General features: G+C 34.3%; 7 protein-coding genes and 1 non-coding gene across 8 annotated transcripts; 5 read left to right on the top strand and 3 right to left on the bottom strand.

Moving 5' to 3' along the window:
• Positions 1 to 3808: 3808 nt before the first annotated feature.
• On the bottom strand, positions 3809 to 6049 carry LOC145073222 (histone-lysine N-methyltransferase ATXR3-like protein). Its single transcript, XM_079019783.1, has 5 exons — positions 5203 to 6049; positions 4886 to 5083; positions 4513 to 4795; positions 4244 to 4406; positions 3809 to 4162 (listed from the first exon to the last, which is right to left on the bottom strand). The coding sequence occupies exons 1-5, from the start codon at positions 5915 to 5917 to the stop codon at positions 3923 to 3925; spliced, it is 1599 nt and encodes a 532-aa protein (XP_078875909.1). The 5' UTR covers positions 5918 to 6049; the 3' UTR covers positions 3809 to 3922.
• A 9555-nt stretch (positions 6050 to 15604) lies between these two features.
• LOC145076799 (gamma-interferon-responsive lysosomal thiol protein-like) lies at positions 15605 to 20068 on the top strand. The gene is made up of 5 exons (XM_079022588.1): positions 15605 to 15967; positions 16281 to 16346; positions 18156 to 18296; positions 19033 to 19125; positions 19739 to 20068. Exons 1-5 carry the CDS (start codon positions 15722 to 15724, stop codon positions 19910 to 19912), a joined length of 720 nt encoding a protein of 239 aa, XP_078878714.1. The 5' UTR covers positions 15605 to 15721; the 3' UTR covers positions 19913 to 20068.
• Positions 20069 to 32230: 12162 nt separating this feature from the next.
• LOC145075593 (protein NODULATION SIGNALING PATHWAY 2-like) lies at positions 32231 to 33571 on the top strand. The gene has a single exon (XM_079021786.1). The coding sequence runs from the start codon at positions 32231 to 32233 to the stop codon at positions 33569 to 33571; it is 1341 nt and encodes a 446-aa protein (XP_078877912.1).
• A 2205-nt stretch (positions 33572 to 35776) lies between these two features.
• LOC145074325 (protein NODULATION SIGNALING PATHWAY 2-like) lies at positions 35777 to 37339 on the top strand. Its single transcript, XM_079020726.1, has one exon. It carries the CDS (start codon positions 35844 to 35846, stop codon positions 37212 to 37214), a length of 1371 nt encoding a protein of 456 aa, XP_078876852.1. The 5' UTR covers positions 35777 to 35843; the 3' UTR covers positions 37215 to 37339.
• Positions 37340 to 38884: 1545 nt separating this feature from the next.
• On the top strand, positions 38885 to 40348 carry LOC145075592 (protein NODULATION SIGNALING PATHWAY 2-like). The gene has a single exon (XM_079021785.1). It carries the CDS (start codon positions 38885 to 38887, stop codon positions 40346 to 40348), a length of 1464 nt encoding a protein of 487 aa, XP_078877911.1.
• A 423-nt stretch (positions 40349 to 40771) lies between these two features.
• On the bottom strand, positions 40772 to 40853 carry TRNAS-CGA (transfer RNA serine (anticodon CGA)). The gene has a single exon. It is a non-coding gene; the product is annotated as a tRNA-Ser (tRNA).
• Positions 40854 to 45462: 4609 nt separating this feature from the next.
• On the top strand, positions 45463 to 47208 carry LOC145074713 (protein NODULATION SIGNALING PATHWAY 2-like). Its single transcript, XM_079021045.1, has one exon. The coding sequence runs from the start codon at positions 45501 to 45503 to the stop codon at positions 47019 to 47021; it is 1521 nt and encodes a 506-aa protein (XP_078877171.1). The 5' UTR covers positions 45463 to 45500; the 3' UTR covers positions 47022 to 47208.
• A 15429-nt stretch (positions 47209 to 62637) lies between these two features.
• Positions 62638 to 63309, bottom strand: LOC145075590 (uncharacterized). The gene has a single exon (XM_079021784.1). The coding sequence runs from the start codon at positions 63307 to 63309 to the stop codon at positions 62638 to 62640; it is 672 nt and encodes a 223-aa protein (XP_078877910.1).
• Positions 63310 to 71495: the final 8186 nt, after the last annotated feature.

The following is a 71495-nucleotide window of genomic DNA, read 5'->3' as shown; positions in this document are numbered from 1 at the left end:
AGTTCTAGGGTCTGACATAAATTGGCTTAACACACTCACTGGAAAGACAATATTTGGCTGTGTAATCGTCAGATTGTTCAATTTTCCCACAATTCCTCTATACTTCCAAATTATCAAGAAGATCTTCAACATCTGCTTTTAGCTTTACGGTTGGAATCATAAGGCTTCCACATGGTTTTGAATCAATCAGACCAGAGTCCCTCGATATACCTAAGCAATATTTCTGTTGAGATAAGAAAATTCTTTTCCGAGTGTGAGAGACTTTAATTCCCAGAAAGTATTTTAAGTGGCCTAGATCTTTTGTTTGAAATTGAGAAGTAAGGAAATCTTTTAACTTCTTAATTCCAATTCCATCATTGTCAGTGATGACTATATCATCAACATATACAACAAGCAAGATACATCCGGACACAGACGAGGTAAAGAATATCGAGTGATCATATGCGCTTCTCCGTAAGCCAAACTCAGTTACTACCATGTTAAATCGTCCAAACCAAGCACGAGGGGACTGTGTTAAACCATACAACGATTTCTGTAATTTATTGACTTTTCCATATCCCCTCGAGCAACAAACCCATGTGGTTGCTCCATATAGACCTCTTCATGTAACTCACTATGTAGAAATGCATTCTTGACATCCAACTGATGAAGTGGCCAATCATATGTGGTAGCTAAGGGAACAAACAAATGAACTGAGGATAACTTGGCCACAAGAGAAAAGCTTTCAAAATAATCTACTCTATAGGTTTGGGCATATCTTTTGGCGACTAATTGTGCCTTTAGTTAGCTACCGAGTCGTTTAGGTTAACTTTTATAGTGAACACCCATTTACAACCAATCTCCTTTTTACTCTTAGGTTTGGGCATATCTTTTGGCAACTAATTGTACCGTTATGATCAAGGGTATTCATTTCCTTAATCATAGTGACCCGCCATCCAGAATGAGTCAAAGCTTCTTTAACGATTTTAGGAACAAGGATAGAGTCAAGGGTGGAAACCAAAGAGCGTGAGTGTCTGGATAACCTATCATAGGAGACAAAAGAGGCAATTGGATACATGCAAGAATGCTTACATTTTCAAAGGTCAATGGGAATATCAAGGTCGGAGACTACTCGTGGATCATCAAAGACTAGATTTGCCGAAGAGGATGGTAGCGGATCATGATCTAATGTTGGATGTTGTCGCCTATGATACACGTGCACAATGGGTGGCCTAGCAAACTCTTGAGGTTAAGTGGGGACAAATGGGGGAGATACCTCAAGCGGATGTATGTTAAGAGTAGAGACAATATAAACTAACAAATCATCATTATTCTATTGATTTAATACAGACATAGGGAAGAAAGGTAGATTCTCATAAAATGTAACATCTCGAGAGATAATATATCGATTAAGGGTAGGATCGAAACACTTATACCCTTTTTGGAGTCGAGTGTAACCAAGAAAAACACATTTCATAAACTTTGGATCCAACTTAATTATATGTGGGCAAGTGTCACGAACAAAACAAGTACTGCCAAAAATCTTTGAATCAATGGGAAACACTGGTTTTGTAGGGAAGAAGATTGAGATTGGAATGCTACCATCTAAAACAACTAAGGCATACAATTGATGAGAAAGCAGGCAGTCGAGATAGCATTACCCAAAATGGTTTAGGAACAACCATTTGAATATATTTATGAATTCAGTGAGAGGTTAAAGCCTCATTACATATACAAAACATTACGTAAAAGAGAAACTAGACAGAATGAGTAATATAATCACGAAGGAAACCCTATGCTACATATGTACATAAGATAAATAAGCCTAATTAATTCTAACAACCCACAAAAAAGAATTTCAGATTTCAAAAGGGTTTCACAAATGTTATCATTTGTCATCTTTATTATTAGTTTCAATTATGGAAGGCTTATATATCGGAATAAAATAATAATAAGAAGAGTAAATTACACAAATTGTCCCTTGAGCAGGTGCCAAAATGCACGTTTAGTCCATGTTTTCAAAAATTAACTCGGACCGTCCATTGTTTGGTTTAAACTTGCATGTTTCGTGGCTAATATACGATTTTGTTGCGATTTTAGTCTGTGTCTAATCTAGAATGACCATTATGCCCTTTGTGGAGTTCTTTTCCAATTAATTTAATGTTAATATTATTATTATTAACTTAAAAAATAGAAAATTAAATATGCCCCTAACCCTCGATGTTGTTAAAGATAAACTCGGTATCTCAAACCCCTACCCACTCCACCCTAGAAATACCACCATCGACGAACCACCTTGAAGTCAAAATCCGGCCACCCGACCACCACTTAGCACCACCTTGAAATACCTAGTGGACCACCACCGTCTCTTTCTCACTGTATCTCTTACTCCCCTTCTTCTTTGCATCAACATCATCACATGCGACATCACTAATGACAACCCTTCGTTCTTTGGGTAGGTTGATGAATGCAAATTAGACACTCGAAGGTGATACCATTCATCCACCAAAGGTGTCAATCAGAATGTTCTTTCTTCTCATGCGACTCATGGGTTTCAATTTACATGTTTAGGGTTTAGTTAGGATTCATTTGCTGGTTAAGGGTTTATTTAGGTTTGATTTCAAGTGTTTATTTGACAAATTTGTGATGGTCTGATGATGATTGAAGGTCGATTGAACAGGTGGTGATGATGATTGAAGAGGTGGTGATGATGATTTTTAATGAGTGGTTTATGGCAGTGATTGTGGTTAGTTTTGTGCAGGTAAGTGGCAAGGGTCGATGATGGTGGTCGATGGTGTGTGGATGGAGAATGAAAGTTGTGTAATGGCGGCGAATGGTTGGCTCTGATAGAGGGAAAAGGTGTATCATTATGGTGGTGAAGATAATGTGTATAAGGGTGGTTGATGGTGTTGTGGGGGTGAAGATGACGATATCCGCCTTCCCTCAATCAATCCCTCTTCTTTTTCATTATATGGTGGTGAAGGTGTGATGTATGCTAAAGTGCAACAATCTAGAGCCCGAATCGAAGGATTTCATTACCGATTTTGATTTTAGGTTTGGGGAATGTATATTGTGGTGGACTGTAAAAAAAAGGTAGGAAGATGAGGAACGGAGGATAAAAAGAGGTGGGACCCACAAATATTTAATATAATTATATAAATAAGTTAAAAGGCCTTGTAAATGAATTAAAAACATTAAAAGAAATTGAAGGGGAATATAGTCATTTTAGGTCTCGAGGGATTAGACATGCAAGTTTAAACAAAATGAGGAACGGTACAAACTAATTTTAAAAAATAATGACTAATCATGCATTTGTGCGTATGCACGAGAGACAATTGGTGTAATTTACCCTAATAAGAATAAAGGTTTTTACATAAAAATTCATGTAGGGAGAATGGAATTTTCAAACTGTCCATCTGTTCTTTGCGCATAATATACTATCAGGCTATCCGGTATCCTTACAACATATATACGCGTGAAAACAATTCCATAACTCTTTCACACCCAACCCACTATACTTTGGGGATGGTGTTCACTAGTGAACAACCAATAAAGAAGAGAGAGAGAGGGAGAGAAAAGGAAGAGAGAGATAGACACAATGCTTTGGTGATCTTTCGTGGTAGCCACCACTCCACAAGACACCCACTATAGATTGGGGTGGTGTTTACTAGTGGAAACCCTTCCACATAGGATCCACGTAGGATCCCTATGCATGAAATTGTCTCCATACCGTTTGGCCTCAGTATCAGGTAATCGATTGCACTTGTTTAAAAAAAAATAGACTTTTTCTTTCGAGACAAACTCAAATACCATAAAAGAAAAAGAAAAGTTGAACACAAATAGGGTTCATCTCATGTAACATCTAGAAAAACTTACAACATAATTATCATGGACACACTCTACCCAAAAACAACACTTTCAGAAAAAACACAAACATAAGAGCTCACTGATCATCATCTTCTTCTTCTTCTTCATTGTCGGGAACAGGAACGGGAACCATACTTTTTGGTTGTTGGGCCCGCTTCATTGCTTCTATTTTTTTCTTTCCACTTTGCACCCGTCTTCTGAATTTCCCCTCAGCTTCCGATTCCACCTTTTTCATTACCTTATCGAACCCTGGAATTGCTTCCTCCAAAAACTCACAAATCAGCTCCGTGAATTGCTGGTATGAGTCAACTAACTCCTGCAATTGCCAAACAAAAACACCCAAATATTGTTACCGTTACTGATACTGTTACTGATACTGCAAATGCAATTGCCATACCTCGACATCTTCATTCCATTCCTCAATGTAAGGAGGCCAGGTTCTAAATATACCAAGAGGTTCACGATACCATTCACCACCATATGTTATCTGATCCATCGCTTGTTCTACACTTAAAACCTCCCATGGCCTCAACCCTGGAATTGCTTTTTGCAGCTGTTTCCTGTAGGAAACCATAACTTGTTAACATGACAAAACAGACAACCTTGTACAACATCTAGACACTGACACTGAAACTGATGTCAATGAGACAAAAACAGTATTATTACCTCATATCTTTGGGAATGTATTTGTTAGGCATATGATCTTGTTCCAAAATCGATGTGAGTTCGGATCCACTAGCCCAAAGAAACAAAGCATGACTAGGAATTCTCACACCAGGCCAAATCCCATTATTAGCTTCTAAAACAGCCAAATCCCTTTTCTTACTTTCATATGCTTCATCTTGCAACTGTTTCCTGCTTTTTTTCTCAAACCCTTTTAGCGGGACCCACGGAGGGATACCCTTTTGTAGTTTGTGAATGAAAGCTGTCGCTGCAGCACCTAATCTCACTGAAATTGAAACAGGCTGCTTATATGCTCAAAGAGCCAACTTTATATGGCATTTTAAGAAGCAAGATTACAGAGTACACAAATACGAACCTTCCCAAGTGGCAATTGCACGCTCCATACCATAAATCATGCCGATTGGGACCCATTCGTCCATGTCATCACCCCAAATGAATGTATATTTATCGATGATTCCAGCTCCCCAAGCTGTTTTCAGCTGTATTAACTCACAAGGTCCCCTTGTTCGACCTATTCGATCTTTGTAGAAAAATCCACCAGACCTCATGATAACTAAAACAATCCACAATAGCACATTATCACTTTCAAGTGTAACTATCGGATTCGTATAGCAAATTGGGGAAAGTTTTGATAAAAGGAATTTAGCATTATAAGAAACAAGTGAAACTTACAATCATAGTATCTCTTCTCCAGCCTCTTGTACCCAATAGCTTGAGCAACATCAATTGGTCGGCCGGGAGGATATGGCCGTTGCCGGAATCCCCATAACCCGAAGAAGAATTGCTTTGCAAAATCCCAAAACTTGTCATCGGACTCCTTCCTAGTCTTTATAGCTTTCCTTGGCATAGGCCGGCCGTCGGGTCCGATGACATGCGGAATCGACTGCCAATACTTCTTATCCTCCCTTCTATATGGTTTCGAATTCTCTTTAAGCTCCATTTCATTAATCTCATCCATAACCTCCTCTGCTCGGGCTAAAAAACGAACAACTGGACTCTCACGAAATTCCTTCAACCATCTCTCGTTCTCTTCAATCTCTTCTTGGGTTAGATTCTCTTTCTTTTCCCAAATTGGGTCTTCGTTTAGAATCCTTTCAACTTCTGGGGTGTGACGGTAATCGGGCCGATTTTCTGACTCCCAGTAGAACTGTTCAAGCAATCTCTTGTAGTATCCTGGTTTGGGTCTTTGGGAATCGGGTTCGGTTTTTTTCTTGAATGGGTTGGAAATAGAGAGAGCGGCAAAGGGTGAAGAAGATGGATCGGATTGAGGTTGGTGTTTGAACGGGTTTATGGAATCTGCAAAAGCGTGAATGTTTATGGATTGTAGAGGGTTTGGTGGCTTCTTGAACCAATTTTCCCCAAAGGGGTTAAAGTTAATTGACGCCATTGATTAGCGAAAGTTGGAATTCAGTGACAGAAGTGGCGAAAAGGGTAGAAATTTTAAAGCAGATGAAGAAGATAGAAGGCGGAGTGACTAGTGAGTCGTTTGTTTTGGGGGAAATGAAAAGTGAATGGGTCATCCGTGGGTTGCTGTGTGCTGTCTTCTTGTTCTCATGTTTCGTGGACTATTTTATTTGAGCTCTTTCTGTTTAAGCCCAATAATAAAACATAACAAACTCAGTCCATTTAAAACTAAATAAACTTGTTTGACTTCTCATTTTGTGGGCTTTTACTCTTCTGAGGCCCAATTTAGTGCCCTTAAACACATTCTTCATTATGTTTTGTTGAACCTTTGACATCGGCCTCAAGATTCACACGTATACTTCTACATATCTCATTGTCTATTAAATGCCGACTAGGGCAGGTGTCCCACCAAAAGATAGTACACTTCAGGCTATCATGTTTTCCTCGATATTAATCTTTTCTCATGGTCATCCAAGGGACAAATGAAATTGTCATCTCTGTTTGTTATGCAATCTCCTTTGGGAGCTCCACCCCTTGTATCCCAAATATATTATTGCCTACTGTGAAAAATTAGCATGCTTTACATGTCCTTTAACCCGGTACAATATCAATGCACCAAACATATCCAAATCAACATCCATTTAATATGTTATCAGTGGGCAAGGTTTGAGTCCTTCATCATTCATTTCTTACTATGCAAACATCTTCACTAAAAGTTTTCCATCGTCGTTGTAATACCTCGAGTGTCTTGTCAGGTGGAGGTACACCTAAGTTGGTGAGGGGTTTGGATGCAATGTGAGATTCTTGAATCGACCATCATTATAGTTGTGGGATCAGCGAGTTCTTATTCCGCAGAAGTCTAATGACCTAGAGAAGCCATCACAAGCTTTGGAGTTCTTCAAACTCTAAGTGCATCCAAGGAAAGGACCAAAATCATACAAAAATGGATCCAAACTTGCATCAAGAAGAACATAAGTCAAGATTAGAGCTTTATACCTTCAAACACTTAGAATTCTGAAGAAGATAGTGGATCAAAGTTCCCTCCTTGATCCCTTGTACCAATATGGACTTCTCATTTCTCAAGCTTTACCCAAAATCCAAATACTAAGCTCTAAATCAAAAAATTAAGCCTTCAAAGCTTCATGGAGGCTAGGGTTTCGTTTGGAAGGGATGAAGGTTGAGGAGGATACCCTGAACCTTGAGTTTAGGGGCTTAAATATGGACGAAACCCTATAAGATAATGGGCTTAGGTTGCAACAACTGCCACGTCGTGGCAACCATCATATACGTGATTCATCCATTTCACATGCCACGTCGTGGTGCTCCTTTCACCACGTTGTGGCATAATATTTTTCCAAAAAACTTTACCTTTGACCCCTCAAGACCTTTAACCGATTTGTTCTTGGAAATGGGTGTTACACACATGTTACATGTCATGGGCCTACTAAACATGAAATTGTATTTCTTATCATGTCGTTATACTTTGATGTACAACGATATGTTTTTCTTATGACTAGACATAGAATTTTTGCTGCAAGTATAGATCAACACACATGAAGTGGGTGGCAAGGTGGTGGATACTTGGATAGAGAAGAATGTTAATTCCACTGTTGAAGCTCATAGTTTTCTATACAGTCAAAACTGATTTAATGGTGTTAATAATGAATCCGCTCATTAGATTATGTCATGTCTATAGGTATTTGAATTAATTTATTATTATTATTATTATTATTATTATTATTATTATATTAATGTAGTATATAGCCACTAACCAAAGAAAATCCATTTTTTTTAAATATAAACATATGACAGACAATTTCATACAAGTATTTATCACTATGCTATGAGAATATGTCTATTTATGATGTATACTTGCATTTATCTCTCTTTTTATGCATTTCAATTGATAAAGGTTAATAAAAGTTGAACATTTATGGTAAAACCATGGACACCACAATTATTGTTGACATGATGAGTATGAAGTGTATGTCATGTTCCTACCAGGAAGTTGGAGAAAGCCCACTTATACATTAAACTGAAATAAGTTTACTTATAAATATCTATATTTATAAATATATGACCAGATTTCTATTTCGTTACTCTTTAAGGGTTCGATGGTGTTTCAAGTAAGTTTTGTCCGAGGAGTTGTTAAGATCATAGAACTTGCAATACGTGGTTATTGTTTGAAAAGGAAATCAACTATTTATAATCTTCTATTTTCTTTAGCGAGTCATTTATGAAATGTGATTTTCAGTACTTGATCACTGTTTTTTTTAACAAATCGTAATTAGGTAAGTTCACAGTGCAATTGACAGGTTTTCTTAGGGGATTTCGGTAGGAAGATATTGAGATTCTAATATTTGGTTAGGATTCAGAGTTGGAGGTTAATCTGCTTTGGGGTTGAATACCCTCATATTCAGATTCCAACTTGTAACGTCCCAAAATTCAAGACTAAAAATTTCTTTTATAAAACATTACTTAAAACATAATTATCAATCCATGACATAATCAAAGTATTAACTTCCAAGACATATGTTCATTATCAGAGTAAAACATTCCCAGGCTGTCTAATCTATGGTGTGTGACATGCGATCACCCCGAGCTCTTCCCTCCGCTACCGGATGTACCTGAAACCAAAACTGAAAATCGTAAGCACGAAGCTTAATGAGTTCCCCAACCTACCACATACCATGCATAACCACATACTGCATATACTGGGCCTCGCCCCCTACCTCAGGCCTCGCTCGCTACAACAACCCCGCTGCTCCAGGCCTCGCCTGGCTTCGAGCCCCGCTCGGATACAGATCTGTTTCACTTAGGCCTCGCCTGTCACAGGGCCTCACCCGCTAACATATAATAGCACATAAAAATATCACAACACATATACTAACAGATCTGTCCTAAGGCCTCGCTTATCCTAGGCCTCGCCCTTGTCCTGCTACTGATGAGTCACGGAACCTCGTCCATGCTCTTACTGGTGGTGAGATACGGGCCCAGCCCACACTCACTCTGTCCCTAACTTGGGCCTCGCCCCTGATCCGCTGCTAATGAGATGTGAAACACCATCCACTCTCTGCTATTGGTGAGATACGGGACCTCGCCCACACTCACCTCCCTACCAGGCACATACAAGTATCACACAGACAACAAGTATAAACTATCACATAAACCATTCCTTGGGCACCCGCCCGCTATCATTGGACCTCGTCCTGAATATCATACTAGCATATTATGCCTAGGGCTAACCCCCGGGTCTTCTACTCATAACTACATGGGCCGGCATTGTGAGGGAAACTCACCTGCACTTGCTGAACTTGCTGATAACCCCTCTAGCTGCTACCCGGCAACTCTCTGAACTCCTGCTCCACTAGCTCCCCGAGCTACCAACATCAATGCAACACTTAGTCTAACTGTCCCCCAAAAGTCAACTAAGTCAACTCTGGTCAAAGTCAAAGTCCTGGTCAAAGTCAACCTTCCAGGTTAACCCTACTCGCCGAGTCAACCTACTGACTCGCTGAGTTCATATGCTCAGAGTCCTTCCATTCGCGAATCGACTCGCCGAGTCAGTCCATGATTCGCCGAGTCCTGACCTGTCCAACTCACCGAGTCCCCACTCAACTCACTGATCCGAGTCTTAACTCGAAGGGTTGAGGTTTCGCGACTTGACTCGCCGAGTCCAAGAACAGAATCGCCGAGTCCAAGGCAATCTTCAACAGACTCGCCGAGTTGTTCTTCCAACTTGCCGAGTTCCTGCCCAACTTCATCCAACTCGCCGTGTCCACCCATGTGACTCGCCAAGTCGCTCTAGTTCTTAATCCATTTAGTGGCTTTTCGAGCCATGCAGGGGCTCCAAATCATAGATCCATACTTCCAAAGCTCAATCCTTATGTAAAGTTGCAAACTTTACGTATAACTAAAGAGATCTAGGCTCAAAACACACTAGGGCTAGGTTTCCGGATAAAAGGGTTTCTCCAACTACTCAACATATGATGCTTTACTACATATTGGACCATCCCAACACTAGATCTGAAGTGGCAACCACAGACCTAGGCCCCAAACCTGAATTGGGTCTCAAACAACCATAAAACCCCTAAATCTCATAACAAGAAAATAGATCTAGATGCAAAGGATGGGAAGATAGCAACTTATTATCTCCAAGATGAAAACAAACTGAAGTAGATCTCGGATCTACACCTCTCCTTTGAAGCAACCTTCTTGATCTTCAAGTTCCTTTCAAGTTTTCCTTCCTCCAAAGCTATTTCTCTCAAATGATGGAAGCTCACACGAAATCTAGGGTTTCCAGGCTCTCTAGGATGATATGGAGGCTGAGGAAGGGACATAACACCCTTTATATAGGATACAACTCCTGGGATTGGGTTTTCCTTATTCAGGCCAGACTCACCGAGTCCCCTTAGCCTACTCGCCGAGTCGGTCACTTACTTCTTGACCCGGATCCCGCTCGGACTCGTCGAGTTCCTCCTTGGACTCGACGAGTCGGCCCTTTAACTTAGGGTTTTCTTTCCTTTCTTGGCCTTCCCGATTTTGGGTGTTACACAACTATTTTGCCTGCTATGTTCGACAATTCAAACGTATGTAGATTGAGGGGTGTGGCTATCTTTTTTTTTTTTTTTTTTTTTTATAACACTTCGAATGGAGGATGCATTTTAATTGGCAAAAATAAAAATTAAATTGTCAAGTGGTTTTCATATATAGAGTTGTACCTTGTGTTACTCTTATTTTAACAAGTGATGGAAAGGTAGTAAAATCTATTGAGAATGAAATAACATAACTTGAGATTCAATAAGATATTTTTTTTGGTCAAATTTGAATAAAGGCTACAATGGACTTTTTTGGAGCAACTTTATTTGGTGTAAAAGGCATTGTTTTTTGGAATTATGGTTTGTATTTGTTATAATACCATGTATTACTTAAAATTGTTTAAAAAAAGAATTGACGGATATTTTCATTTTGAAGTGTTTTAGTTCATCTCTCTCTCTCTCTCTCTCTCTCTCTCTTACTTTCATTATTTCTGTCTTTTTCAGATTCTTGAGACAAATGAAAATGATATTATATGTTCTGTAAGCATTGGGTTGTTTTCATTTGTGACCAGGAAGTCAAATGGTCGACCTCATTTTGGACATGAGTAGTCAATTCTTTTTTGGTTGGTTGTATTACTATCTTTCAAGTAAAATTTATCATTTATAAATTGTCAAGGCTATTTAGTTGAATCATGTGTTTATGTACATTTGTAGAAAATTACAACTTTTCATTTCTAATTCTTATCGATTTCGTTTTTTCTAGCATAATTTTTTTTTATAATTGTTTAGATGTATTAAATTATTTACGAAAAAAAAAACTAATCTTTCTCTCTTTTTTAAATTGCATCTTACTTTCATTGTTTCTGTCTTTTACAGATTCTTGAGACAAATGAAAATATTATTATATGTTCGGTAATCATTGGGTTGTTTTCATTTGTGACTAGCCTAGAAGTCAAATGGTCGACCTCATTTTGGACTTGAGTAGTCAATTCTTTTTTGGCTGGTTGTATAACTATCTTTTGAGTAAAATTTATTATTTATAATTTAATATTGTGTTCATATATATTTGTAAAAAATTCTAACTTTTCATTTTTAATTCTTATTGATTTCATTTTTGCTAGCATGATTTTTTTTTTTATAATTGTTTAAATGTAGTAAATTATTTGCGAAAAAAAAAATTTAATCGCCTCTAGAAACTAATCTCAGAAAAAATTATTCGCACCCGTTGCTTAACACGGGCAACGACCACAATTGGTCCCTGTGGTTTACAGAATATCACACTTTGAGAACTTCCTAGCAAAAAGTCACACGACTGGTCCCTATGGTTTGTAAAATTACATGAAAGGTTCTCCTGCCATTAAATCTAACTTTTTAGCCATTAGATTTTAATGAAAAAGACTATTTTGCCCTTGTACCAATATTGCAATACACTACAAACCTCAAGGACCATTCGTGTAATTTTCTAAATTTGAAATATATATATATATATATATATATATATATATATATATATATATATATATATTATAAATTTCGCAATTTTTATATATAAATTATAAATATAAATTTATATATATGTATATATAAAATTTCAACAATTTGATAATTGTTTTTATCTTTTTGACATTTTGTTTTCTATTTTGATTTTATAGTTTTAGTTATTTATGGTTTTTTGTTGTATTTTTATTTATTTTGAATCAAGTAAATAAACTTAAATTCGATAAACCATGTCGAAATTATTTTTTGAAAAAACATCATAAATGGTCCCCGTGGTTAACCAAAATCTGAAGTTTAGTCCCCGTGGTTTAAAAACCTCATAGATGGTCCCTGTGTTTTCAAAACTTTTGATGTTTGGTCCTTTTTGCTAACTCTGTTAAGTTTATCCGTTAACTGAAGGGTATTTTCGTCATTTCACCACCATAGGGACCATTTATGATGTTTTCTCGTATTTAAAAAAGAAGAAAAATTAAACATAATTAAATATATATAAAAGGTTTCTCTCTCTCACTCTCACTCACTCTCTCTCTCTCTCTCTCTCTCTCTCCATGAATGTGGAAACTGGAAAGCCTTGAATCAACCATCATAGCCTACATTTTGTGATTGGCTTTTTACACACCACCTCCGACGCACTCCATATCTACCACCACCGACAACCACCTTCATACTCACTACCACTGGTGACCATTCTTACACACAAATCTCGAATCAAGGTCCATTGTCTACATCTACAACACCAAATCTGACCCTGAAATGATAGATCTACAACATCAAATTCGAGAGAAGAGGGAAAGATTGCGATCGATTAGATAAGGAGGACCAATCCTTGTGTGATTTGGGAAATATAGAAATAAATGAGAGATCGAACGATTTAGGAGAAAAGAGATTGAAGGGAGCTGTGATTTTTGTTGCCTGATTCGATTAAGAACAAGTCGTAGAAAAGGGCAGTGGTTTCTTCTTTTGGTCGGGACACGTGTGAGACGCGTGGATCAAAGAAGCATAGCTGATTGTGACCTTGTTTACGGATTGTATTTTCTCTGGTGGCGGCACAGGGGAAGTCTGAATCGGAATCTTAAATTTGAATCAAACTGAAATCGGTTGTGTTTGTGTGAATGAAGAGAGGATAAAAGGGAAATAAAGTTTGATTCAGGTAAAGAGACGAAAAGGGGTAGGTCTTTCATGTTCTTTGTGGTTCTTGGTTTCATGTTCTTCTCTGTTTCTTCTCTGTGTGTAACTTTGTAAACTTTGAAAACCATCAAAGTAGTGCCTAGGGCACTTGTGTACAGTGTGTAATCGTCTAAACGTTTCCATGTGTTTCCCAAGTCTCTGATACAATCTATAATTGGGAACATGTGTAAATCAAAAATCAACACAAGGAAGAAAGGGATAAAACATAAATTAAGGGAATAAAGAAGTAGAAAATACAATTTGTTTGAGGTCAAAGGTTGCTCGTTTGAGTTGGTCAGAAAATAGGTTGTAGGGAAGAGATAGAGTCTTTGTTAGGGGATTTGTGGTGGTTTCAGGTGGAGGTGGGTCTTCTTCCTTGATGAGCTTTGACATTTCATTTGGATATAAACGATCTGCCATTTTATGATTGATTATCTTATTGTATGTGAGAGAGAGAGAGAGAGAGAGAGAGGGAGAGAGAGACCCATTGGATATTAAATTTAATTATTTTTCTTTTTTAAAAAAATAAAAGAAAAGAAAACCTCATAAAAGGTCTCTGGATAGTTAAATGACGGAAATACCATTCATTTAATGGTAGAAAGCTAACGGAGTTCGCAAAAAGGACTAAACATCAAAAGTTTTGAAAACACAAGGACCATCTATGAGGTTTTTTAAACCATAGGGACTAAACTTCAGATTTTGGGTAACCACATGGACCATTTATGATGTTTTTTCTTATTTTTTCTTTAATTTTTCTTATTTGCGAATTGATGTGTTAATGTTTTTTTTTTCTTTTAAATTTTATGCCGTTAGATTCATGTTTTTTTTGGATGCTCTATAGTTAATATCATTGGCAACTTTATGTTTGCATTTATCATTATCATTATTTGACCTTTTGTTTTCTATTTTTGTTATAATTTTAATTATTTATTATTCTTCTATTCTTTTTATTTATTTTGATTCAAGTAATGAAAAACAGAAAAACAAAAACAAAAAAAACTCAAACACCAAATTCTAATATACTCTAATATATTAATACATTTTACATTTTCATCTTTTTTTGGTTTTTTTGTATTATTTTTAATTTTTTTGTATTATTTTTAAAATTTTGTTTCATATTATTTTTTAATTATTTCCTATTTTTATTTTTTTCGTTGTTTTGTTTTATTTTTCATCAACTTGATAACTTTTTTTTGACATTTTCCAAAAAGTGTAAAATGTATGAATATATTAAGAGTATATCACAATTTTGGAGTTTGATTTTTTTTTTTTGGTTTTTTTTATTTTATAATTTTGGTTATTTATTTTGATTCGCTTAAGAAAAAGTTATATTTACAAATATAAATAAAGAAAATAAACATAACTTTTTTATTTACACAAATCAAAATAAAAAAAAAGTTACGAAAACCATAAATAACCAAAACTAATAAAAAAATGCGAAAAAAACCAACAAAATATGAAAAGTGTAAAATGTATTAATATATGAGAGTATTTTACAACTTTGGTGTTTGAGTTTTTATTTTTTTTGTTTTTCTATTTTTCATTACTTGATTCAAAATAAATAAAAACAATAGAAGAATAATAAATAACGAAATATATATAAAAAACAACAAAAGATGAAATAATGATAATAATAAATGCAAACATAAAGTTGGTAACGATATTAATTATGTAGCATAAAAGTAAAAAAAAAATAAACGGTAACAACATAAAGTTAAGAAAAAACAAACATTAACTTTTCATTTCATAATTAAGAAAAAAAGGTTTCGATATGGTTTATCGAATTTAAGTTTATTTACTTGAATCAAAATAAATCAAAACCTAAAAAAAACCATAAATAACTAAAATTATAAAATAAAAATAGAAAACAAAATGTAAAAAAAATAAAAAAAATTATCAAGTTGTTGAATATATATATATATATATATATATATATATATATATATATATATATATATATATATATATATATATATATATATAAAAGTGTATTTTAGATATCATTTTATCCTATTCTTTGAGAAACAAGTTGAAAAGTAAATGAGGGTAACCACTCAACTACCAAATCATACTTTTAATTTAATGTTATGGACATAAAATTTCTAGCTCATCAATGCATCCTTATAAAAATGTATATAAATTTTGAATTATAAACTATTATTATTACATATGGAACGTAACTATTTAAGATTATATAAAAACCATAAATGCATAACAAAAGCGTTATAAACATCAGGGCGCGTATTAAATATGCGACGTAACTATTTTTTAATAGTTATAAAGTGCTTTAAAAGTTATGCCGCGCGTTTAAAACTCCGCGTCAAACGTCAAAAGTTACAAGTCCTATTCGCCCTTGAAAGAAATTTACCCACAAAAATGACCACATTAACACAACTGTGGAATAAATATTTATACATAGCCTATAAAAGTTGCAAATTGTATTGTACTTTTATTTCCATATCCAGAAAAGGGTTTGGCCCAAGAAAGTAAAATATGTAAGAAAGTGATGCCCACTTGTATAAAAAGATGAGATCGGATACCCATTTCTTGTATACAAGCAGTGTCAAAAACATCAAAGAAAAGCTATGGCTTTTTGGCATCATAAGATGGTAGTGTTGATCTTCTTGTTGGCAATGGCAAGATCATATGGTGTTGAAGATAAAGTGAAGGTCTCATTGTACTATGAATCTTTATGCCCATATTGTGCAAATTTCATTGTGAATCAACTGGGTAAAGCTTTGTATGAAGGAAACCTCGTCTCCATTGTAGATCTTAGGATGATACCTTGGGGTAATACTCAATTTGCTCCTAACAATGCTTGGATTTGCCAGGTAAAGTACAACCTTTATTGCAAGAAGTACTTGTCACTGTGTTGTTGTTAATGCTTTGGATCTTTCGATTTATATATGTTGGAAAATGAAATATCTTGTATGTCGTGTCATAATTACTGCTTGTGTTTTGTGTGATACACACGGTATAGTTCTAATTTAATTGTTATTGCAGAGAAATAGTTAGAATACATTTATTAAGTGGTTTGAAGAGTTGAAGTTATAAGATATTGTTAAACCGATAAAAGTTTTTTACGTTTTTTGTGTTTTTTTTTATAAACACTGATCATGTATTCATGTTACTTGTATTTTGCAGCATGGCCCTGATGAATGTTTGATTGATATGGTGGAGGCTTGTGCAATCGACTTGTTGCCTCATTCGGTATGATTTAAGCTCTCTCTCTTTTTTTTTTCATTGTTTATATAATTTATGGGTCTCAAGAAAATACATGCATATCAACAAAAATGATCGAATACATTGTTGGAATATTGTATCATTAATTACTTTTTTGAGTTTTATCAAATGGATATATTTTTATTTTTATTTTTATTTTTTTATTTTTTTAATGATGTTGAATGTTAAATTTACTCTTTTTATCCGCATTTTAACGCTAAAAATCTGTGAATGTATTCATTTTCATGCACAATATATTTTTATTTTTTCATGACTACAATTCTTGTCATTAAGCGATATTTAAAACATCTACTACATGTGATTATATATTCCAAATAATTATTTAATAAATAGTAATCAAATATTTATATGAACATAAAAGTAATATTGCATTTAACAATTATTTGATACTAGTTGTGAAACCCGTATATTATACGGGTTAATTAAAACATAATCTTAAATAAGAGCGATTAAATGAGAAGTTTATTTGAGTTTGAAATATGAAATAAGTGAAAATTATGAAAAAAAACATGCAAAAAATAAATTAATTAAAATTATATGTTTAATTGTTAGACCCGTGTACTAAATGAGTTATTATAATAAAATGTTAAATACAATGGTTTAAAGTGTAAATTTATTTGAAATTGAAATTGAAATTTTAAATTTCATATTTGAAATTAATAGTATTACAGTAGGTTTAATTTATGGAAACTAAATTAATGATATAGTGGAAATGAATAATGATGTAATTGACAAGTGGAAAATAAATATATTTCAAAATTATAACAAAATGACATGTGACAAATTAAATGAGAGAATGACAAGTGACAATAACATTTTCATTTATTAAGGTAGATATGATTTAAAGAAAGGGTTTTTATAATTTGTTCAAATATATAAATTCAAGTCAATATAATGAATTAATTAATTTGAAGGGATACGACAATGTAAGTGATATATATATATATATATTAATTAAATGTACACAAAAAAGAAAGTATTACAACTTTCATAAAGTTAATAAATGGAGATACCATTCCTAAAAAATGGAACTAATGACTAATGTTTCAAAATGAGTCAATTATTTTAGATATGGTTAAATACATAAATATATTTGACACACTTTAAGCTAATTCGAACGGCTTATGTCCATTTTAGACCATATGCCTTTTTTTATTCACCATATTCAACATTGAGAACTTTTGACAATTTTTAATGCCAAAATTACATTGTATGAAATAGATGAATATTAAAGTATGTTACTATCATATATAAAAGTCATTAAATTGTCTAAAATGCTAAATGACCTAATATGTTCTTAGTATGAACATTTAGTCATCTTTGGCAAATAAGCTAGCTTATTATAATTTGTTGTTTAGTAAAATCACAAAACTAATTTATTTTAGCTTATGAACTAGTTTATAAGTCAGTTTTTGATAAACTAATTTGAGATAGTTTTTGACAAGATTATGGAGATTTTTCATAAATATTCTAAATAGATCCTTAATTTTATTTATTTATTTTTTTCTTTTAGTTATATATGTAAATGTCTATTTATGTTATTTTACATTCCAATTTAGCTTATAAACTACTTTTTACAAATCAGTATTAATTCATAAGCTAGCTTATCAACTACCACCTATTTTTCAACTAAAAACTAAATTTTCAACTAATTTGTCAAATATGGCCTTAACCCTCATAAAACACACCCTTGACTTTGACGTGAATGTCTATAATTTAAATGTGAGACCTCGTTTATACACTTATACTTGTTTCATAAATGAATTTTGTATATAGGGACTATGGTTTGAAATGATCAAGTGTATTGAAGAATTGAATTTGCAAGGAAAACATGGTGAATGGAAATCTTGTATGAATTCACTCAAAATTCACCCACAACCCATCACGGATTGTTACCAAAGTAGAAAAGGTGTTGATGTAAGTACTTTCATTCCCATGCTTCACCATTTTACTTTATGCGTTACCTTTTAAACTTTTTAAGCTTTTAACTTCAACATGTGACTTTGAGTGCATTTTCCAACATTTAAAAAATATGGACAAAATAGTACATAAAAATGATTAATTAACAATAGCTAGTATCATATTGTTTATTTATTTATGTATTATATATTTTTCTTTTATATTTTGTTACCATTCTATATATATATATATATATATATATATATATATATATATTTAAATTATCAAAATAATATATTTAGTTATAACATTGTACTTCTAATCTTTTTTGTTATGACAATTTTTGAGAAATCTATATAATCATATAGATACAAGTTAGTTTCCGTTTGGATGACTTTGATATATTTTTTAAAATTTAGTGTTGTAATAAGCAAAAAAAATTAAAATATTATGCACTTTTGGTAATTTCAGTAGATTATACACGATAATTGATTTGGAATTGTACTTTTTAAAATTTTTTTTTTTGGAAAACTCTAATCACTTAAACAACTGCAATTTAGACGATATTGTTTGTCTTGTATCAAACAATATAAATAAATAAATATTGAACTAGTATCAATTTACACTCTAGATATTGGTGGTTAATTAGAATTGAAATTGAATTAGGCCGGGTCCCCATGTCCATATTTCTAAGACAAATCATGTACTAATATCATACAATACAATACATTCATGTTTTGATCATGTGATGCAGCTTGAACTAAAATTTGCTGATGAGACAAACCATCTCAACCCTCCTCACAGATTTGTCCCATGGCTTCTTGTTAATGACAAACCACTTCAAGAGGTCTCTCTCTCTCTCTCTCTCTCTCTCTCTCTCTCTCTCTCTCTCTTTATATATATATATATATATATATATATATATATATATATAAAGTTTAATAGATTGTCACATCGGTATTTTAGTTTTCATACAAATTTATCATTTAATACAATATGTTGAACTCTACATTAAATTGAACATATTTTAGAAATTAAAAAAAATGTTAGTAATTTTTTTTCCCATTGAAAGTTCAATACTTCAATGTTCATTGAACTTCAAATCTATTGAATGCTGACTTGGCATCATATATGTTATGGTTGAGAGTAATCCATTAAATGTCAATTATACATTTCATCTCATTCAACTATTCATTAAATTGAATTGTGGATGCTCTTGACAATACGTCGTTATGAAAGTGGTTATTTGTTGATACTTGAAATACATGGATCTAATGCAACATACAAAAAAAGGGTCCCAAGCTAAGCAATTAAATTACTATGAAAATGTATAATGTTAGAGTCATATAATAGCATGTGGAAGACTATGTAATTATCAATCAAATTTACTAAACAAATAAATGTGATCATGCATGATAGTATGATATAGTATACTAACATAAGTAGAAATGATACTACAGGACTACCAGAATTTTGTTGCATACATCTGCAATGCATACAGGGGTCAAAACAAACCGAAAGCTTGTGAGCAACATGTACTCGAGACAAATGCTTTCAAAGAGGCAAATTCCAGCCATCATGTTTGCTATTCTGGTGAAATCGAGCAATCCCTTCCATTCAACTATAACTTGTAATGCATAATATTATAAGTATCAATTAATGGTTTGTATTTATAAATTTTAGTTGTGAAAGATAATTAACCAATCGGATTTCAAATGTTATGGACAATATGAATGCATCGTATTTGAAAATCGAGTTAAATGATAACTACCAACCGTTTATTCTTGTCATCGGACATTCATGTAGATTTTTGTGGGATTAGTTTACAAAATACTATGACATCAAAAGATGTCCAACGTAAGTGTACCCCAACAACTGTGGATTATCAAGAAATCTAATTAGCCCATTTTGAGTAGAAGCCCATGATCTATAAGATGCTATAATGTTTTAAAATGTCGTGGAGGATTCCAAAACGTTTTAGAAGAGACATGGAGATTCTTAAACGTCCTAGAAGACATTGAAGATTCTAAAACGTCATAGAAGGCTTGACTAGAATTTTCTAGGCCTTCATAGAATTATATTGAACATTCTAGAAAAAAACTTGTATATACAAAGTTACTAGAAAAATCTAGAACCTTTTAATAAAGAAGTGGAAGGCTATAAAATAGGAAGGGAGCTCATTTGCTCCAACAATCCAAGAAATCAAAGAGTAGTAGTCTCTAAAAACGTGAACTAAAAGAGTGAATTCCTAAATTAATAATGTGGTGTGAGTCCTTAAACACTTGGCGTTGAAATTGAAATTTCCTCTTGAGTGGTCATAATAAAAAGTATTGTTTCTTATTAAAGAGTTGGATTCAACACGTGTTTGTGTTTCCCACAAAAAGAATTGTTTTCACATAATATTTTCCTCGTGTTAGATAACGAAGATTATGAAAAGTAATACAATAAGTGAGTCAGTTGAATTGGTTAAGGGTTAAACTATATTACAATTTTAATATAATATTTTTAAATTAAAGAATTTAAGAGGCTCTATGCATTAGAGCTATAATTTAGATGATCACAAACGTTTGTTTTATTTTAGCAAATACGATTATAAATAAAACATAACTCAAATAGATGTATATTGTAAGACGGTATAATTTTGAACCTCACTATGCGTTTGTAACCGTATATGAGTATACTAGAAGGTGGTGTAGTGTTATGAGGTTAATAACTTGTGCTTGCACTTGACTATCATGTTGCCAAGGAGCTAAGTAAGCCTAAAAAAGGGTTGGAAGGGAATTTTAAAGCACCTTAAAAGATAATTAAGGCTAAGTATACACGGCATGACTTCTAACATTTCAAGAATGCAATACTAATGTATATTGAGCATATGATTGTATCCTGTCCTTTTCGTTGATATTTACCGGTAGACACCTTAACCCTTTTCTCTATTGTATCCGTTTTTGTTAATTATATAATTTTATAAATATATAACATTCATAACATTAATTTTATCCATCTTACCTCAAATGATACTTCTCTCATTGCTTTTCAAGAACTATTACCAAATATTATGTCAAAATTCATGTAATTGGAGGGTCCGTTCTCGAAAGATGAAATTAAATCCGTTGTTTAGAGTTGTGGTTTGGTATGCAGAAGTCCCCAGGACTCGATGGGTTCACCATTGATTTTTCCAAAAAAAAAATAGAACTTAATTGGTGGAGATGGGGTTGATGCAATAAAAGAATTTGAGTCGTCGATGTAATATAATTTTTGTAATGTCAATTCCGAAATCATGACCCTTTGTATGTTTACAAGTTTCTCCCGATTAGTCTTATATGTGTAATCTATAAAATAATAGAAAAAGCTCTTGCAAATTGGCTAATGATGGTTGTTGGATCAATGATGAATAATGTTCAAAGGGCCTTAATGAAAAGTAAATATATCTTTGGTGGTCTGTTAATCTTAACGAAGTTCTTTCATGGAGTAAAAAGAGCTTTGGTCTTGAAGATAGATATAGAGAAATCGTTCGACTGCATGAATTCAGGGTATCTTGATAATACCTTCAAGGTAATGGGCTTCGAAGAAAAATGGAGAAGATGGATTCAAACTTGTCTAAAGTTGGATATTAGGTCTGTTTTGGTTAACGAAATACCAATGTGTAAGTTCAAAATGACTATAGGTCTAAGGCAAGGAACCCTTTGTCTCAATTCCCACACATATTGGTGATGGAGGGGTTCTATGTGGCTTTAATTAGAATGATTAACCAAGGTATTATAGAAGGGGGATTAATCAAGGTATTATAGAAAGGGGATCTCTTGGTGATAAAGTAAAAATATTGTACATCTTTTTACGTTGGCAATGTTATTCTAATTAGGAAGTGGTCGATAAATTTTTTGAAGTCTTTTGTGAGAATTTTGAAGGCATTTTACATGGTTCCTCGCCTTAATTAAATCTTGAAAAAAATTTGTGTATATGTGGTCGATGTCGATTTTATGGAAGTTGAACATATGGCAGACATTATTAATTTTAAAGCTTTTTGTTTTCATTCCTTTTGCCTTGGTGTTCCTGTGGGACATACTATAAACAAGAAAGAGGCGTGGCAACCTTTAGTTACTAAATTTCAAAAAAAAAAAAAAGATGGAAAAACAAAGATGTGTTCAATGGGAGTCGGTTGACTCTAATTAGATATATTATTGGAAGTATAAGCTTGTATTGGTTCTCACTCTATAAAACCACTATAGTTGTCATTAAAACTCTTGAAGGAAGGGCAAAATGGGAAAGATTGGCATTCCTATGGAAATAATGGTGTTTCTTTTTATGAGAAGGGCCAAAATAGCAAAAGTAACATTAGTAATAAAAAAGGAAGTGGTATGGGGGTGTTTTTGAGTAGCAAGGGTAATATGGGAAGTTCTTCGGTTAAGAATTTTCATCAGGTGACTAATTCAAAGGCGGATATAAGGAATAAAGCTCAAAATAATTCTGTTTATGTTCCTAAATCGGGGATGGATTTAAAAGTTAGTTCCAATTTTGATAAGATTCATCAAAATGAAAAAGGAGCTGATCCTGTGATTCCGTTCTCTAATAATCAATTTGATGCTTTGAATGATCTTGAGGATGATGATCAGTTCAGTTATTTAAAGGAAGGAGTTGGTGTTGTTGATTTGTCTTATTTGGATGATGTGGAACAAATGGAAGTTACCGAAGGTATCTTGGAGTATGATGCCAAAGTGGATGCTAATTCCCAATGACGGTCAACTTTAGGTTTTGGAATATTAGGGGAATGAACCAATCCCCTAAGCAAAAAGATATTAAAGATGTTATTAATTCCAATAATTTGAGTTTGTTTGTTGTTCTTGAATCTCAAGTCAGTTATAATAAGCTTAAAGAGAATTGTGATAAGATTTTTGGTTCTTGGAAGTGGATTGTGAATAGGGGTATTTCTGGAAATACTTCTCGCATAATAATTGGATGGAATCCCAACTTTTTGATGTTAACTTGATTGAATATAATGATCAAGTTTTGCATTGCAAAGTTGTTTTCCCTGAGAATAAGAAGGTTATTTTTTGTTCTTTTGTGTATGCTGCTAACAAATACACTGAACGAAGAATGTTGTGGTCTTCTTTGGAATATCATAACATATTAGTCAAAAATGATCCTTGGGTTATTTGTGGTGATTTTAATGTCACGTTAAAACTCAATGAAAGTACGGTTGACATTTCGAGATTCACCAGAGGCATGGTTGAATTTCTTGAGTGTGTTAACAAAATTAAGATCCAAGATGTTAACTGTAATGGGCTAAATTTTACTTGGAGCCAAAAGCCAAGAGGAGAATATGGTCTGTTGAAGAAGCTTGATCGCGTGATGGTAATTATAGCTTAATTGAAGCCTTTCCTTTTATATTTGTGTCTTTCCATCCTTATAGACTTTCAGACCATTGTCCGGTTATTGTGAATGTGCCTTTGAAGTTAAAGTTTAAAGTTTTACCTTTTAAATTTCCAAATGTCCTTACTCTTTCTCCTGAATTGTGAAATCCAAGGTTATAAAAGGTTCCAGTTTACTCAAAAACTCATAATGCTAAAAAAACCAATTCGTAAACTGTTAAGGGAGCAAGGGCATTTTTCAGAGAAGGTTGATCATTTTCACAAAGAGCTTGAGGATGTGCAATCTGATTTGGATTTGGATCTGTTTAATCCTCAACTTCGTGAATTGGAGGCTATGTTTCTTGGAGAGTATAAAAAGGCTTATGATGAGGAGGAAAGAGACATAAGGCCAAAGTAGGAAAGATTTTTAAGACATAAAGCCAAAGTAGGAAAGATGTTTAAGACAGAAGGCCAAAGTTCATTGGCTTAGAGAGGGTGATTGTAATTCTAAATATTTTCATAAAATTGTCAAAGGGAAAAGAAATAAAAACAAAATTGAAACTATTTTAAACAATGAAGGGGTTTGGGTTGAAGGAGAAGAAGTGTATAAAGAATTTATTGATTATTTCAGTGATTTTCTCGGAACTGAGTTTCCTTGTGAGCAGATTTTACAGCCACATTCTTTATTTGTTAAAAAGCTTGATCTTTCTCAAGCGGTTGAGATGTTTCAAATTGTCACCAATGAAGAAATTAAAAATGCCCTGTTTGACATAGACAATGACAAGGCCCCTGGATGGTTATTCTGCTAATTTTTTCAAATCCATGTGGTCTATTATTGGTGAAGACTTATGTCAAGCTGTTAAAGAGTTTTTTGCGAATGGGTTGATTCTCAAAGAGATTAATGTTACAACCATTGCTTTGGTTCCCAAAATCATACGCCTGGAAAGATGAGTGACGACAGGCCTATCTCTTATTGTTTGCTTATTTACAAGTGCGTCAGCAAAGTGATTGTCATAATTAGAAATCATTTAAGGTCCATTGTTTCTGATAATCAATCAACATTTATACATGGAAGATCTATTATAGATAACATTCTTCTGTCTCAAGAGCTGGTTCGGGGGTATCATAGAGATCGTGGGTATTTTCGATGTGCTTTAAAGGTTGATATTCAGAAGGCTTATGACACTGTCAATTAGTCTTTTCTTCAGGATATTCTCTTTTATTTTGGTTTTCAGGGTGATTAGAGGAATAAATTTCTTTCTTATGCTGGAAGGTTGCAACTTATTTCCTCAGTCCTTTATTGTCTTCCAGTGTATTGGGCCTCTTGCTTGCTTATTCCTGCTGCTACCATTAAGGAGATTGAGAAAATGATGAAAATTTTCCTTTGGAATTGTGATGAATCCAAGAAGGGTAGAGCTAAAATAGTTTGGTCTACTGTTTGTAGACTAATGGAATGTGGGGGTTTAGGCCTTAGAAACTTAAGAGCTTGGAATAAAGCCATTTTATCCAAAAGAATGTAGATGATTATGTCTAATTCTGAATCTATGTGGGTTATATGGATCAACATCAACATTTTAAAAGGAAGGAGCTTTTAGGATATCGAGAAAAAACATGAGTTAAGCTGGTGTCGTAGAAATTTGATTAGACTGAGATCTAAATTCAGGAATCATTTTTTTAATAAGGTTGGGGATGGTGCTAACACCTTTATGTGGTATGATGATTGACATCAACTTGGTGCCTTTTCTTATGTTCTCTCTCCTAGAGTTTTCGAGTGTTGGCTTTCGAATTTCTAATAAAGTCAAAGATGTTATTGGTGATAGTTCGTAGTTTTAGCCCGATGATTGGCTTTCTATCATTCCTCAACTTAATGATTTTCAATTGTCTGTTCTTGATCCTTTAGTGGATGACAAGGTTTTATAAAGGAAAATGGACGGGAAAGTGGTGGATTTTGACATCTAACAAGTTTGGAATGATCTTAGTGAGTGTGATCCGATTGAGCCATGGGTTCATTTTGTTTGGTTTAAGCAACGAATTCCTAAACATTCTTTTATTCTGTGGCTTGCTATCCATGAAAGGTTGAATACTCGGGATATAAAGAAGTTATGGGATAGTAATAAAAATCATAATTGCCCTCTTTGTAATACTTAATCAGACTCTGATTCTCATTTATTTTTGAGTGCCTTTTTTCTTCTTTTGTTTGGAAGTCTGTGAAAGAAATAGTGGAGATTAGAAGTGGTTCTTATGTGTGGAGGAATCTTGTTGAAGAACTCCTGAATTTGCTCAAAGGAAAAAGCATTATAATTTTTATTATGAAAATTGCTTTTGCTGTCTCGGTTTACCATATTTGGAGAGAAAGAAATTTCAGACTTTTCAAAAAAGGAAATAATAAGGAGAATAAGGCCAATTTGAACATTTTTGAAGAAATTTGTCTTAAACTTATTCGGTTTAAGGGTGGTTACTTGGGATTTGACAATGTTGTCAAGAGGAAGTGGGGTATTCCCGTTGGAGAGAAGGATAATGATCTTTTTGATGATTAGTGGAATTGACGGAATTGGGTTTAGCAATTTTCCTCTTAAAATTGCTTTGCTTATCGGTTTTATCCCGATTTTCTTAAGGTTTTTACCTTTTGAAGTGGTTTTAATAATGCAAATGGGTTTTATCCCCATTCTCTGTTGTTTTACTCCTAGGTAACTAGGAGTCTCCACCTCTGTGGGTGCCACTGCTGTTTCAATTTGCAAGTGGTGGGATATTTACCCAACAATACACGGGCTTGAGTACGTCATCCTTAGACTGTACTGCTTTTGGGTTGGTTGTTTCCTTTTTTATAATAAAAACAACCACTTGTTGATCTTTTGGGTTTTCCTTAAGATTTTTGTTGTCCGGTTTATCTTGGATATCATTGGATTTTTATCCTTTGATGTGGAAATTAATGGATGTAATTCAATTTATTTTGGATTTAGGTTTCCTGGATATTCTTTGAATATATTTATAATAAAACGAATTGACGGCAAATGGTTTAGCATTTTTCCTTCTAAAATTGCTTTGCATGTCGGTTTTATCCCGACTTTCTTAAGGTATCTTCCTTTTGAAGTGGTTCTCATTTTAATGCAAATGGGTTTTATCCCCATTATTCGTTGTTTTCTTCTTAGGCAACTAGGAATCTCCATGTTTGTGGGTGCCACTGCAATTTCCATTAGCAAGTGGTGGGATATTCACCCGACAATACATGGTTAGACTGTACTATTTTTGGGTTGATTGTTTCCTTTTTTCTAATAAAAATAACCACTTTTTGATCTTTTGGTTTTACCTTAAGACTTTTGACAACCAGTTCATCCTGGTTATCATTGGAATTTATTCCTTTGATGTGGATATTGAAGGCTCTAATTGCAATTTTTTTGCATTAACCTTCAAGGGTATTTCTGGAAATACCTTAATAAAAAAGGAATTGACAGGATTTATTTCTTTGGTTCGACTCCAAAGAAGATAGTTGTTCGGTTTTATATTTTTGAGCATAAAAATTTCGGCATTTTTTTGCCTAAGGGCTCAAATCCCGAAGATAGTTGTTTTACCTTTCGAGGGTATTTTTGGAAATTTTCCAATCAAATTCAAATTGATGGTATTTATTTCTTTGGTTCGACTCCAAAGAAGATAGTTGGTTGGTTTAATATTTTTGAACTTAAAAATATTGGTTCTCATTTGCTCAAGGGTTCAAATTTTGCTAATAGTTGGTCCAAAAAAGATTTAATGCTTTTCAAAAGTTGGCTACTTGGGAGATTGCTTGGTTGCTTATTTGAAGACTCTTTGGGGTAAATTTGTCAAATATGTTGATCGAGCTAATTTGAAGATTAGAAGTTTTTGTGATTTTCCCGGATTTTGCATTTTTCTTTCATGGCGCTTGAAGTTCATTTTTTTGTTGAAAGAATATGTTGAAAGGAAGATTAATGCTTTTGGATCTAAAGATAGTTTCAGTCAACTTGGGGACTTGTTGTTTAAATGTATTGTTATTTTGAGGTTATAGTTGTCTTTGGTCAAGAATGGATTGGGTTTTAATAGAAGATTTTTGAAGAACAAAGGAGAGGATTTCAAGAATTCTAAAGCTCAAAGGAAGTTGGTTGTTGTTTTTGGAATTAGTTTGGATTGGATTGTTTCGGAAGTTCGTGAAGATGTGATGGTGTTGGTCGATGATTCTCACAATTTTGAAGTCCCTTGGTTGCCTTGTGACATTAGATTTATTTTTCATGCCATGGAGTATTTTTTCGAGTATGATGTCAAAATTTTATTTTTGCTTTGGTTGAATTTGAAGTACATCTTGAAGATCGAAAATATGGAAGATTCTTGGAGATTAAAGATTGTGGCTCATGGGCTCAATGATTTTTTATTAGTGAGCTACTTTTGGTTTCGCTCCATTCCTTTGAATTGGATTTGGACTTAGATTGGTTAGTGGTGTTTAGATAGGTGTCGTTGTAATTTTTAATTTCTCTATTTGGTAGCTTGTTTTAGTTTGTTAGTTAGCTTTGCTTTCTTGTCTTATAATTAGTTTTTTTTGGACGGTTGCCCTCCTTCCTTTGTATTGTTTTTTTTCTTTTAATAAAATTTGCCAAGGAGTTTCCTCTTTTATCCCAAAAAAATAAATAAATAAATAAATAACTCTTGAAGGAACTTATAAGACCTTTTTTTATAAGGATATTACAACAATCGAAAGGATATGACAACAATCGAAAGGATATTACAACAATCGAAAAATGTTGTGGATTAAGTGGAATAGAGTTAGGAGAGACAAGGTAGATTACATGTGGGTATATTGTTTGCTATAAATAAAGATTTTCTATTTAAATGGTGTTGGAAATTTCAAACAAGTAGAAACATTATTAGTCATCAAGGATATACACGGATCTACCAGGGCGTTTCAAGGCTAATAAAATGTAATGAGTGCAACTGGAAACAAAATTTGCAGGCATATCGGAAGGAATACACTCGGGTTCATTTTCCAAGGATATGTGAAGCTTGCCTTTGGAAAAAGATGATTCATATATAGTTGCGTCTTGTTAAATATTTAATATTAGATTATAACTCATGTACTATACAATTTACAAAATAGAATAACATAACGACTATACAAACCATAATCATTAATCATAAATTTACAAACTGTTGTTTTTAATTAATATCTAAAATAGTTTCAAAACATCATCGATATTCTTTAGCTCGAGATTAATTATAAAATCAGCGTATTATACAATTAAATATAAATTTTAATAGATTGAAAAAACCAAAAGAAACATACATGGTTATATCATTGTTTATTTAAAATCCTAAAATAAGAAAATGTAAGAAATATACATGAATGCAAAATGAAAAAAAAAAAAATTATAACTAAAAATGATGAATAAATATGTATTACAATAATAAATAAAAGATGTTATAAACAAACAAAAAAAATATATTATTTTTTTATAAACTTCAAAACACTTTTTTATATGAAACATAGAAAGTTGTATTTGTAAGTCTATCATTTTATCTAAAGTAATAATTTTAATCTCTCTACTTTAAACTTTAAATATAACAATATACAAATGATCATGTGTGAGGTTCAATAGATAACCATTATTAACAAGAATCAAGAAACCATTTGTAAGCATCGAAAATCATAATGATCAACGGCCAAAGGAATGGATGTACACGTGTACATTGAATACACATACACCAGATTATACCATAAAACTCACATCTTTACCAAAAAAAATTCACATCTTTTTTCGTTTATAATTTTTTTATGCCACGTTTTTTATCGAAAAAAACCGAATATACCTTTGTTCATGATTTTTCGTCATCTTTCCATAGAGATCCATATTTGATATATAAAAAGCAAAAAAAATCGAAAAAAACTCACTTCGTTTTTTGTTTTTTTTTCAATATTTAAGTTTATTTTTATCCAAAAAAACTAATTATACCAAAAAAAATTCACAGAATACAAAAGTTTAAACTTCTTGCTTCAAAGCTGAAATATTTCAGCTTTGATATCTCATCTTTGAAGGATTGTAATTCATCGAATATAACACCAAAAACAACTAAATTATAGTCTAAAATCATCTACAAACTCCAAGTTATACGTTGGAGAAAATTGCATCTCAATCCAACTTCAAAAGAATGAGATATGTTTGTTTAAAAAATTTCACTGAATACAAAAGTTTAACTTTCTTGCTGAAAAGCTGAAATATTTCAGCTTTAAAGAATTGTAACTCATCGAATATAGCACCAAAAACAACAAAATTATAGTCTAAAATCATCTACAAACTCTAAATTACACGTTAGAAAAAAACTACATGTCAATCCGACTTATTGTTTAAAGAATTTCACAGAATACAAAAGTTTAAATTTCTTGCTGAAAAGCAAAAATATTTCAGCTTCGATATCTCATATTTGAAGGATTGTAACTCATTGAATATAATACCAAAAACAACAAAATTATAGTCAAAAATCATCTACAAACTCTAAATTACACGTTGGAAAAATCCTATGTCAATCCGACTTAAAACGAATGAGATATGTTTTTTTAAAGAATTTCATAAAATAGAATTTTTTTTTTAAAATAAGCCGGTCCAAAACCGGTTTTTACTCGGAACCGGTAAAAAAACCGGGTCGGTTTTGCTGAAATCCTAGCACCAAGAACCGGTCCAGGGGTTCAAAAAAACGTTCCCGTTCGATCTGGTCCACATGTCCAAATGTTCATCCTTACTTATAATCAACATAGAAGGCCGACTTGGTTTGTTCTCTATCCGGATAACGCAAGAGATTGTAACCATCTAGGTAACCAAATTGATGTGGTGAGAAACTATTTCACAAAAAACAATAATATTAATAAGCATAACAATAATGTGATCAAATCAATGAAACTATGTTGCTAGTTAAACGAATGAACACAAATTCTCATTCGTTTGGTTAAACAAACGAACTGAACAATAACCTCGTTCGTTCATTTATGTTCGTGAACATATATTTATTTCAATAAAATAATAATCATAGAACATATATTTATATAACTATATATGAACGAATACAGTGATATTATGCATGCATTATTTAACTATCAAGCAAATATGTAAGCATTTTCTTAATGGTTTCAGGGAAATCTCAATGATATATAAACACACAGTATAAATTGCAATTATAACTAATGGAGGCCTGATAACATTATCAATTATATTTAGTAAGTTTTTTGTTTTTAGTAAGGCCATTTAGAGTTTGGAAATCGAGGCATGTGTGTTGCAATGTATTTACATTTACAGTTATGGGATTAAACTTCGAGGAAAACTGAAGTTTTTATAATCTTTTACCGTGTTTAGTCCAAAAACAAAACTAGTTGCTCCTTTATAATGCAAGATGAAAAATAAGTATATTTCCATACATAAATCAATAATTCAATATTAGAAGAAAGATAAGGACGTCATATACAACAATCACATGTGAACAAATTGGGAGAAACCAAAGATAATCCTAATAAAAACACTACATGTCAAACCACTCACCTTCATATTCATAATAAACAAGTTAGGCTATATCGACAAAGATTTTGAAAAAAACCAAACTGTTCATATGGTATACAAGTGTCATCTCCTAATAGCTAGGTTATACAATTTTTTTAAGATAAGGATGCAGCCACAACATCATTCAACCTATAAGAGAGGAAGACCACAAAATGACTTCTTTAAGAAATTTACTTCCTTCAAATTCGAATCTTTATAAACCCCACTTTTAACTTTTCTATCGTCATTTGAAAGTAGTAGAAATGGAATTGGCACAAATAGTCAAGGAATAATAGAAGGAGAAAAATTAGGTTACCATGCAAATCTTTATAGGATTATCATCACACTAGAAGAACACGAAACAAGAAACAAGAAACAATTCATAAAATAAAGTATTATTTAAGGAAGATATTATATTTTAAAGGAGAAAACTAAGAAAAAAACAAATTGCCTAAAGATGACATATCTACATCATTTATCAAAAGAAAGAAAGAGGTCTCATGCATACAGGTGTTTGTGGATCATTTAGTATACAACATATATGTATACATGTACCTTTTTTATTGGATAAAAACAATCCCATGACTTTTAGATATCTAAAACGGATTGGAAAAATCAAAGACAGGCCTAATAAAACACACCAATCACTTTCATATTCATAAAATAAAAATGGAGATATCAAGAAAGAGTTTTCTGGAATCCAAACTATTCATATGGTGGACACGTGTCATCTCCTAATAAGCCAAAGAATTATTCAAACAATATAAAAGACCAAATGAAGAATCTGTGGGGTCCAGGGACAATTTTCAGCCACAATGTCATTCAACTTTCAATAGTAACCATTGAAATAGAAATTAATAATTTATCTAATCTTGATTTAAGAATTTAGAGGAGACCATAAGTTACTTGTTTAGAAGTTTACTTCCTTCAAATTCTCATATCTAAAACCCCAATTTTAACTTTTCTGTTGACTTTTTCCATATAAAAGAACTCTCATCATCATCACTCAAGAAGACACACACATTCATCTATCTCTCTTTCTCTCTTTAGCACCATAGCTTTAGATCATCATAGAAACATAAACATGATGCAATCACAACTTCTCCTTCATCCCTCTTGGCCAACTCACTCTTATTTTCACTCAATTCCTCAACACTCCTCACTGATTCCATCTTTCTCCGAGAATGACTTTTTAGGTTATGATCACATGGAGAGTTTTGATGATGTTTTCAGATGGTTGTGTGATGATGATGATCAACAGATGGAATCAGAGATTCCAACTGACAAATCCCCCGAAAACAGCCCAACCCTCTCCATCACCTCAAGTGAGTCATTTGATTCAGAAGCCATGGAAATGGAATCCAAAACAGGAATCCAAAATTTACTCATGGCGTATGCAGAAGCCATGGGATTACAACAGAGAAAGCTGGCTGAAGTGATTCAGAAATGTATAAGTGAAAAAGTCAACCCCAATGGTCAAACCCTTGAACGTTTAGCACTTAACTTGTTCCCATGTTCTGAGAATGAAAAAGAGTATCTAAAACAAGAATCTATTAGAAATTTTAAGGCTGCATTCAGAGGGTTCTATGAGATCTTTCCTTATGGAAGGTTTGCTCATTTCACAGCAAATTCAGCAATCCTTGAAGCTGTTCCAAACCATGTTGACTCAGTTCATATAGTTGACTTTGACATGGGTGAAGGAAGTCAATGGCCTGTGGTCATACAAGTCATGGCACAAAGAAGAAAATCATTGACCATTACAAGTGTGAAGCTAGAAGATGATAACTCAGGATTATTTGAAGAGACAAAGATGCATCTGTTAAACTATGCAGGAAGTTTTGGTCTAAATTTGAAAGTAGAAGAAAAGGAATTGGGTCAAATAGTCAACAGGAATGAGTTTATGGCTTTCAATTGTATGGTTGGGATTCCACATATGGGAAGAACAAGGAGAAGAACTCAAGTTATGGAGTTTCTTAAGGTAGCAAAACAGTTATTGGTGAAAGCCCAAGGAATTATAACCTTTGGGGATGGAGAATACAGTGACAGAATGGAAAATTACCCAACCTACCCTTCGTTCTTTGATGGGAATTTGTCACATTATAAAGCATTGTATGAATCAATGGAACTGGGGTTTCCTAGTTATTTAACCGAAGGAAGGGTAGCTATGGAAACCCTTTTCATTGCACCTTTTATATCATCAATGTCTTGGTTACAGAAATGGGAGGAAGGAAGAGAAAACTTGTTTTCCCAAAATGACCTTGGGTTAAAAGGAAGAAGGATGAGCATGGAAAGCTGGAATGAAGTGAGGGAATTGGTGAAGGAAGGAGAAAGTATGTATAAGGTTAGAGTTGAAGGAGGGAATGAGAATGAAATGGTGTTGGAATGGAATGGAATTCCACTTGTGAGAGTTTCTGTTTGGATGTAGTTAGAGAGATATACAAAACATGCATTCCTAGAATCATAGAATTATAGATCTGTACAAAAATTAATTATTTTTTTCATTGAAAAAAATAAATAAATTCACTCATTCTAGCATCAAAATAACAAACTTGAAATAACATATTCCCTATCCCTCCTTTCATAGAAGTTGTAAGTTTGACTACAGATGTAGTTTAAGTAAAAAACATTGGATCATTTTTAAGTGGTGAATTTTCAAAAAAAACATAGAAATTGATAGCGCTTCTATTGCAGTATACATAGTCATAATAGGACTCATTTGGGATTTTGGAATTGATTCTTTTGGGAAAAAGGTTCCAAAATGGTAAAATGTCAACCACATCTTTCAACAATAATGAAATAGAGAGACTGGTGAGGATCAAATTCAGTATCATCCACTAACTTTGGAGACAAGGATGAGCATAAAATCTATTTTACAATAAGAATTTGCCAAAATGAAAACTTTGCGACTAATGTGCACATAATAAAGTTAAAATTTGTTGTAATGAGTAGGTTTCTGACAAAGTGATTGATGGGGATATTAACAATTTAATATAAGATTGAAGGGTAAAGCTGATCAGCCTTAAGAAAACTCCAAGGCATGAAGAAAGACAAAAATGAGGTCCTCAAGTAGGTAAATTACTTCAAATTCTTATTCGTAATATCCACTTTAATGTTTCTCTTTGATTTCTATCAACAAATACGGTATATAAACATATCAAGAAACACCCAACCAGTCATCAAAACTCAAAGCAAAAAACTTCTATCTACTTAGCTTCAAAATCATCATCAAAAAAATAACAAGATGATGCTTCTTCTGAGCTTCTACTTCAAGCTTCTTGGCCAATTCAATCTTATGAGATAAATACCATGATTGTTCTTCTTCAATCAATAGCACAGCAGAAAACTCATTGTTGGGTTGTGATCAGATACAAAACCCTTTAATGGATGTGTGATGAGAATCAAGAAACAGAGGAGATTTAATTCATCAATTGTTCAGAAAATCAATAAGACAAGTATGTTTGTTGAAGAACTTTTATGGAAACTTCAAGCAGATGATGACTTAGGCAGCTCATTAACTATGCAAGAGATGTTAGTGTAAACTTGAAGGTAGAATGGTAAATTCCAACTTCTTTAAAAAGTTTACTTCCTTCAAATTCCAACTTTTATAAACCCCACATTTTTAACTTTTTATGTTGACATTTGAAACTAGAAGAAATGGAATTGGCACAGAGTCAAAGGAAATACAGGGAGGAAATATATTTTTTTCCTATATAATTATATATACCAATTATCATGAGACATTAGAGGAGCTCCAAACAAGAAACAAGAGACGATTCATAAAAAAATAAAGCTTTATCAAATGAAGATATTATATTTTAACTGAGAAAACTAAGAACAAGACAAAAGGCCTAAAGATATCATATCAACAAGCATATCTACAACATTTATAAAAAGAAAGAAAAGCACACAAAACCGTAACTAATTCCAAATTCTAAGAATACAAAACACATTAAACGTTACAATAATATATCATGTCACATCCATAATAAACTAGTAAAACAAGAAAGAGTTTGTAAGAAATCAAACACTGTTCACAATGTCAATATCATTTGAAAATTCACTGAATCAGGAAAAGATCACAAATTATTACTCAATTACATGTTCCTTTTTTATTGGATGATAACAATTCCATCGTGACTTCTATATATGTTTATCCAGATAAGAGCCTAGAAAAATAATTATATTTTGATACATAAATCCAGAATTGAATGTAATATTTATGAAAGATAAGAATATTAGAAGAATAATAAGGACGACATATACAACAACCATATATAAAAGAGATTAGGACAACCAAAGATAGGCCTAATAAAACACGCCAATCACCTTCATATTCATAAAATAACAAATAAAGATATACCAAGAAAGAGTTTGATGAAACCAAACTGTTCACATGGTAAACAAGTGTCATCTTCTAATAGGTCAGACAATTATTCAAACAAAAAAAAAAACCATATAAAAATTCTGTGGGTTCCACAGACAAAATGCAGCCATATCATCGTTCAACTTTCAATTTAATACCCAAAAAAAAATCTCTTCTTGATTGAGAATAAAACAATATAATATAAGACAGGAAGACCAAAAACGATAACCTGCTTCAAATTCCTATTTCTATAAAGGATCACAATCATCATAACTCAAGGAAACACATCTCTCTCTTTTTCCTCATAGCTTTAGATCATTACAGAAACAAAAACATGATGCAATCAGAACTTCTGATTCAACCCTCTTGGCCAACTCAATCCTATTTTCACTCAGTTCTAGATCAAGATGTTCTAAACCAAGAACACTCTTCACTGATTTCATCTTTGTATATGAATGAATTTTTGGATTATGATCATATGGAGGGTTTGGATGATGTGTGTAGTTGGTTGTGTGATGATGATCAAAAGATGGAATCAGAGATTCCAACCGATAAATCCACCGAAAACAGCTACATATGGAGCCCAACCATCTCCATGACCTCAAGTGAGTCACATGATTCAGAAGCCATGGAAATGGAATCCGAAACAGGAATCCAAAATTTACTCACAGCATACACAGAAGCCATAGGATTACAACAGAGAGATCTGGCTGAAGTGATTCAGAAATGTATAAGTGAAAAAGTCAACCCCAATGGTCAAACCCTTGAACGTTTAGCACTTAATTTGTTCCCATGTTCTGAGAATGAAAAAGTGTATCTAAAACAAGAATCCATTAGAAACTTCAAGACAGCATTCAGAGGATTCTATGAGATCTTTCCCTATGGAAGATTTGCTCATTTCACAGCAAATTCAGCAATCCTTGAAGCTGTTCCAAATCATGTTGACTCGGTTCAGATAGTTGACTTTGACATGGGTGAAGGAAGTCAATGGCCTGTGGTGATACAAGTCATGGCACAAAGAAGAAAATCATTGACTATTACAAGTGTGAAGCTAGAAGATGATAACTCAGGATTATTTGAAGAGACAAAGATGCATCTGTTAAACTATGCAGGAAGTTTTGGTCTAAATTTGAAAGTAGAAGAAAAGGAATTGGGTCAAATAGTCAACAGGAATGAGTTTATGGCTTTTAATTGTATGCTTGGGCTTCCACATATGGGAAGGACAAGGAGAAGAACTCAAGTTATGGATTTTCTTAAGGTAGCAAAACAGTTATTGGTGAAAACCCAAGGAATTATAACCTTTGGGGATGGAGAATACAGTGAAAGAATGGAAAATTCCCCAAACTACCCTTCGTTCTTTGATGGGAATTTGTCACACTACAAAGCACTGTATGAATCAATGGAATGGGGTTTTCCTAGTTATCTGAATGAAGGAAGGATAGCCATGGAAACGCTTTTCATTGCACCTTTTATATCATCGACATCTTGGTTACAAAAATGGAAGGAAGGAAGAGAAAATATGTTTTCCCAAAACGACCTTGGGTTAAAAGGAAGAAAGATGAGTAGAGAAAGCTGGAGTGAAGTGAGAGAATTAGTTAAGGAAGGAGAAAGCCCATATGGAATCGGAGTTGAAGGAGGGAATGAGAATGAAATGGTGTTGGAATGGAAAGGGATTCCACTTGTGAGAGTTTCTGCTTGGATGTAGGTAGATAAATCATAAATATACATGCCTTAGATAGAATTATAAATCTGCACAAAATTAATTATTCTTACATAATGAAAATATCTTCTGTACAAAGATTTCTAATACAAATCAATTGTTTCCAACTATCTCACTACTTCCATCCATTTATATCAGTTAACACAGTTAAATATACATTTCTAGATTGTGAAAAGAGTGATATGATATTAAAGAAAAAGGTTCAAAAAATTAGAGGAATGAAAAGGGAAGACAAAAATCATATCTTAAAACAGGGTTAATGATCAATGATAACCCAAATAAAAAGGACATGTCGCATCAGTCACCTTCATATTCATAATAAACAAGACTTATATCAAAAAAGAGTTTGCATTAAATCAAGATTCCATTCCATGGCTTTCTAAGGCTATTTTTGGTGATGAGGATCAGGAGGGCAAATACGTCTTTTGTACTGCATGATAAACAAGAGATAATTCATAAAATAAAGTGTAATCAAAAGAAGATATTATAGTTTTAGGAAGAAAACTGAAACAAGACAAAGTGCCTAAATATATCATATACAACAAGAATATCGAAAATATTTATCAAAAGAAAGAGAAAAAAAAAAACATATTTCAAAACAGAATCCGATTAGCTAATTCCAAATTCTGAGAATGCAAAACACATTAAACTTCATAAAAATATATGATGTCACAACCATCACCCATCACATCCATAATAAAATAGTAAGATTATAACAAAAAAGAGTTTGTAAGAACCCAAACACTTCACAATGTCAACATTATATGAACATTTGTTAAATAAACAATTGAAATTATTGGAGAACCACAGACAGCAAACAGCCACAATATCATTCAACCAACAAGTTAATACCCAATTACCACAATAATTTAATACCAAAAAAGATAAGACATATATATTTATCTAGAAATAGGTGTGGCTATTTTATTGGATGAAAGCAATCCCATAACCTCTAGCATCAAAATGACAATCTTGAAAAAGCATATTCCCTCATTTTCATGAGTTTGATTAGACGTGTAATTTAAGTAAGACTGTTGGATCATTTTTCAGAGATCAATTTACAAAAATAGAGCAATCTATAGCTTCTAATGGAGCATATCAAGTCATAATAAAAGCATTTATTTGGGATTTTGGAATTGATTCTTCCAAGAAAAAGGTTCTAAAATGGTGAATTGTCTACCACATCTTTGAACAATAACGAAATAGAGAGAATGATGAGAAGCAAAATCAATATCATCCACTACCTTTGATGACAAGGATGAGTATAAAAGCTATTTTAGAATGAAAATTTACCAAAATGGCAAAATGAAAAGTTTGCAATTGATATGGATATACTAAAGTTGAATTTTTTTGAAGTGAGTAGTATTCGGACAAAATGATTGATGGATATATTAACAATTTAATATTAAGATTGATGGGTACAGCTGACCAAACTTAAGAAAACTCCAAGGCATAAAGAAAGACAAATTGAGGCCTCCAAGTAGTTAAATTAATTCAAATTCTTATTCATATATCCACTTTAACTTTTCTTTTAACTTCTATTAACAAATATGATATATAAACATATCAAGAAACACCCCAACACTCATCAAAACTCAAGCCACAAAGTTCTATCCACTTACCTTCAATATCAACATCAAGAAAATAAAAAGAAGATGGAGTCTGAGCTTTTACTTCAGACCTCTTGGCCAACTCAATCTTATTTTCATTCAAATCTTGATCATTATGATCCAAACATGGATATTTATGCGAGTTATTACCATGAATTTTCTTCTTCAATCAATAGCTCCCCAGAAAACTCATTGATTTCATCAGAACCATATGTCGAATCTCCATTGTTGGGTTATGATCAGATACAAAAACCTTCAATGGCTGATGATGATTCACACAACATTAACACACTTGATGATGTGTGCCAATGGTTATGTGATGAGAATCAAGAAATAGAAGAGATTCAATCGGAAAAGTCTACTGAAACTGAAAGTGTTCATGTATGGAGTCCAGACCTTTCCATGACATCAGATGATGTCATGGAAACAAGACTGGAGGATCTACTGAAGGCCTATGCAGATGCTATGACAATGGGACAAACAGAGCTTGTGAAAGTGATTGTGAGATGTATAAGTGAAAAAATAAGCCCTATAGGTCCAGTCCTCGAACGCATAGCCTTCAATTTGTTTAAAAGTGCAGAAAATCAAGGAGATGAGTACCTTAAAGAAGAACTGATGAGAAACTTCAAGTCAGCATTCAGAGCCTTCTATGATATCTTTCCTTATGGGAGATTTGCCCATTTCACAGCAAATTCAGTCATCCTCAAAGCTGTTCAATCCAATGTAGAATCTGTTCACATCGTTGACTTTGACTTGGGTGAAGGAACTCAATGGCCTCCAGTGATAGAAGCTGTAGCACAACAAAGAAAATCATTGACTTTGACCATTACAGGTGTCAAACTAGAAGAACATGACTTCAATTTTACAGAGACAAAGAGGCAGCTATCTAACTATGCAAGAGATGTTGGTGTAAAGTTGAAGGTAGAAGAAGTCGAATTGGGAAATTTGGTAAAAGTAATGGAGGGAAAATTAGACACAGAATTTTTGGCCTTCAATTGTATGATTGGCCTTCCACATATGGTAAGCATAAGGAAAAGAACTCAAGCTATCAAATTCCTAAAGTTAGCAAAAGAGATATTAACAAACAGCAAAGGGATCATAACATTTGGTGATGGCGAAAATGATGGCAAAACGGTAAATTCATCAAACTATGCTTCATTCTTTGATGGGAATTTGTCACACTACAAAGCTTTATATGAATCAATGGAATGGGGGATTCCAAGTTACCTCACTGAAGCGAGGATAGCTTTGGAGACTCTTTTTATTGCACCTTCTATTTCATCTTTGTCTTGGTTCCAAAAGTGGGAAGAAGGACAAGAAGAAGTTGTTTCTTTGAAGGGTATTGGGTTAAAAGGACAGTCGATGAACATAGAAAGCTGGAATGAAGCCAGGGAATTGGTGAATGAAAGAGAAAGTCCATATGGAATCGGAATTGGAGGAGAAAATGGGAATGAAATGGTGTTGGAGTGGAGAGGAACTCCAGTAGTGAAAGTTTCTGCTTGGGTGTAAGTGAAAGATACAGAATCTTGATAGTTAGGCATATATAGATGTGTACAAAAATTAGGTATTTGAAAGTAATATGTGCATTTAAAATAGATGATGATGATGATGATGATATCCTAAACTTGAGATCAGAAACCGCATCTTCTTTACTGATAAACATATTTGTTGTGCAAATTTCAAACGTTATAATAACATCATCACAAATAGCAGCTGTTCTTCAAAATTTGCATATTCAGGTAAGGACTAAGGAGTAAATGGAAGAAAACTGATTATTGAGGTAAACATGGAATTACCTAATTATGTCTAAACTTGCATACCATTGAGTTAAATTGCTTTGAATCCACGTCGAAATTGGAGGATCAGTAAAATTATACAGTGAGAGTAGTAAAAAACGGTTAAGGTGAAGAATTTGATGTGAAAAATTAAAAACGTCGACAGCAGGATTCGAACCTGCGCAGGCAAAGCCCAACAGATTTCGAGTCTGTCTCCTTAACCACTCGGACATATCGACGTTACGTTGAAGGTAAACAAATATAAAAGATATAACAATAACTTTCATTTTGTAACCTTTAAGTGGAATAAAAGTCATTAAATAAACACTTTTATGCTATTATTTCCCGAAATATTTGTATTTTCGGTGCTAAGTTAGTAAATTGTTGCCAACCAAACACACTAGGATCATGTACACATATTTGTAATGCAACAAAAAATTTCATAAACTATTATGTTTTGTTCAAATTTAAGAATAAATCATTGCAATAAAATAAAGTTATTTTAATTTAGAAAATTATGAATCAACACAGGATGTTTATTTTATTGGTTTCATGATTAAAGACGATGACAATATTGATTATGTGACCTTTATTATCTAAATCAAGTTTATATTCCACCTTTTTCCGGTTAAGTTTCACACGAGTAACCCGTTCCCATTTAATCATACATGTCATTTTAATATGATGTGGGATATTGATGACTTGTTTTGTAAGAGGTCATGACCATTTCTTTATCGATTGAGTACATGACAACCACATATTATTTAGATTTATCAATAAACATTAGCAGACTAGCTATCTATATGTGTTTAGAATGTCTTCCATTAGGTGGTTTTCAAAAAGTTCCAATTTCAAGACAACTTTATGAAATATTATTGGTAGTCTTCTTAATACCTCCCGAAAACCCATTTCCTTATAAACTTAATGTATTGATTTTGGCCAAGTATGAATCATACAATCATGAAAACAAAACCCAGGTGCTAATTTTTTTTAGTATATGACACAGGGACCATTCTTGCAAGTTACTATTTAATAAAAAAGTTTCTAGTGCTAAATTTTGTAAAATGACCATCATGTCCTTCGAACAAAACTATGTCCTTGGAACAAAACTGAGAAAAAAAAGCAACATGCTACAAAGGCCAAATATGTAAGATTTCCAAGCATATTACTATTAAACTATGTTTTAGTAATGTATATATTAAAAAGTAACCAATTTTTTTGTTGAGCTTTATTAGATGAGATAAAATAAGAATTTTGTCCTTTATTTTGATTATGATGATGTGATATGATAGGTGTTGGGAAAAGGTCTGCAATGGATTTTATAGGGAAAGAGGCATTAACTTGTTTCCTTAAGTGTTGAAAACCCGAATGGATTTGAGCTTCATGTTTTCATAAAAAAATGATATATGGATTTGAGTTGTTCTGAAAAAGTTCACAGTTGAGGCTGGCTTTAGTCTTTAAATTCTTGATCCAGTGGACCTATTGGCCTTACATTCGTCTACATTTTACATCAATGTTGAACCGAATGGCCTTTTGTGCTTCCTTTGGTCTCTATTGATGGCATATGGTATTGGGGTGTGTTTGGAAGGTAAATTTCATTTTAGTCATTAAATTTTGTTTGATCACTTATAGTGTGAATATATTTATATTTATGTATATGCCATTTTATTCTATCTAATCTTCATAATTATTATTATTATAAACTTGGTGTTCGATAGGTTCGGAAACATATCTTATCTTCATAAGAGGTAGTTGCAATCGATGATGCCAAGACAAAAACGAAGAGTGTTTCACCACTTCCGACCTAACTTTGTGGTATATGCCTTCCGGTAGTTTGATTATCCGTATAGTGCACATGCATAATTTTACTAATATGTGTTGTAAAGATGGTTTAACCAATTCCAATAAAACCTGCATCCTATTCAAATTTTGATATTCACATTTCTACTTCACATTCATTTGTATCTTTATTTAATCGAAATGATTATTTGGAGCATTGAGTCATTTTCGAGATCAAATATTCCTTTTAAGAGTCCCAACTTGGTATATGTAAGGAAAATATAAAATGGCTGAGAGTTTAAGGAGCTTGATCATGGAAGGGGAGCAGTACACTCCTTAAGTTTGTCTCACATTGTGAAAAAAGATGGTGGACCATGGTTATAAAATAACGATATTGCATTAAATTCATAAAATTAGATAAAGATGAAATCGGTAAGATATGGAACCCGATTGTATTGGTATTATTCTGACCGACTTCATAGAGGTTACAAATTTTAAATAGTCGTTCAACAAGATGCAACATTTTAGGAATTGTCACTTTTGGTTCCATGACCGATTCAATGTTATTTAGGCGAGTATCTGCCATTATGTGCTCCTAATGGACACCCTTTCATTTTAGTTATTTATTTCTGATTAACTTATTTGATAAGAAAAAAAATTTACAGCTCAAAGATCCATTGATTGCCTTTTGCCAATTTATGTACTTATATAGAGGATATCTATCAACCATTAAGATCTTTTTGACACAAAAATAAATTATTATATAAAAAATTAAGGATGGAAATCCGTTTCCACCTAACTATAATGAAATGAATTAACCGAATCAAATCTCTCTCACATTCCCTCATGACCAACTTTATGTAATATTATCCAGAAGGATATCACATGCCAATACAAAGGTATTAGTGAATCATGACAAACAATTCAATAGCAATGAAGTCTATACATCAAATGTGATGTATAAAAAGCTGTTGCACGATTAATTAATAATGCGCAATCAATTATGTGTTCATGTATATTTGTAAATAATCTCAACTTTTCATTTTTAATTTATATTGATTTCATTTCTGCTAACATGTCTCTTATTGATAATTGTTTAGATGTAGTAAAATATTTGTACAAAAGAATTAATTGTCTCTAGAAACTAATTTCTAGAAATATATATATATATATATATATATAGAGAGAGAGAGAGAGAGAGTTAGGTTCAAATGTGGATTCACATCTATTGTGCGGACATGTGGATAGTGTTATTCTGTGAGAATGACAAAGAAAATATGTTGTTTGATAATATGAATACGTTCAATCTTACATAACTATTGTCATTAGCACACATTCTCACTAATTAAATCGTCTATAAGGTTATTATAGACTTTTTTTTTTATTATTCTCATTATGTCAGAATGTTTATTGAGTCGTATTCTGTAAGAATGAAAATGAGTGAAAAGCGATATGTGAGAACAAAAATCAATAAGAATTAGTGAGAATGTATAAAAATAACGATAGTTATGTGAGGTTGAACGTATTCACATTATTAAACAACCTATTCTTTTTGTAATTCTCATAGAATAACATTGTCCACACGTCCGCACAATAGTTGTTCATCCACATTATAACTTAGCTCTCTCTCTCTCTCTCTCTCTCTCTATATATATATATATATATATATATATATATATATATATATATATATATATATATATATATTCAAATACAAGCAAAGGACTAGCGAAACTAATTTCGCAATACCAATCCAAGTATATTATTTGAATTAGGTGTGAGATCCATGTACATGTATTACATAGGTTCATTTAAAATAAAATTTAAATATAAAATTCAAAATATTTCAAGAGTTTGAATTTATAAGAAAAGTAAGAAACAAATTGAATTTTAGAAATTAAAGTGTTTTTTTTCTCTTTTCAATTTAAACAAATAATTTAGATTTAGATAAATAAATAACTAAATAAAAGAAATTAATGAAACTTTAATTTAGTAATTTTTAAATTAGAATAAAAGTCTATTAATGAAATTGATATGTATTTATTATTAGATTTAAATAATATATGGAATTTAATAAAATAGAAAATCATAAAATGACATGTGGAATAAAAATTAATTTAAATTAACCATAAAATTACATGTGGCAAAATAAATAAAAAATATAACATATGACAAAAAGATCTTGATTTATTAGGGTGGATCTAAACCATATACGAAGAAGAAAAACGTATTTGAATACGTTTATGCTGAAAGTGTTTCTCAACAGATTTCGAAATAAAAGTGAAAAAATGAGAGTAAATTGTTAATTTTATACTATTACTAAACCATGATGCAAATTATTATCCAATCAAATTCCCAAGAATAGCCAACCCATTTTACTTTCTTTAACTATTAATATGTTTGTATTTCTCCATAATAGTAACGTATTTTTACTTTTTACTTACAATAGCTGGTAACACCGTTACATTTAAATATTTAATAGTATGTGCAAAGAATTATTTACTGATAATAAACTATATAACTTGAAACTTGTTAAATGCCTACAAGTTGCATGTTACTACATATTACTATTATTTGTAACATATAAGCATAATGCCATTATGAATAAGGAATTGTAAGTAAGTTAATATTATGTGCAAAGAATTATAAATATATATTGATATCACCGGTAAATAATAAAATTATACATTTGAAATTTCCAGTTGCTATTTTCCATGAAAGCTACTTTTAAGTACATTCGTAGTATGGATATAACTTTTTTAAGTACATCAGTAAAAACAAAATAAATTGCCTGATTAATATTAAGAAAATCATGGTTATGTCTTGGAATATATTTACCCATTTTAATATTGTAATCTGAGTATGATGGGGCACCTTGACCTACTTTAAAGAAAAATCCAAGGCATGCATGAAGGAAGACCAACAGTGTCCCTTTTTAGTAGTTAACTTGCCTTGTTTTATAACGCCGTTTTTTAACTTTTGTGTTGACATTTTTCAACCAACATGATATATAAAACACATCAAGGAAAACCAAAATCATCACAACTCGACACATAGAACTCTCTCAAAACTTAACTTTGAGATCATCATAAAAACAATAAAAGTATATGATGTCGTCGCAGCTTCTACTTTCACCTTCTTGGCGACCTCACTCTTCTTTTCATTCAGATCTTGATCATTATGATCCAAAAATAGAAGTTTATGCAGGGGAGCATCACGACTTTTCTTCTTTAATCGCTTCCGAGTCTGAAAACTCCTCAAAAATTTCATCGGCCAACTTCCCCACGTTATCCTCTGATTATGATCTTATGCATAACCCGTCATCGGTAAACATGAAGGGGTTTGGTGATGTTTATGGATGGTTGTGTGTTGATGATCAACAGATGGGAGAGATTCCAACCAAAAGGTCTATCGGAGGTGACCATGTATTGAGTCCCAACCAAAGCGACCAATCCAGTGCGACGTCTTCCGTATGTGTAGCATCAGAAAATCAGTCACCAATGGAACAAACAGATGATTCCATGGAAAGTGAGTCCCAAGAAGGAATACATAATCTACTAATGGCTTATGCAGATGCTATGGGAAAGGGACAGGGAGAACTTGCCACAGTGATAGTGAAATGCATAAGTGAAAAGACCAACACCATTGGGTCACCCCTCGAACGCTTAGCCCTCAATTTGTTCCAGCCAGAAGAAAATCAAGGAGAAGCATACCTTAAACAAGAATCAGTAAGAAACTTCAATCCAGCATTCAGAGCCTTCTACGATATCTTTCCTTATGGTCGGTTTGCTCATTTTACATCGAGTTCAGTCATCCTTCAAGCAGTTCCCACCTATGTTGACTCAGTTCACATAATTGACTTCGACATAGGCGAAGGAACTCAATGGCCTCCTGTGATTGAAGCCATGGCACGAGCAAAAAGATCATTAACCATCACAAGTATCAAACTAGAAGAGCATGTCTCAGGATTTGAGGAGACGAAGAGGCAACTTCTTAACTATGCAAGAACTTTTTGTCTAAATTTGATGGTAGAAGAGATGGAATTGTCACAAATGGTGAAAGGAATTGGAGGCAGAAATTCTGGAAATAAATTCCTGGCCTTTAACTGTATGGTTGGCCTTCCACATATGGGAAGGACAAGAAGAACAACTCAAGTTTTAGAGTTTATAAAGATAGCCAAAGGAATTTTAGTGAAAAACAAAGGCATCATAACCTTTGGAGATGGAGAAGAAAGTGAAAGAATGGGGAATTCCCCAGACTACGCTTCATTCTTTAACAAACATTTGGCACACTACAAAGCGTTGTACGAATCAATGGAATGGGGTTTTCCTAGTTATCTCAATGAAGCAAGGATAGCTATGGAGACTCTTTTTCTTGCGCCTTATGTATCATCTTTCTCTTGGTTCCAAAAATGGAAGGAACAAAGAGAAAACATGGTTTTCCAAGAGGGTTTCGGTTTAAAAGGTGAACGGATGAGCATGGAAAGCCGGAATGAAGCTAGAGAAATGGTAAGGGAAGGAGAAACTCCATACAAGATTAGAGTTGAAGGCGATGATCATAATGAAATGGTGTTGGAATGGAGAGAAATTCCATTAGTTAGAGTTTCGGCTTGGAGACAAATCAAATAAGATGTTGAAAGTTTGATACTTAGTTTGTGATATCTTGACCCACCTTCTATGTGAATTCTCAAACTTAAATCCCCTTATAAGTCCTAAGTTGTGGGCTACAAGTAGTTTCAACCATAGTTTTAAGTTGATTTGAAAGTTATTGGTTTTGTGTGCTATGACATGCAGCATCACACAGAGAGCATTATAGACTTGTAAAAACTAGTATATATACTCTACATGTACATTTGCCTTTTTCAGGATTTCAATTTCATTCTAATGTCTTTTTTCTTCGGTTTATGTATAATTTGTTTGAAAAATACCTAACATACATATAACAACCACTAAGAATATTGAAATATATTATTTTCCCATAAACTGATTTATCTCGTTAATTAGATAAATAGGAAATTACATGGACCATATGTAACATCCGGATCCTCAAGGTATGAAATTTTAAGTAAAATATGAGTTTTGGGTGGGTCACGACGTGAGGGAAACATCTTCACGTCATGACATGGCTGTGAAAAACAGGAAGTCTCATTCAAGTGTCACGACGACGTGACACTATGATGGTCACGACGTGACATCTGATCAGGGGCAAACCCTAATTTTCGGACTTGGACCATATTTAAAGGAAGTGAGGGGCTAGGGTTTCCTTCACCCTCAGCCTCCATCACCTCCTAAACCCCTTGAAGAAACCCTAATTTTCCCTCCTCCATTTTGAGCTCATGTTGGTGCTTTTGGTTGCTTTTGAAGGAAAAAGAAGGCATTGGTAGTGTTGTGAATGTATTGTCAAGCTTTGGGGACTTCATTTGGGCATCTTTGGGCCTTTGTAAGTGTTCAATACCAAAACTTTATTACTCTAGGTCTCTAGATCTAAGCTTTTGTCCCTTTATCCTCAAGTTTGAGCAAGTTGAAACGGTGGGATTCCATAAAGTTGGCAACTTTATGCATTCTTGAGGTCCTTTGAGTGTCATATGGTTCAGATCTGGAATTTGCTAGTGTATCAAACCCATGCATGAGATCCTTGGTGATGTTTCTCCATTTTGACCTATTTTGAGCTTTAGACTCACAATGGACATGCATGGCTGAAAAGCATCGATCTTTAGGTAGTATTGGACATTAGAAAGCCTTTTGGAAGGAATAAGTGAGTGGCTTAATGATTTAAGGGCTGAATCCATTAAGCTGTGGAAAACCCATTTTCACGTCGTGACTGTAACATCTAAAATTTTTAGGTATTCATTTTTGACCCTTGGTTTGTGATTGGTTTGCAAAATTGGTCCCTAATGGCATTTTCGTAAAATTTGGGCGTAACATGGGTACGTTGGGTGTACACCTTGGTACGCTAGGTGTACGCAGTGTTGGACCAAACCCTAATATTTAGGGTTTGTGTTGTGCACTATTTAAGCACCATTATAACCTCAAAACCTTTCTTCTTATCAACCTCCACTCCTAGAATCGACCAATCTTGCTAACCCTAGCGTATTTTGAATATTTTGATCTTTTGAGTGAGTTGTGAGCTTTCGTGTTTATGAAGGAGGATCATCAAGGAGGTGACTTTTCTCTCAAGACTTTGGATCCAACGCTTTCTCTCCTTTGGACAAGGTTGTATGGAGTAGCAATGATGGTCGTCAGGAGTGCTCTGATTTGCTTCCATTGCAATCAGACCGGTCATAAAAAGGCCTCTGTCAGGAGTAGTAGTGATGGCCGTCAGGCCTGCGCCTTCCACTTTGAGGATCACTGATGGCCGTCAGGCCAAGACAGAGGCACCAGTAATGAAGAGCATGGCTTTTCTGCGGACCACCGATGAGGTCCGTGCAGTGCTGGATGTGGTTATTGGTATGTGACTTACCCCTATCTTTTATTGCCTTATTTATTTCATGCTCCTGTTATGCTTGATTCTATATAGGGGCCTTTTTGGTCAACGGTATGACTGCTCATGTTTTGTTTGATTCGAGGGCTACCTGATCCTTTGTATATCTTGCGCTTAGCAAGAAGTTTTGTGATGTTCTGAGTACATTGGATTCTAACCTGGAGGTAGAGATCGCAGATGACTGAACTGTGAGTGTGTCGAGGATTCACCGTGGCTGTGTCATGAATCTATTCAGTGAGAGGTTCTCTATTGATTTGGTGTCGATTCCCTTGAGAGGATCGAAGGTTATCATCGGGATGGATTGGTTGCACCCCAATGGGGCCATGATTGATTTTGATCGGCAGTTAGTGAGAGTTCGAACCCCAAGTGGGGGAGAACTGGTTATTCCTGGCGCGAGAGCTTTGCACGGGCCAACTCTCTGTTCAGCTGTGAGGGACATGAGATATCTACAGCAGGGTTATTCTAGGTTCCGAGCTTATGTTTCAGACACCCGAGTTATGGACACGTCATAGTTGATGGGTTTTGTTCATAAGACATCCTATGTGCTCATACAAACCCTAAAGCTCGGATCTAGGTTTCTCTATTGTACATACTTTGAATCCAAGACTTTGAACCCTAATACTAGCATATGGAAATCAGAATTCACATGTAAATAGGTTTAAGAACATACCTTGATTGTTATATAGCAATAACAATCTAATTCCTCCTTAAATTGACCTTGGAAAGCAGAGAGTCACAAGTGTCACTCCTTTAATGGCTTACAAACACCATAAGCAAGTGGAGAAGGTATAAGGAGAGAGGAGGGAGGTTAGAATTCGTATTTGGGACTTCTTGGGAAGGGATACACGAATTCATGACCTTGGGGTTGTTTATATAGGTGTAGAGATAGGGTTTCAGTCATTATCCTTATCTAGTTGATTATCCATTAAGCAACCAATAAGATAATCCTTGAATCCTTATCATACTCGAATTCTAAGACTTTCCAACCTTAAATTCGTTCACCATACTTATAAGATAATCCTTACCTTATTTTGTAACTATCACATAATTACAAATCAGCCCCTCTAGTTTAATTAATTACATTTGATCACAAAATTAATTCTTAATTAATTATTGACCAATATTAATTAAACAAATATGATTTCTCCTTTAATATATTATTCTTATAACATATTAATAAATCATAATAACCTCTCTCTCTATTTATTTCTCCAATAAAGTTGCTTTGGTGAAGGCAACCCAAAAGGACCATGCACCATCGGGTCAAGTACATACCAAAATAGTTATGGACTTAGACACTAATCCAACAGTCTCCCACTTGGATAAGTCTAATAACTATTCTGCGTATGACTTCGGATCCCGATCTGCAATCGTAGCTTTCCAAAGCCGCTGTCAACTCTGATCATATCAAATACGCGTGTCCTTAGATAAGGGATCATATATTCCTCCATTCTAGATATCATATGAGATATGATTTCAAATCATTCTCTTTGTACTATGTCTCGATTTCTGATTTATGACGACTGACTAATTGAACAAATCAAATTAGCCCTAGCCCGGCCGAGCATTTACGTTTGTCATCACTAAACCATCGAGGGGCCCAAAGATATCGCTTTTATCCTACTTTGAATAAAAGGAATGGATAAACTTTGATACAATGCTCGCTTGTACTCACGCACCGAATCACACACAACAATATGTTTTATAACACCAAGTTACTGGTGCGTTTACATATTATCAATGTGTAACCGATTCGCAAAATACAACTCACACATCTCGGTTTCAAGAATATAAGATGTTATCGACTCACCAATCACTCATGATACAATCCATGGAGTGATCCAAGTGAGCGTGGGTCTAATCCAATGCTCAAATCATATTCATAAGCACTCATGAACGTTGCAGCAAACATTTGCTTATGTCTAATACTTTTCTAGACAATCCACACACCAATTCACGACAGTCTTCATTCATATCTACTTCCAACATATGAACGACTGTGGCCCGTTTGAATAATTCGATTATTCTTAATAAACTCAATTATTCTGGAAGTCAAAACATGCAAATGTGAAACATAAGAATAATACTAATCCCATATGGCCTCAAACCTTTGAGTATAAATAAAACACCTTTTATTTATCACCATATTGATTACTCATTATTTGTCGTTTCGGGTAATCAACTTCTTACTTGAATTCCAACACTTGTCTCATGCTCCTAGCATGCACACAATGTTTACCTATGGTTCTTACTTTGTGAAATAGATCACATTGAACACATTTCCAATCCTTCTCATTTCACAACTCCAAATCCGTTTTTTCATAAGTTAAAGAATATCAAATTCTTGCTACTTATAGAATATGCTAGATTCTAACATTCTATGCAACTATCCTTTCGTAATGTCACTGCACCAAAGTCACAAAGACTATTGCCAATGATATTACAAAGTCTTCTATCGGAGATTGTTACAAGACAATTTCATAGATGTGATGTCTCTCACTCAAAGTACTTTCTTTGAACATCCTTTTGCATAGAAGTTTCTAATCTAGTCATAGATTTCTCAATATTCAATTCCCAATATGGACACACTTCCATATGTTCCATATGACAACTCATTCTTAACAGAATCTTATCTATTCGTAACGATGTCGATATAGTCCATCCAATGTGGAAACATTTCCATATTTTCCAATACTATACTTCCAACTATTCACAAGCGACCAATCCTCGTCGAACTTGGATTGTCCTTTGATAGTTGTTTAATTATTTTAGTCAAAACCAATTCTAGTCCCTTTTCCCTCTAAATGCGCTCGACATTTGGAAAATTTTTAGAATGGTCAAACATTAAGCATTTGCAATCGATCCTATACCCGAAGCGTATGGGACACGACGCATAATGTTTTATTTGCTATGTTCTCAAAATTCGAATTGTGAAGAGGGATGCGGTAATCATAATCGAAACTTTAAGAACACACTTTGTACCTTTGACTATATTTTATTAACATTTCTCAACCTAAACCTTTAGATTTGAAATGAAGCATAATATTCTCTCCCTTAATTATAGCAAAACAACTCTTCAACTATTGCGACTCTTGTTTTCTATAATTAATATTGCTAACCTTGCAATACTTTCCTTAATAATCATACAATCATAACTTTTATGCTCCCACTATCTTGATGATTATTATAAAACATAACACTTATGCTCCCACTAGCTTCGACATGTATTCATAAACATCTTAACTTTCAGAAAACAATGCTTATTGAATTTCTTAAGTTCATGTTTTTAATACTTAGTGCTTTGATAATCCTTTATCAATGCTTCTTGAACTTATACACCTTTGCCTTCGATAGTTCATATGTGTGTCTAAACAATTAAGACTAATTGCCAAACCTCACGATTCAAATTATGGAAAGGGATGCCGTAACCATAATTGAATTCGAGAATGCAATTTTACAATCACTATCTTCTTAAAATCTGTCTTAGTGAAAGCATTTCCTCACAATCATTTTCATGAAGGAGGAAATCTTATGACACTTAGATTTAAATGGTGTATATGTTCCTATCCATGTGAATTTGTCAAAAACAAAGTTTACGACGAATTCAAACTCATATGGATCGAACTTTCTTAATCTTGATTTCTTGCCTTATGGTAGCACAGCTGCCCACCACGTCTTCCAAGTAGTTAAGCATCTCACCCTTTCTTATCAATGTACCTTTCATTGATTAAGGTGCCTTGCCTTTTATGCATTCAAGATGAGAACTCATAGGACTCACATGCATAATTAACTCGATTGGATTGGCACAGAAAATAATGTCTTCACGATAGGTTGTAAATCTCAACTCGTGTGCTAGTGATGATCGATAAGGTTTATTTGATTTGTTCTTGAAACCTTTCAAGACCATTAAGACTCCCACTGACTCCTTGACATATAAGATTCTCTTGTCAAAAACCATTTCTTGACAAACAAATATTCAAGAGTTAGTGTATCTTTTATCAAAACACTTCATAAATTGGTCCTAGTTGGTCATTGTCTTATCCAAGACATCACAACTTTTCACATTTGATGAACGTTATAAACCTTTTAATACTTATCATTCATTGTCACAATCTTAACTTTAAGATTTGTCATTGGAACGAAGTATGATTGACTTCTTGATTTAACCATTTCTTCAATTCTTGATTCCTCTTCTTAGACATACAATTGTACTAAGACTCACTTAGAGGATCAATTGAGATATGGTTCTTAATCACTAAGACATATCATAAAGCATAAAAGCTACTCTCCCTTCTTCTTAGAATGGAGAAACTTTTATCTTTCTGCCTACTTGATTCTTCTTATTCGTTCTGCTATTGATCTAAATCCTTTAATCAATTCAGAATTACACTTAATCTTGTAAGTATAATCATATTTACTAAACCTTTAGTAAATCATGACGAATATCTTTGTTACTCTTATGGTGGACTTGATCAACACGCAACTTTATGTATTCGATCTCCAAGTCCTTCACTTGACACTTTGTCAACGAATTGGTCTATTTTCCAAATATGAATTTCTCATTCATCATGCAACCAAGTTGCATGATTCCAAATTTCTGTCCAATTGAAACTTTGGGCGATGAGAAACTCTCCCTATTTGGTAAATTCTTGACATTTCCATAAATAACATAACTAAGAATCATATCCATTCGTTGTAGAAATATTCGAACATCAATTTTCATAACGATTTCATTGTAAGGAAATAAACAAACAAATAAGTCAAACAAAATTTATTTTATTTATAAAAGCAGCGGAAAAATTTGTCCTTACAATGCAAAATCCATTGAAAACTATGTACAAAAGAAAATTTCTAACAATTCTATCATAACTTTCTAAGCTCAAAATCTAATCTTCAAGTCCATGCGATCGAGATCCATCTCTTGTTATTAGATTCATCTTGCTCTCTTATCAAGCTTCCTTTCTTTTCACCGACCCTACAAAACACTCAAATGTAATCTTATTACATCATGTATTAAGAATCAATGAATAGGAACTTAATGGAGTTAGATAGTGGATTTTTACCTAAAGCGCAGTCATACCTTTGACTCTCCCATCTCTTAGATCTCTTAGGTAATTAGGGCAACTTCGTCTCCAATGCCCCTTCTCTTGGCAATAAAATCAAATTGACTCTTTTGGAATAACACATGGAACTACTTCAGACATCGCCTTTCTCTTATGATCAAACTTTTCGATCATTTCATGTCTTTCATTGCCATTGTCTATATCCATAGAGGTCTTGAAGGCAGATTCACCAATCAACTTTGCTTTTCTATTGCGCCAAACCATTGCTGATTCGGCAGCAATAAGCATCTAGGTGAGATCTATAAGGGTCACGTCGTAGTTCATCATATAGTACTCTCTTACGAACTCACTATATGAGTTGGGAAGTGACTGAAGAACCCAATCAACAGCCATTTTCTCACAGACAACGGATCCCAACATTCTTAACTTATCAATGTGTTACTTCATCCCTAGGACGTGTGCACACACGGACTTTCCTTCTTTATGTTTACTTGCCAAAAGGGCTTGAGTGATCTTGAACTTTTCAATTTTACAATCTTGTGGGTTAGGGAGAATAATTTTAGGAGGAGGAGGAAGTGAAGCATGATTTCTTGATCCTCGATCGAATTGTGGAATATCATCTTCATGTGGAATGCTTGTTCCACGGGATTTGAGAAGACCATAGTTGTCGAACTTTGACATCTACAAAACGGGAGAAAATGAATTCAAGTTAGTTGATAGATTGAGTCCTTGGTAAATCACCCAAATGAAATTCCAAGGCTAGGACCCAACACAATATTCTACAACTCGGGAGAGGGATGCCGTAACCCTAATTGCAGAATATTTGAAGGTAAGTGAATGACGATTCACTAATTTCCACCACGAAAAACGAAAAAAGAATTTAAGTTTTAAATCTATGAAAACTCCTAGATCCTTTGAGATTCATTGAACTTTCAATGGCATGTTTAAATCTCGATATGCCCCTCTTGTTTGTGACTGGGATGCCGAGGATCACAAAGCGGGTGTGAATAACCATGCAAACTACATGGTGCCCTCACATGTTACAGTCACCTATTCGATGTGCCGGTAAACCACACACGCTCCACCAAACTGTGACAAACATTGAGTCACCCTTTGCTACCTTTGCTTAGACCCATTTAGTGTGCCGGTTAACCACACACGCTCCACTAACGTCTTCGCAAGGGCACAAAGTGTAATTTCATGGAATTGCATCAATTCACTTTTGCCTAAGTAACTAAGATTGGGAATTTTTGAAAACATTTAGTTACTTTTATAATTCATTATACTTATAATGGAAGGTTTCGTCCTATCCTACCCGTTCGGCTAACGACCCTCCACTAGTCAAGAGTGCGGTGGGTAAGAGTGGATACCCATTCAATCGCCATTTTATAGGCAATTTCCTTAAACACCCCTTATAGACCAGCTTCGTGAATGAGGCCTACTAACGGTAAGACTGACTTTTAGTTATACATATAGTATAGGGTGTATTTTACACTTTTAAAATATTAGGTGGTTCAATTTAACAATTATACTTTTAATTTACTTAAAATGTAAACCTAAACTTTTATGGATTTATTAAATCTCTTTTAATTATACACCTTAATTAATTAATAAAGCCATAAGGGTGTAATTTGAACTTTTTTCAAAACTATACTTGAGTTTTAGAATTTAACATTCCTAATTAAACTTTTAATCAACTTTTAAATTCCAAAACTTGAGGGCAAGTTTTTGAAACCTTTTTCAAAACATTGGGGTTTCAACTATTTAAATTTCAAAACAACAAAGCTTTTGGGGTTCAAATTTAAACTATAAAACCTAAAGGGCCAAATATGAAACTTTTCACAACAACAAGGATCAAATAACAAATAATTCAAATTAACATTTAATCATATAATTATCCATATTTGATGATTTCTTGCAAAACAATTTATCAATTTACTTAAAATAATTAATCAATTATCTTATAAGGAAACAATTATCCTATTAATTGATAAATATCTTCAATTAGATTAAAATTATAGTCAAATATATCATATAATCGGATTAATATTAATTTAACATGATAAGGTAATTATCCCAATGCAAAAACAGCAAGAAATCCCGAAGTACCCTCCATCTGACGAGCTGACTCGTCGAGTCAGGCATGGACTCGTCGAGTCTGCATGGACTCGGCGAGTTCAGCCATGGACTCGGCGAGTCCAGCCTCCCAAACTCCAAAAAAAACGAATTTTTCAGATATATCAAGCATCAATACAATAGAAACCAATCATGGCTCTGATACCACTGATGGGTTTTGTTCATAAGACATCCTATGTGCTCATACAAACCCTAAAGCTCGGATCTAGGTTTCTCTATTGTACATACTTTGAATCCAAGACTTTGAACCCTAATACTAGCATATGGAAATCAGAATTCACATGTAAATAGGTTTAAGAACATACCTTGATTGTTATATAGCAATAACAATCTAATTCCTCCTTAAATTGACCTTGGAAAGCAGAGAGTCACAAGTGTCACTCCTCTAATGGCTTACAAACACCATAAGCAAGTGGAGAAGGTATAAGGAGAGAGGAGGGAGGTTAGAATTCGTATTTGGGACTTCTTGGGAAGGGATACACGAATTCATGACCTTGGGGTTGTTTATATAGGTGTAGAGATAGGGTTTCAGTCATTATCCTTATCTAGTTGATTATCCATTAAGCAACCAATAAGATAATCCTTGAATCCTTATCATACTCGAATTCTAAGACTTTCCAACCTTAAATTCGTTCACCATACTTATAAGATAATCCTTACCTTATTTTGTAACTATCACATAATTACAAATCAGCCCCTCTAGTTTAATTAATTACATTTGATCACAAAATTAATTCTTAATTAATTATTGACCAATATTAATTAAACAAATATGATTTCTCCTTTAATATATTATTCTTATAACATATTAATAAATCATAATAACCTCTCTCTCTATTTATTTCTCCAATCAAGTTGCTTTGGTGAAGGCAACCCAAAAGGACCATGCACCATCGGGTCAAGTACATACCAAAATAGTTATGGACTTAGACACTAATCCAACAATAGTTGGGTAGGGTTCCCATTATGCGAGATTTCCCCGATGTATTTCCCGAGGATTTACTAGGAGTGCCTCCTGAGAGGCAGGTTGAGTTTCAGATTGATCTGGTATGGCGCCGACTCCGATAGCCAAGGTGTCATATCACCTGGAGCCATCTGAGATGTAGGAGTTTTCTACGCAACTTCAAGAACTGGTAGACAATTATTTTATTCGTCTGAACAGTTCTCCCTACGGAGCACCGATTTTGTTTGTGAAAAAAAGGATCACACAGAATGCACATTGATTACCGGGAGTTGAATAAGTTAACGGTGAAGAATCGTTACTTACTCCCGAGGATTGACGATTTGTTTGACCAACTTCAGGGTGCATTTTGGTTCTCCAAAATGGATTTGCGGTCAGGGTACCATCATATGAGGGCCAGGGAGGATGATGTGTAGAAGACAGCCTTCAGGACTCTTTATGGTCATTACGAGTTTGTGATGATGCCATTTGGGCTCACCAATGCACCAACAACGTTCATGGATCCCATGAATCGGGTCTGGAGGTCGATGATGGGTCAGTTTGTGAATATATTCATTGATGATATTTTGGTTTACTTTAAGACCAAGAAGCAGCATGAGGAACACTTAGGGAGGTGTTGGAGACCCTGAGGAGGGAGAGGCTTTATGCCAGGGTCTCCAAGTGTGAGTTCTGATTGCGTGAGGTGCAATTTTAGGGGCACATCGTGAACCAGAAGGGTATATTGGTCGAACCGGGCAAGATTGAGGTTGTGATGCGATGGAAGGTTCCAAGAACCCTATATGAGATTCGGAGTTTCCTAGGTCTCGCATGGTATTAACGGAGATTTATTCGGAGTTTCTCCAAGATTTTTGTGCCCTTGACTCGTTTAACAAAGAAGAATGTGACTTTTTGGTGGGGGCCTGATCAACAGTTGGCTTTTAAGACTCTGATGCATAGATTGTTTGAGGCCCCAATTCTTGCGTTTCATGAGGGTTTGGATGATTTTGTGGTTTATTATGACGCCTCTATTTCAGGTTTGGGAGTCGTTCTTATGCAGAGGGGTCACGTGATTGCTTACGCTTCGAGGCAGCTGAAGCCACATGAGGCAAACTACCCTACGCATGATTTGAATTTGGAGGTTGTGGTTTTTGCCCTCAAGATCTGGAGGCACTATTTTTATGGGGTACGATGTACTATCTAAACTGAACACTAGAGTTTGAGATATTTGATGGATCGGCCGAATATGAATATGTGGCAGAGGAGATGGTTGGATGTCGTAAAAGATTCTGATTGTGAGATTCTGTACCACCCTGGGAAGGATAATGTGGTGGCTGATGCTTTAAGCCGCAAGGTCGTGTGTTCTTCTATCAGTAATATCTGATTGAGGATGATTGTCACTTCACATTTGATGGATTTGATCAAGAAGGCTCAGGTGGAGGGATTGAAAAAGGAAAAGTGGAAGACCGAGCGAATTAGGGGACAAGTTCTCTTATTTGTCTGAGACAGTCGAGGGTAGTTGACTCAGTTTGGGGTGAGACAGACAATTCTAAAGGAGGCGCATAAGTCAAAGTTTTCTATCCATCCGGGGGCCACAAAGATGTACATAGATATGAGGTTGAGCTATTGGCGACCCTATACAAAGAGGGAGATATCTTGGTTTGTTGAGCGATGCCTGACTTGCAGGAAAGTCAAGGTTGAGCATCAGAGACCTCACGACAAAATGCAACCCTTACCCATTCCCATGTGGAAGTGAGAAGAGATTACCATGGATTTCATTACAAAATTTCCATGGACGGCATGAGGTGTTGATTCTATCTGGGTCATCGTTGATAAATTGACTAAAAGTTCGCATTTCATACCGATTTCCGAGAGCATATCCGCTAAGAAGTTAGCTAACATCTATGTTTGGGAGGTGGTAGCTCGGCACAAGGTGTCAGTTTCGGTGGTTTCGGATCGGGATGTTCGTTTCACCTCCAGATTTTGGAGGAAGTTTCATGAGGAGTTAGGTACTCAGTTGCATTTTAGTACAACATACAATCCTCAGACCGACGGCCAAAGTGAGTGAACGATTCAGACGCTCGAAAATATTCTCCAGGCTTGTGTGTTGGATTTCGGAGGAAGTTGGGATACTTACCTTCCACTGGCCGAGTTGTAACGTCCCAAAATTCAAAACTAAAAATTTCTTTTAATAAAACATTACTTTAAGCAAATTCCTCATTTCAAAACATAAACAGAGTATTAGTTTCCAAAATACATGTTCGTTATCAGAGTAAACATTCCCAGACTGTCTAAACTATGGTGTGTGTCATGCGATCACGCCGAGCTCCTCCCTCCGCTACCGGAAGTACCTGAAACCAAAACTGAAAACCGTAAGCACGAAGCTTAGTGAGTTCCCCACCCTACCACATACCATGCATAACCACATACTGCACATATTGGGCCACGCCCCCTATCCTGGGCCTCGCCCGCTACAACGGCCCCGCCGCTCCAGGCCCCGCCTGCTTCGAGCCCCGCTCGGATACAGATCTGTTTCACTTAGGCCTCGCCTGTCACAGGGCCCCGCCCATTAACATATAATAACACATAAACATATCACATCACATCACATAAGCTAAATACATACTAACGGATCTTGTTCTAAGGCCTCGCCTATCTCTGGGCCCCGCCCGTGTCCTGCTACTGATGAGTTATAGAACCCCGTCCATACTCCTGCTGATAGTGAGATACGGGCCCAACCCACCCTCACTTTTTCCCTAACTTGGGCCTCGCCCCTGCTCTGCTGCTACTGAGATGTGGAACACCATCCACACTCTACTATTGGTGAGATACGGGACCTCGCCCACACTCACCTCCCTACCAGGCACATACAAGTATCACACAGACAACAAGTATAAACTATCACATAAACCATTCCTTGGGCACCCGCCCTCTACCATTGGACCTCGTCCCGAATATCATACTAGCATATTGTGCCTAGGGCTAACCCCCGGGTCTTCTACTCATAACTACATGGGCCGGCATTGTGGCCTTAGACCTATTCACACAAAGGGAAACTCACCTGCACTGGCTGAACTTGCTGATGATCCCACTAGCCACTGCCCGGCAACTCTCTGAACTCCGGCTCCACTCGCTCCCCGAGCTACTAATAACAATGCAACACTGAGTCTAACTGACCCCCGAAAGACTACCAAGACAACTCTGGTCTATGTCAAAGTCCTGGTCAAAGTCAACCTTCCAGGTCAACCCTACTCGTCGAGTCCACTTACTGACTTGTCGAGTCTGCTGATTCCCGAATCCTGTCCTGTCCAACTCACTGAGTCCTTGCTCGACTCGCTGACTCGAGTCTTAACTCGAAGGGTTTGGGGTTCCGCGGCCTGACTCGCCGAGTCCAAGAACAGACTCGCCGAGTACAAGGCAATCTTCATCCAACTCGCCGAGTTGTTCTTCCAACTCGCCGAGTTCATACCCAACTTCATCCGACTCGACGAGTTGTTCATCCCACTCGTCGAGTTCCTCCTCATCTTCAAGCTACTCCCTAAGTCCACTCAAAGGACTCGCCGAGTCCATCCGGTCCTTCATACATGCAGAGGACTTTTGAGTCATGCAGGGACTCAAATCTGTAGATCTACCCTTCCCAAGCCTATTCCTCACGTAAAGTTGCAAACTTTATGTGTAGAGAAGGAGATCTAAGCAAAATACACCATAAACTAGGGTTTAAGGCAAGGAGGCTCCATAATCAACTCAAGGGCTGCTACTTTATGCTTCTCAAGACCATAATATGCTTAGATCTGAAGTAGCAACTTCAAATCTGGCTTCTAACTCAAAATAATAACATTATGGCTAAAAGCCCCAACAACCACACATAGATCTAGGTGAAAAAAGGGTCCAGGAACTGGTTTATTACCTCCAAATGCTCAGAATGAACTCACAATCCCAGATCTATAGTCCCTTCTTGCTCCTCCAAGTTCCTTCTTCCTTCTCCAAGCTTTAATGCACCTTCCAAGGCAACAAATGGCTCAATCAAAGGATATGACGGCTAGGGTTTGGTATCCAGGGCTAAAGAGGCAGTAAGGAACCCTAGGAAGAAGATTAAGACGTTTATATAGGCTTCAAGTCCCGAATTTCGGGTTTTCCACGCACAGACCAGACTCGCCGAGTCACCTTGGCCGACTCGCCGAATCGGTTACTTACTCCTCGACCCGGATCCCACTCGTACTCGCCGAGTCCCTCCTTGGACTCGCCGAGTCGACCCCTAAACTTAGGGTTTTCTTTCCTTTCTTGGCCTTCAAAAATTTGGGTGTTACACGAGTTCTCCTACAACAACAATTATCAAGCCAGTATCGACTGGTCGTCTTTCTAGATGATGTATGGAAGAAGGTGCAAGACCCTGATTTGTCGGGGTGGGGGGGGGGGGAGGTGGGGCATTCGGTCATAGGGATTACTGAGGTCGTACTCAAGACCACTAAGTTGATTCAGCATGTGCACGATAGGCTGCGAGTCGCGCAAAGCCGATAAAAGAGTTATGCAGACCGACGTCGTTCAAACCTCGATCGAGTTTCAGGTGGGAGATTCGGTGCTTCTGAAGGTGTCACCTTGGAAAGGGTCATCTGATTTCAGAAGCAGGACAAGCAGGGCCTCGGATTCATTAGTCCTTTTAGGATATCAGCCCAGGTGGGAAGGGTTGTAATTCATTTGATGAAACTCTATCATTATAAGATGTCATATTGACATTCAATGAATTTGGACTCCAATAGTCATTGAACTATTCAATGAAAAAAAAAGTTTTCTAGTTCTTAAAAAAAATATTATAAATTAGCCTTTGTAATGTTCTATATAGCTTTGTAGAATTTCATGCATTATAGTAAAAAATTAAGAGTTGTATGAAATATATAATTGATGATGTGACAATTAATTGAATTCCATATAGTTCAATGTATTGTGGATGCTTAAAAGAGTGTGGATGATGTTGTATTTTCCATTTTATTGGAATGTATGAGAACATTTAGAGCCACAAAGATTATGAAATTGGTGGTCGTTGAATTCTCCACTATGATTTTTAACATATGATGTGTTCGGCACGAAGCGTTTGAGAGTGTTTGAGAGCTTCTAATTTCTAGCGTTTGACAAAACGCAATAGAAAACCTTGTTTGATACTACAAGCTTCTAGCGTTTAGTTTAAACAAAACGCTCTAAATCCAAATATTACTTCATTTAGCGTTAAACAAAACGCTACAATCTATAAGTTACCCGCTACCAGCTAATTTTGTCGCACACGTCCAAAAGCACGAAAGTGAATTTTTTTATAAACGCATCAGATTTATTTAGCAATAGATATACCAGTCAAAAAATGATAAAAGAAAACACAACTAATTTACATTTGTAAGTAGTTTTAATTTGTACAAATAAAACTCTTTGCATACAATCATCCACAAGTTGCATCCGAACCGGTTAGACTTTGCATAACGTCAATCTAAAGATATGGACTTTCAATCTCATATCTATGTGCGACATTAGGTTTCTATACTCAAGTTACTCGTTTGTGAATGAATTCAGTTTCCGGTTTTAAAAGAAAACAATACACGCACCATTTTCACTAAAACTACAAACCAATGGAATCATCTATATCTACTTTGGCTTAGGCTTGAAACCCCATTGAGATTTAACGCTAGCAGCTGTCACTCTAACCGGACTTTTAACACCACAAGGTGGCCTAGGCCTAGGCCTGTGCTTTGTACGCCAAGGGAACAAAGCATCGAGTCCTAACCCACACCCTTTAGGCGAAGTGTGGATAATTTGAGGCTTACATGACTTCTCCTGTTGATTACTAATGTTCTTCGCAATTGGTAGACCAGATGAAATAGCAAGAGCTTTAGCATCAGAAAGAAACCTCTGAATGATGAAACTAGGCGACTCATTCCCACATGGCTCCAAACTCATGCCTGCTAACATGTTACCAGTACTCCGTTTCGCCATCTCTGCTGACTCCACCATGTCTATGGCTGCTGACAATGAAAATGTATCGATGGCATCTGAGAAGTCGTCATCACCATCATATTGATCGTTCTCCACAAGTTTTCTCCCCGGTGGTGGTGGGATTGGAAAATCATCGGGGACTTGATCAGCTCCGGCGTCCTTGGGCTTACCTGCACTTAGTTCCCATGAAAACGGAACCCGATTACGTGAGTCCCAAGATGCACGTCGTGAGTTCACATGACTGGTTAGTGAATTGGGTCGTCTTGTTGATAATAATGGTGCATCGAGGTTCAGTTTTCTGAGATCTTTTGCTTCTGTTGCCATGGCTAATTGGTTCTTGACTGTACACGTGTAGAAGTTGCTGAAACTTTTGGTAGATGGAACGAGATGGAACTTTTATATAGGTGGTTGGATAACAATGGTGAAGAACAGCTGGGAGTTTTATGCATCTCGTGCAGTTTACTAATAAAAAGTTAAACTTTATAGGCTCACAGACGTTGAAAAGTACATGTTCCTAAACTCAATTTATTTCTTCGATCGCTTTTTTTTTTCTTGATACCCTGCACAGAATACTGCTATTCATCTGGCATATATGGAAACGAAAAGTGAAAATAACAAAATTTGTTAATTGGCTTTTTGAATTTGGTTAATGTTTAAGCATGGAAATCCTAATAAATACAAAAAGTATAAAAATATATATATAAAAATAACAAGGACCCAACCAAGAAATGGTTTTTTTTTTTTTTTTAAATCCCTACAAAACAGAAACGAAACAAATATAAATGTTAATGGTTTTACCCCACAGAAAATTATTAGTTTTCTAATAACTAACCTCTCATATAGATATTGGTGCAGGTTTACCCCACTGAGGTGTACAACTTACCCCTTTTTTTCTTTTTCAAAAACATAAAAACGTGAAATCAATTAAAAGTAAATTACAAGTTTGGTCCCCATGCTATAGTGGTGTTTGAGATGTTTATTAGAAGTGTTTATGACTAACACACCGGTAATAAGATATTTTAGGTGTTATGAATACGAGAATATTAAAAGTATTATTTAACTTAAATAAAAGGTTTGTGATGAGTTATTTTTCTTTACGTGTTGACTAAAATAAGATGTTTTTGATAAGTTGATTCTCTATTACATCATTTATGTGTTTGACTTAAACAAATTAATATAGTAAATGGTGGTGGTAACAGAAGTGGTGAGTAGTGATGGAGGTAGTGGTGACGATGACCGATGGTGATGGTGGGCAGCGACGACGAAGGTGGTGGGTGGTCAGACCCGGTTTTGAGAGAGGGGGAGGGGGCAAAAGGGGCAACCGTACAAAGCCCCGAAAAAAATTGGGTCTGAGTTTTAATTAAATTATATATTTAACAACTAAATATATATATGAATTTATTCAAGATATTGTAGAAAGTTTGGGTAGCCCAGTTGGCAAAGGCGCCTCCTCTATTCTAAGTCAACGTGGGTTTGATGTTTTTTCACAGCATTTTATGTTTATATATTTCATAATCAACCCTTCCTTCCAATATGTTTAACAAATCAGTTTTTAAAAGTTACATAATTAGCTCTTGAACTTTTTATAAAATTTCATATGTTCCTTTTTAATTAATTTATTTACTTTTAAGTTTTCCTTAACGATAATTCACCGTCTTAAATTTGTTTTCATTACATATTAAAAAAATGGTATTTAGGGCCCCATTTTTCTTCTTGGTACAGGACCCTTAAAATCAACAAGCCAACCCTGTGGGTGGTGGCTATGATGGAAGTGGTGACGATGATGGTGGTTGTGGTGGTGATGGTGTTGACGGTGGCTGATAGTGGCATAAAAAGGCTATTATGGTAATCTTGAATTTTCCTTCTTGTAAACGAATTTAATTTCATCATATTTTTTATTACAATGAACCAAAGAATCAAACGTGAACATCGGAAATCATAATGATCAACGGTTAAGGGAATGATTGTAAATTTGTACATTAAATGCATATACACTTGATTATATAAAAAAACTCACCATATTTTTTCGTTTATTTTTATTTAGACCATGTTTTTTATCAAAAAAAAGTTTAATATATCAAAATTCTTAATATTTATCCTTTTTCTATAGACATCAATATTAATATATGAAAAACAATTTTTTTTTTTTATAAAAACTAATTTGTTTTGTTTTGTTTTATTTTTTTAGCAATATTTAGGTTTATTTTTTATCCAAAAAAAAAACTACATATACCAGAAATCTCAATTTTTGTCCACTATTAATAGACATCAACATCAATAAAAAAACACATTAATTTGTTCAGATTCATACTGTGAATCTGAACCGTAAATATTTCAGTTTTAACATTCAAAATGTAAATCGACCTACTATTTCAATTCTTTGATAATTTATAAATTAGTTTACTGAAATTTACATTCGATCGAAATATAGTTTAATGTAATTTTATATTATTTTAATATTTTAATTTCTCATAAATTAGTTTTGTAAAATCAACAAATGAATTTATTCACATTGTAAATCTAAACATTATATAAATCAGTTTTCGGAATTCACAATGTAAATTTAACTTACTATTATTCACACTATGAATCTACGTTGAATATAATTCAGTTTTCAACATATTGACAATGTGAATCTAAGCTAAAATTTTGAAAAAAAAAATTGTTTTTTACATCAATATGAATCTATGTTTAAAGAGTACCCAAAAAATATGAATTTTGATATATTTATTACTCTTTTAGGTAAAAAAAAATAAACTTTAACTTTTCAAAAAAAAAAAAACAAAAAATGAAGTGAGTTTTTTTGAAAAAAAAATAAATTTATTTTTTATACATCAATATTGATATCTATTTAAAGAGGACGAAAAACATAAACAATGGTATATTCGAGTTTTTTTTCGACAAAAAAAGATGGCCTAAAAAATTAAAATTAAAAAAAAAAAAAAAAAAAAAAAAGTGGGCTTTTGCTATAGTACGGTGCATGCTAGTCCAATGTGCATATCTACAAACCTTTCTTTGGTCGTTGATCGCTTCAAATTCCGATGTTTTGGATTGGTTCCTTGATTAATAATGGTTCTCTATTGAACTTTTCTATATATATATATATATATATATATATATATATATATATATATATATATATATATATTGCTAACAACGGTCGGTTAAAAACCAGTAGACAAATCATAACCATTTGATTTGTTTCGACTTTTGATCCTAATCGTGTAAAGTCTCTATTACAGTTATTTCATCCCTTTCTCCCCCATGATGGAAATGGACCTCCCATGGCACCAACAACTCTATCTATAGAATCCCATAACTCCATCTTCAACTCCCCTACTTCCTAATGCCCCTACTCTATCAGACCTCTTTGTATACTCTATAGGACCTCTCAATATATAAATGAAGACCTTGTTCCAAATTATCAAGAACTCCATCCTAAATAAGCCTAAATATCGCCTCTATCAAATCCTTTATATCAAGAACGAAATGTGGGCAAAGCTACTATCGGTTTCTCTTGCGTCTGATTAGGGATCAATCTCTCTTTTTCTTTTTCTTTGTAACATCTATTTCTAGGTATTGCTCTTGAGACCCAACCATTTTAATTTTGAGGGTTATTATTGAATATAGGGGTGCCACAACATGGTGATGAGGCTTAACATGACGTCGTTACGATCTACAAGGAACATATGTTTTTAATCACCATTACGTGGTCATGTAATGGCCACGGCATGGGCGACAGAACGAGAAACCCTGAATTTGGGTCTCGAGCCTTATTTAAACAACTTTATGGTTAGGGTTTGCTCTCAACTCCAGCCTCCATCCATTTGAGAGAAACCCTAGTGTGTGTATGTCTTATATGCATTTTATATGCATCTTTTAGCACGTTTTCCTCGATATTTATCTGTAACAAGCTAATTATCTCCCTAATGTTATTATAAATCATGTGTTTCCCATTATATTTGCATAATGCCCGTACTACTCATGATTGTTATGATTTTCAAGGCCATTTGGAACACACGGACGAATACGTAAGTCTGGGATGCATTATTGGAAGCTTTAGAGCTCAATTGGAGATGAAACTAAGGAAGGATGCTAAGGAATGATCAAGAATAGCTTGGAGGGAAGAATTGCGGAAAAAAAGAGACAAAATAATGAAGTTGAGATCACATATGATGTTCATGCGATCGCAATTTGATCACATGTTTGGTCGCAGAGGAGCTTCGAGGATTTTTCGTGTCAATAATTCAGATGGAAGAAAAAAAGGAATTCATGTGATCGCATATAACCCAACTTGCGATCGCATGTTGCCAAAAAAAGTCTCAGAATAGATATGTACTTCATTAAACTAGCCCGCCACATGTTTTCATAAAAATATGCGATCGCATATGTGGCTACCTATGATCGCGTTTACATGTGTTTTCTTTGTTGGACATATAAAAGGCCTCTAAAAAGATCCCATTAACCTAATTCATGATCTCAGACGAATGAGAGGCGATTTTGAGAGCTTTTCAATTGCCAAACGTAGATCTTGTTGGATTAGTGTCTAAGTCCATAACTGTTTTGGTATGTACTTGACCCGATTATGAGCATGGTCCTTTTGGGTTGCCTTCACCATAACAATATGTAGGATGAATTAAGGCGAGAAATGTTTAATTATGATTTATTAATATATTATGAGAATAATATATTAAAGGAGAAATCATATTTTTTTAATTAATATTAGTCAAGAATTAATTAAGAATTAATTTTGTGGCTAAAAGAGATTAATTAAACTTAAGGGACTTATTGTGTAATTATAAGATAATTACATAGATGGGATAATGGACTCCATAGAAGTTGGAGTGGACGAATTCTATGGGGAAACTGTTGGATTAGTGTCTAAGGCTGTAACTATATTTGGTAAGTACTTGACCCGGTTGTGCATGGTCCTTTTGGGTTGCCTTCACCATAACAACTTGACAGGATGATTTGTTAAGAGATAAGAGATATTATTGTTGATATATTATGAGAATAATATATTAAAGGAATAATAATGATATTTGATTAATATAAGTTATATATTAATTGAGAATTAATTTGATGACTTAAAGAGGTTAATTGAATAAAGAGGCATAAATTGTCAAGTGTGTGATAGTTGTGTTTTGGGCTATGGATCCTTATGGATATGAGGGTGGACGAAATTTAGGGTTTGGGAACCTTAAAATCGTCCAAGCCTAGTATCTAGAAGGATCTTGGATTGCTTAGGGCCTAAGTTATTCAATTAGGGTTTAAGGTGAAACCCTAGTAGCTCATAGTATAAATAGATCCCTAGGGTGAGGGAAATCTGCACTCATGCAAGGCAAGGAACCCTAGGGCCGATTTCTCACCCTCCTCCCTCTCTCTCAAGATCATCTTCTTGCTGGTTGGTGTTTGTAAGCCATTAGAGGAGTAACAATTGTGACTCTAAGCTCCAAGAACAAGAAGAATCAAGCAAGTAATCCAAGGTATTGTTCTAGATCCAATTTCATATGATTAGATTCAATTGTTTACATTAGATCTAGTATTGCAAGTCTTGGATTCAATGCATGTTCAATTAGAGAAACCTAGATCCAAGCAATTAGGGTTTGCATGTGCACATAGGAAAGTTCTTATGGCTCAAACCCATCAGAAACCTATTAGAAATCGTCCAAGGCTTCTAAAGACCGAGTCCATGGGCTGCTTAGGGCTTAAGCAGTCAAATTAGGGTTTCATGGTTGTAAACCCTAATAGCCAACATATATAAGGAACCCTTATGGCCCCAAAAACGTGGTGAATACTTCCTTTAGGGTTTCCAGCCGTTTTTGGTGCCTCCTCTCTCCTCCCTCTTCATCCAAGTTGCTTAGTGGTGTTTGTGACTCCATTAGAGGTGCAACACTTGAGGCACTAAGCTTTCTGAAGCCAAGGACTGATTGTTATTGCTATATAACAATCAAAGGTAAGATCTAAACCCTAATTTCAGTTATAGTTTATTAGATCTAGGGTTTATGGATTTGGATTATCAATTGCATGTTCATTAGACAAACTAGATCCAAAGCTACTAGGGTTTGCATGTACACCATAAGATTAATGTGTTGCTCAAAACCCATTAGTGGTATCAGAGCCTAGAGTTGTTTGTAAGTGAATTTGATGCTTATTTGATCGAATTTTGGCTGAAAATCGAATTTTTTGAGGTTTTTCGACTTGACTCGCCGAGTCAACTGGGTGACTCGCCGAGTCCATAGTGAACTCGACGAGTCCAAGCCTGACGCGACGAGTCAGGAGTCAGATGGAGCTGATTTTGGGATTTTGACCTGTTTTGGTTGTGGATAATTGCCTAAAACGAATTTTATTAATAAAAAACGATTTTTATCAATATTTGGAGATTATCCTTGCCAATACAGAAGATAATTGTCAAAATTTAGATAATCTTTTATTTTATTAGATAAAGATTGATTATTTGTAATTTAGATTTGAATTATCTTGTGAAAAAGTTTCAATTTTCCCTTTTAGGTTTTATAGTTTAAATTTGAACTTAAAAGTTTTGTTTTTGAAATTTAAATAGTTAAACCATAATGTTTTGAAAAGTTTCAAAACTTGCCCTCAAGTTTTGGAATTTAAATTTTTAATTAAAAGTTTAGTTTTGAAATATTTAAATTCTAAACCCTAATGTTTTGAAATTTTTCAAAACTTGCCCTCAAGTTTTGGAGTTTAAAATTTTGATTAATAGTTTAATTATGTAATATTTAAATTCTAAAACGCCAGTATTTTGGAAAGTTCAAATTACACCCACATGGTTTTGTTAAGTTAATTAAAAGTTTAATTAAAAGAGAAAGTTAATAAAACCACCTAGTATTTTAAAAGTGTAAAATACACCCTATACAATATATATGTAACATTAAAAGTCTAATATCATATAATATATATATATATATATATATATATATATATATATATATATATATATATATATATATATATATATATATATGAGTAAAGAGTCAGTCTTACCGTTAGTAGGCCTCATTCACGAAGCTGGTCTATAAGGGGTGTTTAAGGAAATTGCCTATAAAATGGCGATTGAATGGGTATCCCCTCTTACCCACCGCACTCTTGACTAGTGGAGGGTCGTTAGCCGAATGGGTAGGATATTACAGAAACCTTCCATTATAAGTATAATGAAGTACAAAGTAACTAAATGTTTTTTCAAATTCCCAAATCATAGTTACTTTAGGAAAAATGTGAAATTGTATGCTAATCCATGGAATGACACTTTGTACCATTGTCGAGACGTTAGTGGAGCGTGTGTGGTTAATCGACACACTAATTTGGGTTTGACATTGGTAGCGAAGGGTGACTCGATGTTTATCATAGATCAATGGAGCGTGTGTGGCTAACCGACACATTGATTAGGTGATAGTAGCATTGAGTGCACCACGTGATTCGCATGGTTATTCACACCTTGTTTGTGATCCTCAGCATCCCAGTCGCAAATAGTAGGGCATAATTGAGATTAAACATGCCATTGAAAAGTTCAATGAATCTCAAAAGATCTAGGAGTTTCAATTCATTTAAAACTTAAATTTTTTTTTTGTTTTTCATGGTGGAAATTGGTAAATCGTCATTTACCTACCTTCAAATATTCTGCAACTAGATTACGGCATCCCTCTTCTAGGTTGTGGAGTATTGTGTTGGATCCTAGCCTTGATGTTTCATTTAGGTGTTACATCAAGGATTCTAATCAACTTGACTTGAATTTCTCCCGTTTTGTAGATGTCTGAATCGAACAATGGTCTTCCCAAATCCCATGGAACAAGTTTTCCATATGAAGATGATATTCCACGATATGATCGAGGAACCAGAGATCATGCTTCACTTCCTCCACCTCCTCCAATTATTCTCCCTGACCCACAAGTTCGAAGGCTTGAAAATTTCAAGCTAACTCAAGCCCTTTTGGCAAGTAAACACGAAGATGGGAAACCTGTGTGTGCACACGTCTTAGAGATGAAGTCACACATTGATAGGTTAAGGATGATGGGTGTCGATATCTCAGAGATGTTGGGTTTTGACTAGGTTCTTCAGTCGCTTCCTGAATCATATAGTGAGTTCGTTAGAGAGTACTATATGATGGACCACGACGTGACCCTCATTGATCTCACCTATTTGCTTATAGTTGTTGAATCAGCAATGATTTGGCGTGCTGGTCAAGCAAATTTGTCTGGTGAATCAAACTCCCAAACTTCAATGGACACTTGCAACATTAGAAGTCCAGAAATGACTGAGTATGAGATTGTACCATGTGTTGTGCCAAAGGATTCCATTTGCTTTTATTGCCAAGAGAAGGGGCATTGGAGACGAAGCTGCCCAAACTACCTGAGAGATCTAAGAGATGGGAGAGTCAAGGCATATGGCTCTACTTCAGGTAAAACCCATTATCTAACTCTTTTGAGTTCATATTCTAGATTCTTAATTCATGATGTGATAAGATTACATTTTGATGTATTGTAGGATCG

The sequence above is a fragment of the Lactuca serriola genome, chromosome 9 (genome assembly GCF_051521515.1).
Source record: "Lactuca serriola cultivar US96UC23 chromosome 9, Lser_US96UC23_V15, whole genome shotgun sequence".
Taxonomy (NCBI): Eukaryota; Viridiplantae; Streptophyta; class Magnoliopsida; order Asterales; family Asteraceae; genus Lactuca; species Lactuca serriola.
Note: the sequence above shows the minus strand (reverse complement) of the source record. Positions and strands in the feature narration are given on the sequence as shown.

What these genes read in the sequence shown, in the direction of transcription:
- LOC145075590 (XM_079021784.1), bottom strand. Translation starts at nt 63,309, where the DNA reads ATGGCAACAGAAGCAAAAGATCTCAGAAAACTGAACCTCGATGCACCA.
- LOC145076799 (XM_079022588.1), top strand. Translation starts at nt 15,722, where the DNA reads ATGGCTTTTTGGCATCATAAGATGGTAGTGTTGATCTTCTTGTTGGCA. An exon ending in ACAATGCTTGGATTTGCCAG is followed by an intron (nt 15,968 to 16,280) that starts GTAAAGTACAAC and finishes TGTATTTTGCAG; the next exon opens with CATGGCCCTGATGAATGTTT. An exon ending in ATGACAAACCACTTCAAGAG is followed by an intron (nt 19,126 to 19,738) that starts GTCTCTCTCTCT and finishes ATGATACTACAG; the next exon opens with GACTACCAGAATTTTGTTGC.
- LOC145074713 (XM_079021045.1), top strand. Translation starts at nt 45,501, where the DNA reads ATGATGTCGTCGCAGCTTCTACTTTCACCTTCTTGGCGACCTCACTCT.
- LOC145075592 (XM_079021785.1), top strand. Translation starts at nt 38,885, where the DNA reads ATGGAGTCTGAGCTTTTACTTCAGACCTCTTGGCCAACTCAATCTTAT.
- LOC145073222 (XM_079019783.1), bottom strand. Translation starts at nt 5,917, where the DNA reads ATGGCGTCAATTAACTTTAACCCCTTTGGGGAAAATTGGTTCAAGAAG. An exon ending in TGCAATTGCCACTTGGGAAG is followed by an intron (nt 4,796 to 4,885) that starts GTTCGTATTTGT and finishes TTTCAATTTCAG; the next exon opens with TGAGATTAGGTGCTGCAGCG. An exon ending in TACATTCCCAAAGATATGAG is followed by an intron (nt 4,407 to 4,512) that starts GTAATAATACTG and finishes GGTTTCCTACAG; the next exon opens with GAAACAGCTGCAAAAAGCAA.
- LOC145074325 (XM_079020726.1), top strand. Translation starts at nt 35,844, where the DNA reads ATGATGCAATCAGAACTTCTGATTCAACCCTCTTGGCCAACTCAATCC.
- LOC145075593 (XM_079021786.1), top strand. Translation starts at nt 32,231, where the DNA reads ATGATGCAATCACAACTTCTCCTTCATCCCTCTTGGCCAACTCACTCT.